The sequence below is a fragment of the Engraulis encrasicolus genome, chromosome 16 (assembly GCF_034702125.1).
Source record: "Engraulis encrasicolus isolate BLACKSEA-1 chromosome 16, IST_EnEncr_1.0, whole genome shotgun sequence".
NCBI lineage: Eukaryota > Metazoa > Chordata > Actinopteri > Clupeiformes > Engraulidae > Engraulis > Engraulis encrasicolus.
The window spans coordinates 54,238,042-54,309,876 of NC_085872.1; the positions used below are offsets into that span (position 1 = coordinate 54,238,042).

At 42.2% G+C, this 71,835-nt stretch overlaps 4 protein-coding genes across 4 annotated transcripts in view; 3 read left to right on the plus strand and 1 right to left on the minus strand.

Moving 5' to 3' along the window:
- Positions 1-2,552: 2,552 nt before the first annotated feature.
- On the plus strand, positions 2,553-16,728 carry LOC134465930 (SH2 domain-containing adapter protein D-like). The gene is made up of 12 exons (XM_063219832.1): positions 2,553-3,062; positions 4,022-4,084; positions 5,953-6,054; positions 6,388-6,540; positions 7,952-8,078; positions 9,245-9,334; positions 11,024-11,294; positions 11,827-11,992; positions 13,157-13,296; positions 14,732-14,978; positions 15,245-15,364; positions 15,538-16,728. The coding sequence occupies exons 3-12, from the start codon at positions 5,957-5,959 to the stop codon at positions 15,731-15,733; spliced, it is 1,608 nt and encodes a 535-aa protein (XP_063075902.1). The 5' UTR covers positions 2,553-3,062; positions 4,022-4,084; positions 5,953-5,956; the 3' UTR covers positions 15,734-16,728.
- A 6,396-nt stretch (positions 16,729-23,124) lies between these two features.
- LOC134466174 (zinc finger protein 425-like) lies at positions 23,125-45,506 on the minus strand. The gene is made up of 17 exons (XM_063220070.1): positions 45,360-45,506; positions 43,298-43,507; positions 41,475-41,708; positions 39,394-39,796; positions 38,841-38,983; positions 37,903-38,036; positions 37,265-37,413; positions 36,534-36,617; positions 31,913-32,081; positions 31,215-31,279; positions 29,306-29,376; positions 28,718-28,861; positions 27,694-27,834; positions 26,952-27,014; positions 26,322-26,444; positions 24,182-24,316; positions 23,125-23,393 (listed from the first exon to the last, which is right to left on the minus strand). The coding sequence occupies exons 1-17, from the start codon at positions 45,504-45,506 to the stop codon at positions 23,244-23,246; spliced, it is 2,565 nt and encodes an 854-aa protein (XP_063076140.1). The 3' UTR covers positions 23,125-23,243.
- Positions 45,507-49,216: 3,710 nt separating this feature from the next.
- Positions 49,217-59,167, plus strand: LOC134466667 (BAG family molecular chaperone regulator 1-like). The gene is made up of 7 exons (XM_063220549.1): positions 49,217-49,328; positions 50,114-50,242; positions 51,599-51,681; positions 53,517-53,630; positions 55,216-55,323; positions 57,919-57,981; positions 59,065-59,167. Exons 1-7 carry the CDS (start codon positions 49,292-49,294, stop codon positions 59,152-59,154), a joined length of 624 nt encoding a protein of 207 aa, XP_063076619.1. The 5' UTR covers positions 49,217-49,291; the 3' UTR covers positions 59,155-59,167.
- Positions 59,168-62,605: 3,438 nt separating this feature from the next.
- Positions 62,606-71,835, plus strand: part of spmap2 (sperm microtubule associated protein 2) — a 14,826-nt gene continuing 5,596 nt past the window's right edge. Inside the window, exons 1-5 of the mRNA XM_063220550.1 lie at positions 62,606-62,708; positions 64,987-65,113; positions 65,600-65,658; positions 66,049-66,115; positions 66,489-66,615. Of these exons, the coding sequence (XP_063076620.1) occupies positions 65,052-65,113; positions 65,600-65,658; positions 66,049-66,115; positions 66,489-66,615 (315 nt within the window). The 5' untranslated portion in view covers positions 62,606-62,708; positions 64,987-65,051. The remainder of the gene's footprint in view (positions 62,709-64,986; positions 65,114-65,599; positions 65,659-66,048; positions 66,116-66,488; positions 66,616-71,835) is intronic.

Below are 71,835 nucleotides of genomic sequence, written 5' to 3' on the forward strand. Positions count from 1 at the left end.
CTGCCTTTACGAACATACTCTAGTCTCCTCAATCGCTTGCTGCTGCACTCTGTCGCTTGAATCGCGTCGCCGCGGGTGTATTTCTGCGGTTAGAATCCAGATCCACATATTCCAGATGACCTGCATTCGCCTGTCCAGTTAGGCCGATCACCTGGTTGAGTTTGGACAGGTGAAAACCATTTAGAAATATGTGGCACTGGATTGTAGTGTCTGAATCAAGGCTGTGTGTGTGTGTGTGTGTGTGTGTGTGTGTGTGTGTGTGCGTGTGTGTGCGTGTGTGTGCGTGTGTGTGCGTGTGTGTGCGTGTGTGTGCGTGTGTGTGCGTGTGTGTGTGTGTGTGTGTGTGTGTTTGTTCCACATATTACAAATTACCTGGTTTTGAATCCAGGTGAAAAGTGATTGGCACTGTGGAATAAACGATATCTGTCATGTTTCTCCCACTACAATGGCCTCTCTGTTTCAATGCCTCAAGATATGTTTGTGATGTATTTTAGTCAATTCGGTTCCTTTTTCTAAAATTACCTTTCAAGACGGCTATTAAGATAATACAGTTACAAAAGAAAGCACACAAAAGATGTTTATAGTGTATTTAAAACTGTTTTTTTTCTTCATTTAACTGAACTGGATTTTTGCACACTGCATTGTGTAAGCTACTTATTCTGGAAGAATAAATTCTATAAACAAACTATAAACAACAAGATTAAATGCTATTTATTTATTTTATGAACGATATTCGGAATTGTAATGTAATGTTGTGAAAGCCCACCAGACTAACTCTCATTGTCATTATGACGCAGCACACAACAATTGTATTTATGCCTCACCTATTTCAAGGAGACTGCTTCAAACGGTGCTCCAAGGGAGCAGTGTGGTGGGACAGTACCATGCTCAGGGTACCTCAGTCATGGAGGAGGATGGTGGAGCACTGGTTAATTACTCCCACTAACCTGGTGGATCGGGAGTCGAACCGGCGACCTTTGAGCTAACAGATCTGACACCCTAACTGCAACACTTTCCCATGACTGAAGTAAACTGTAAAAGCAGTAAACAGAAGTTGTTGCTGTTAAAAATAGCTACGTACATGGCTAAACATAAAATATTCATTAACATAAAACATGAATAGCATAATGTGCTGTAAAATATTGATGTATAGGGAGCAGCGATGTGTATCAGTCAGCAGTCTTGATATGATGCTCACGGTATCATGATTATACATGCATGACTATATCTCTACATGCATGTGGATCAAGAACATGTGAGTAAAGAACACGTGTCTAAGGCAGGGGTTCTAGAATGGAGGTGCGAGATCTGAAGTCTATGGAAATCAGGCTAGGGGTTCTCAACCTTTTATGAACAAACCCCCCCCATGGACCTGGTCATAAGTCTCCCAAAGCCCCCCTCAACCTCACCATAAGGTTGCTCATCACTTCATTAAGAGAAGAAAAAGAATTGCACATCTGTGCTGCTCCGGTGTCTTCTCCCCCACTTATGATTTTTGTTGTTGTTCATTGACATACTGGACCTTGGTTTGTGTGTCTCTCAAGTGGGAGGGAAAGTGGAAAACAGCGATCCTAGCAGTTACGTTCCAAGCACCAGGGCGATCCTATTGAAACTCCCATAGACGGGTTTAAAAAAAAAAAAAAATCCCACAAAGATATGACGAGGAACTTGAACACCAGACACATTTGAGAGGGGGAGGAGGGGATACAGAAGGATATGGTTAGTTAAGAGAGAACATGCTTAGTTGTCATTAGGGGCATTTGTCCATTTTTTTAATTGTAAGGGGGACATTGGCAGATTTAGGATGAGGTGCATGGGATGCTATGTGTCAATCTATTTTTATTTTTTTATTTTTTTTACAAGGCTATGAATTACATTGCCTTTTTTCTCTGATTTCTCTCGCTAATAAATAATAATAGGACCTACAAGTAGCATTTATTGTCATGATAAATCATACAGCGTAAAAAAAAAAGACTTAAAACGTTTAACTTAAAATAGCTCAACATAATAGTATGTGAATGGATAAAAACATTGACCTCTTTTTCCTTTGCTTTCCTGCCATTTCATTTCTGTCGTGTATTGATTAAACATCACAAGCCTTGACATCAGGCATAAAGGGCACATCAGCTAGCCTGGAGGGAGGGGATGCCACTTCTCACGGCAAATGTCATATGCGGCTGTCACTGTGAGCACATTACCCGCCTTGACACCGTGACCTATATAATTCTAAACGCCAGGGAGAGTGTCACGCCCCAATATGTCGCCACCTACCAGATATGACCAGCACATGCGCACTTAATGTGGGCCTGTACTTAAGGAGTAGCCACTCTAGCCAGTCAGATATGAATAATCTCAGCTCTACAATATGTATCAGTTTACGTCTTAAACAAGTTAACAAGAGCACTGCAAGTAGCCACCCGGACAACTGACCAGTCTGTTCTGCACAACAACACATGGTTCTCTGCTACTCTTCACGTTTTAAGTCTCTGGCGCATGCGTGAATCTCAATTCGTAGAGGCACAGATCAGGGTGTCACCACTGATTCCCTAGATAGCAAGCAGCAGCAGGCGAAAAGGATAGCAGCCATCGAACATATGGGATATTTTTACCCATCCCCAACATCACACATGGATAATTAGTACAGGTCTAAATTTGAACGACTCCCAAACGAACAGGCTTGCTAGCTTTCAAATCAGCTGTATTTGAAGGTCGGAACAAGGAGACAGGCAATTTATGTGCGGTTTTTTTTTTGGAGAAAGGAAGACATTGGATTTTTACGCGCTCTGTTAATTCCAGACATGGGTATTTAATCGCATGAATTAGTGGCATTCTGAAAGAGGGAGAGACTGATATTTGGAATTGGTGACCCAACGTTATTGTGGGCTGTGAAAAGAATGATAAAATGTGCCGGTAGTTTCAACACGGCTTGTGGGGGGAAAGATGCTAAACCTGCCTGCTCGACTTCTCACTTGGATTAAACTCGAACTGTGTTGGGATCTATGATGTTGGATTGGGAACCATGAACTGGCTGGACGATTGAAACTTCACAGCCATCACAGGCCGTAAGTTTAACTTTTGGTTGTGTTCAATGAAATACCTGGAATTGCATTCTGTTGTTTAGAGTGCTGACACTGTGGATTGTGGAGGAGTTAGATGTCAGTGTTGGAATGTGTGATCCAGTCCAAACACAGAGCGCTTAGCTAGCAATCTGTTAGCAATATGGTCGTCTGGCTAACATGGTCGTAAATCAAAAGTTTGCACTTATTTCTGAAAAAGGTTGACTCGCTAATGCATCGCGTTTTAAAAGCCGTGAACTGTGTTCATGCACTAAGGTGTCTTTACATGCTGTCCTTCTTGATGAGTTTGATGAAGTGGTTGCAAAAAATTGCAGGCAGCTAGTTTGGCATGAATAACAACACGCGTTTATTTACATTATCGGATGCTTTGGTCCTGAAAGCATGTTAGGGACAGCTTGCATTTAACTTGTGATTTGGATGTTATTAATTGAATAGGTTGTGTTAAAAATTGACTTAAGAAAGTCAAGACCTTCAGCCAGATCCAGCTTGGCTAAGATCAATCATTTAATTGAATTGCATAAAACCATTCAAATTCGTTAGGCTGCTCCAATTAACTGTTCCCTCTCAAGACAACTATTTTAAGGTCCACTAGGACGAGTTTACATGAAATGTAAACAATGTGAGCAAGTGTTTCTGAGTTCTAGCGGTGGTCATCCAAAAAAGACAGTTTCTCTGAGTCCAGCGTTGTAATGGGCCGTGTGTGTGAAATTATACGAGTTCAAGCGTCCAATGTGAAACATTTTCTTTATTTCATGATGTTAACGCGTTGGGTACATAATCTATTTAAGCTTGTGGAAACTTGATTTTTGGGACTTTGGGATTTGTTATGTTTGTTTTGTTATGGAGAGCGAGGGGAGGGGTCGAGGAGGCGTTGGCGTGTCTGGTATTTTTGGGGAAAGGCGACGAGTGAAAGTTTCATTGTTCATGCTCTTCTCTCTTTCTAGGCTTTTCCATGTCCATTGTTCTACGGAAGCCTGCATGCGTCAGTCCCACTAAAAGGAAAAGAGGTACTTTTTATTATTAAAATGCCTTTCTCTTTCCTCGGTGTTTCTGGAGTATTTGTAGTCGAATAAAACTTCAGATTGTCTTCAATCGTGCTTTGGTGCACTGGTGTCTCAGACAGTACACCACAAACTGTGTGAACTGCAGCCATCAGTCTTGTAGCCTAAGATACAGACCCATATGAATCTAGGGATAGTAATTGGGTCATTTCATGTGAAATCAGACTCTTATGGGCCCGACCCACACAGATTTTAATACGATTTGAGTCATTTCAGAGACAATTAGGCGTAAATGCTGAAATGAGTTGTAATAAAGCAGTAATAGAGTTGTGTTGTTGAGAATAGTAGGCCTACCTGACCTGACATGAGTACTACACCTGCCACTCCATCCAAAATGCAAACCCATCACCTCAACGCTCCAGTTAGGCCATGGAAGGCACAGAGAGTAGAGAGGAGAGTGCTTTATTGTCACTATAGATTAGGTATAAATACAGTGAGATTATGTTTGGAAGCAACCCACAGATGCCCACAACACGATTCTGCTGCGCTAAAGCAGTGGTTCTTAACCTGGGTTACGGGCACCCCCTGGGGGTGCGCCAGAGATTCCATGGGGGTGCACAGAATTTTGTTTGTGTACAGGTTGTGACCAAAATTATACTTGCAAACATTATAATTAAGCCAAATTAAGTTCAAATTAAACTAGTTTTAGTTCCCATTTAAAGTCATTCAGGTATTGATTCATGTCTCAATCGAGAATCATTGTAATTAATCACTCATTTATCATTTTTTTAGTGCATATACACGTGTAGAAGTTTGTGTTGGGGGTGCACAGCTTGTCTTCGGCACAGGTAAGGGGGTGCGCTAAGAAAAAAAGGTTAAGAACCACTGCGCTAAAGGACCAGTCCGATAGCTCCTTTCTGCAGATACTGTTCCACACCACATGCTGCTGGTTGGACTCTTTTGCACTGGTAGGCAGGCAGTCAGCACAAGTAGATGATGGACCCTAGCTTGCAGATGCAGATGGGGAACACGAATGCTGCTCTTCTGACTGTCAGTCATCAGTAATAAAGGAATCAGCATTTGCTTTTCATGCCCCAACAACAGGGTCCCTGCCCTGCGGGGAATTAAAAAGCATTAAAAACTGTTGAACATTAAAAATTAAAATTAAATTAATTTAAAAATGTTAGATGTTGCCACTGTGGACATTTTTAAGGCCAGGTTAGCTTATTGTAGTATGTTAATGATTGACTTGTATTGTAGCCTTAATATTGATCAGTTCACTGTTTCATTGTATTGTTTTATTTCCAATCTGAAATTGTATCCATTTTTTTGATGCAACTTTGATATCTTATTTTCTGTTTAAAGTAGTTTGTCACCATTATCTTTGAATGCATTTTTTATTTGTATTTTTAAATATATTTCTCTTTATTTTATTAGGGTAGTCACACGTACTAGAATCATGAATTTGTAAAGTGTTCCGACATCATGCTATGGTGATACCACACTGTAATAAATTGAAATTGATTTGAATTGAAATTGCTTTACCACCATAATTGTGTGTGTGTGTGTGTGTGTGTGCGTGTGTGTGTGCTTGTGTGTCTGTGCGTGCGCTCGCGTGTGAGTGTGTTTGTGTGTGTGTGTGTGGGCAGCCGTGGCCTAACGGTTAGGGAGTTGGTATTTCAATCTGGGGGTTGTAGGTTTGAATCCCACCTGACCTCTCCCTATACCTGCATTCATAGCTGAAGTGCCCTTGAGCAAGGCACCTAACCCCACATTGCTCCAGGGACTGTAACCAATACCCTGAAAAATAGGTAATGTAAGTCGCTCTGAATAAAAGCGTCAGCTAAATGAAATGTAATGTGTGTGTGTTCCAGACCCATGGCCAAGTGGTTGAGGGAGCACCTGAGTCTGGGCAACGTGGGTCGTCGAGCCAGCGGCCCCCTCTCCCCCACCGCCACCCTGTCCACCGCCACCAAGTAGGCCATATTTGTAGTTCAGTGGCCTTGTTTTATTATGGGCTTCAATGGGAGAAAAGACTACATAGTGGGCTATCAGAAGAGGACATGTTTATTGTTCAATAGCCACGTCTTATGATGGGTTTCATTTGGAGAAAAGACTACACACTAGACTACCTAAAGGGGTATTTTTTGTAGCTCAATAGCCACCTCTTATAATTGGTGTCAATGGGAGAAAAGACTACACAATTGGCTACCTGAAGAGACTGGATATAATAATTGTTGTTTAATAATCGTGATTTTGACCCGTCCTCCAATTAATGGTGATGTCTATATTTTGTCCTAATCTTGCAGAGCCACCTTGTCCACGTCCACTTCAACGTCCCCCTCTGCCGGCACGGGTCCCCCCCAGCCCCCCACCCCCGACTACACGGAGAGCGAGATCCTGCGGGCCTACAGGGCACAGAAGGCTCTGGACTTTGAGGACCCCTATCAATGCACTGACAGGTGAGGACCCCTACCAATGTACTGACAGGTGAGTAGTGTAGTGTAGTGTAGTCACCATACCAATGTACTGACAGGTGGGTAGTGTAGTGTAGTCACCATACCAATGTACTGACAGGTGAGGACTGTAGTGTAGTGTAGTCACCATACCAATGTACTGACAGGTGAGTAGAGTAGTGTAGTGTAGTGTAGTGTAGTGTAGTCACCATACCAATGTACTGACAGGTGAGTAGTGTAGTGTAGTGTAGTCACCATACCAATGTACTGACAGGTGAGTAGAGTAGTCACCATACCAATGTACTGACAGGTGAGGAGTGTAGTCACCATACCAATGTACTGACAGGTGAGGTCACCATATCAATGCACTGACAGGTGAGGTCACCATACCAATGTACTGACAGGTGAGGTCACCATACCAATGTACTGACAGGTGAGGTCACCATACCAATGTACTGACAGGTGGGTAGTGTAGTGTAGTCACCATACCAATGTACTGACAGGTGAGGTCACCATACCAATGTACTGACAGGTGAGGTCACCATACCAATGTACTGAGTGCGTTACAATATGCGATCTTGCCTCTTCCACTTGTGCTTGTCTCCTCGTACCAGGAATTAATATGTTATGATGACATCACTGACAACAGCATTATATTTCAATATCTTGCAATTTAGTGCTTCCAGGCGGGTTTTGTGTATTTTTTCGACCGGAAATCATCAGCCTCATCTGGCAACCCTGCTCCCTAGTTGGCTGGTTAACACCTGTCATGAGGGAGAGTCTGGAGGCTGCCTATGCAATTGCTCGTAGGAGATGTGTGGTTTACGACTGCCCATGGTCATTTATTGGGCGTTACAAATGTGTAATTTGGCATATATGTACATTACGTAGCCCATAGCCAATTGCGTCAGTTGTATCTATTCAAAGCAATCGCAGTCATGGCATTTCCACCCATCCCTGCACTCTGATTGGAGTTTCACTGAGGGATAGAATCCATGCTTGTCTTTCAGATCATAGAGTGCATTACAATATGCGACCTTGCCTCCTCCACTTGTGCTTGTTTCCTCGCCCTGCCTCCTGGCCCCGCCTCCTGGCCCCTCCTCCGTGGAGAAAACGATAAAGTTTCCCAGCTGTCAGCCTAGCCACAACAACTTTTGAGGGACTGTTTTTCATTCACCATCCCAATTGCAAATGAGAGAGTTTACAATTGAGCATTTGCAAGATATTGAAATATAATGCTGTTGTCAGTGATGTCATCATGACATATTACTTCCTGGTACGAGGAAGCAAGCACAAGTAGAGGAGGTAAGGCCGCGTATTGTAACGCAGGGTAGACCCCTAGTGTTCATATCTATGGAACCCGATGATGTCACAGTGCTGCTAACGGAATGTTGTTGTTTATGGTTATGGTTGCTAGGCGGGATTCTCCCGGAAGTGACCTCAGCGACGGCGGAGGGTTCGAGTCGTTTGGCGCCACGCTACCCAACGGTCTCCGCGTCAAGGTCGTGTCACCCAAACACAGACTCATCAAGGTCGACTCGCAGGTGACACGCACGCGCACGCGCACGCACGCACGCGCACACACACACACACACACACACACACACACACACACACACACACACACACACACCAGCACCAAACACAGACTCATCAAGGTCGACTCGCAGGTGACACTCACACGCACGCACGCACGCACGCACGCACGCACGCACGCACACACGCACGCACGCACGCACGCACGCACGCACGCACGCACACACACACACACACCAGCACCAAATACAGACTCATCAAGGTCAGCTCGCAGGTGACATACACAAACACACACACACACACTAGAGCAGTGATTCCCAACCTATGGGCCGGAGCCCACTGGTGGGCCCTGAAGGTATTCCAAGTGGACGTTGAAATCATTTTCTAAAAATAATAATCATATTTTGTTGTGTGTTGTTGTTGATTTATTTGGGTTTTATTCTTAATTGGGTCAGAGGTGGGCCCCGAACATTTTTGACAATTTCGAGTGGGCCCCAAGTTGAAAAAGGTTGGGAACCCTTGTACTAGAGGTTTTGTGACTTTTTATATATTTTTTCATAGTTCCTTTCAAAGAACCGTTCAAAAAAAATCTTCAGTGTTAAGCACATGACCTCTGGCTCATTTTTGTCCAAACAGCAGCTGACCCACCTCCTCAATTCTAGCACACACACACACACACACACACACACACACACACACACACACACACACACACACACACACACACACACACACACACACACACACACACACACACACACACACACAGACTCTGCTGCACACAGGCCTCCCATGGACACACTAGCCCAGTTCATACTGCGGACCATTGGCCCAGGAACTTAGGCCCAGCCCCTGCACCAGTTTATACCGCCTGGGCTAGGTCAGAACTGGGCCAAACCAAGAACTGTTCAACTGCGGAGTTAGCCCAGTTAGCCCTGGTGCTTACAGGTCATTTTTGAATGGGTTACCATGGCTACCATTCCATTTAGAATTTTCAGTTGGCCTGCAGTATAAACGCACCAGGAACTCTAGCCATGGTCTTAAGTTCCCAGGCTTCAGTTCCTGGGCCTAAGTTCCTGGGCCAATGGCCCGCAGTATACACGGGGCTACTAAGTCCTGTCCTTGAAGCCTCCCCTAACGTTAAACTAACGACGACTTTTGTACTTTTCGTCAGGAGTTTGGTCGCTGCTGTGCCCCTCCTCCCCTCGTCACCACGACGGACCTCGGCACCATCATCGCCTTCCAGGAGCAGCCATCCTCTCCGGTGAGCAGCCATTTCTGTAGTCCAATAGCCATGTTTTATAATGGATTTCAATCGGATAAAAGACTACAAGCTATGCTATCCGACGAGGCCATTTCTGTAGTTCAGTAGTCGAGTTTTATAATGAGTTTCAATGGGATAAAGGACCACAAGAAATGGCTATGCCACTCCACACTAGCCAGACCCTCGTGTATTTCCACTCACATGAGGGTCTTCAGATTCGCCCTGCTGCAGAACCAAAACGCAGTAGAACCTATGAGGACCACAAGTTTTTCAGAGATGCCACATAGGCAAGGTTTAAATGTAGTGGAGCGGAAGGAAAATAAGGGAAACTTGACAGTTGTTTCAGACAACAATGGCCACTTGCATGGAGTCACGATTCTGTTAGTTCGGTAGGAGTATTACTCGACAAATGGAATCTTACCGTTTGTTTAAATACAACTGACACAATTGGCTATGGGCTACGTATACGGCCAATAAACGGCCGTTGGCAATCGTAAACCTCCCCAACGGTCTCCAGACCATGGGCATTTCTCTAGTGTGCGCACTTCCTACTGTGATTGGATACTCTTCGGTGAACTCTGCGGAATATCCAATCAGTGGGCGTGACTAATTATGCTGATATACTTGGAAGTGTGCGCACTAGAGTTTTGAGAAATGCCCCATATCTCACTCGTGGTTCTCGAATACTCATGAACGGCCATCCGGGTACTTTGCTCGTAAATGTGCGTTATGCCCCTTTATGGGTTGTTTTCCCCCACAAAAGTGCGTAACGCACAAGGAAAACGTCACGCCGTTCATGAGTATGGTATCGTGATGAATCCCAAACACCCTTGCGTGTAGTATGGTGACACGCAGCCAGATGGCGCCAGATGGCAGTGTAGGGATTTTTATTTTAGGTCTTTGTTTCTATGCCCCGGAAGACAAGACAGGCAGTATATGATCTGCATAGGGCAAACAGGCTGTGTGTGTGTGTGTGTGTGTGTGTGTGTGTGTGTGTGTGTGTGTGTGTGTGTGTGTGTGTGTGTGTGTGTGTGTGTGTGTGTGTGTGTTTGTGTATGTGTATGCTTGAGCGCCTTTCTTATTTTGCCTGCTCTGCCGTGCTCAGGCCTCCTGCACGAATGCTCTCTCAGCCTGTTTATGTGTGCGTGTGCGTGTGTGCCTACACTCATGTGCGTGCATGTTTTGAGCAAATGGTGGAAGTTCAAAAAGACACACACGCCATTATCATCCTCCACACACAATCTCTCACGCGCTCTCTATCTTGCTCTCACTTTTTCTCACGCTCTCTCTCTCTCTTTCTTTCTCCCCCCCTCTCTCTCACCATTCAGTGCTGTGTTGCCAAAGCAAGTGGAAATTGTTTTTATTAATTATGCAAAAAAGATTTAATACATCTATTTCAATATCTCTTTTATCTAACCCTCTATCTATCTTTTCATCTCACCCGCCCTCTCTCATTCCCTACGCCCTATCTCTATCTCTCTCTCGCTCTTTCTCTCTCTCTCTCTCGCTATCTCTCTCATTCTCTCCCCTCTCTCTCTCTCCTCTCTCTCTCCTCTCTCTCTCTCTCTCTCTCTCTCTCTCTCTCTCTCCTCTCTCCCTCTCTCCTCTCTCTCTCTCTCTCTCTCTCTCTCTTTGCCCCCCGCCTCTCTCTCTCTCTCTCTCTCTCTCTCTCTCTCTCCCCCCCCCCAGGTGGTTCCGTCTGCTCCCTCGGCGCTAGACGACTCTGAGGATTACTCGGACCCCTTTGACGCCCAGCAGCCCCCGGCCCCCCATCATCATCACCATCATAACCACCTCCCCGCATTCAGCCCAGACGCGGCCCACCCTCACCCCCACCGGCCCGGACCCGGCCAGCACACGGCCCACTTCCGCACCACGGCCTTCAGCCCCCTGCCGGCCGCCGGGGACATACAGAGCGGCAGCTACATGGAGCCCTTCGAGGCCCAGCGCGTCATGAACGGTAAACTGACTAATCTGGCTGGGGACCATTTTTGTAGTTCATTAGCCACGTCTTATAATGGGTTTCAATGGGAGAAAGGACTGCATACTAGGCTAGCCTGGGGTGTGTTTCTAGAAAGCGAAATTGTTAGCAGTTAGCAACTTGGGTACCGGTAGTTGCCAATGGGAAATTGCACTGAAAACAAGAAAGTAGCTAAGGAAGTTAGCAACTATGGTTTAGGGAAATGCGCTCCTGAAGAGGCCATTTTGTGGGCACTGGGCACTGGGCACTGGGCACTGGTTAATTACTACCCCCACCAACTTGGTTATCCTTAAAGTGTTTGTTTCCCTTAGCTTTTAGCGGCATTTCCTTCTCAGTACCAAAATGTCAAAGAAACCATTGGATTTTGTGATTATATTCTGAAAATGTATTGAATAAAAGCACATCGTATCGTCCCCGTCCCCCCCCCCTCTCTGTCTATCTATCTGTCTGTCTGTCTGTCTGTCTGTCCGTCCGTCCGTCCGTCCGTCCGTCCGTCCGTCTGTCTGTCCAGAGCTGCAGCTGGGTCACCTGCTGTACGACAGCCCCTACGACGATGAGGAAGACCACCCCCACCCCCATCTAACAGCCAATCAAATCGCCCAACAGCCACTGCCATCCAATCAAAATGCTTACCACATGCGGGGGCGGAGCCAGCAGCGCAGAGGGGTGGGACCAAGGTATGATTAAAAATACAAGTCGCGTTCAGGCACTCCACTTTTCATTGTTTTTACTTGGTAATTTATAAATCTTTATAAATTATTTTTTTCTAAATAAATAATCATATCAACATTACTGTTGGTTATTGACACGAGCACAAAGGATTATGAAAGACACATTCCATCCTAGTCACTCCATGTTCGAAAGGCTGCCCTCAGGGAAACGACTACGTTCCATAAGATGTAGAACAGAGAGACTGCGTACGAGTTTTTTTCCTCAAGCCATCCGCTTTTTGAATTAAGACAATTTTTAATTATTTTTTATTTTATTTTATTATTTTTATTATTTTTATTTGTCATCATCCAACACAGCACTGAGCAGTTGCAATCCCCATTTCACTGCCAATTGTGCTTGCACAAGGAAGCACGTGACAAATAAAAAAATCTTGAATCTTGAATCTTGAATAATTTGTCATACACGTATAATTTATTGATAACCAGCGTAATACTGGTCTGTCAACATGAGTATAAGTCGATCGATAAGGTCAATCAACTAACAATTAATGAATAACTGGATAATTTGCAGTCCTAATCTACATATGAAGAGCTCTTTTCCAAAATGAGATATCCGTTTCATAGAATGTTGGGAAATTGATATTTTTGTATTGGGCATTCCATTGAAATACATTGTAAAATGCATTTTTATAGAGGTTTTTAAGTATGTTCTGAAAACATTTGAATGACAAGAATTCACACATAGATGAATAGATGATAGGACCTCTTAACAGTCAATTCCAATATTAAAATGCAAAAAGACAAAAATAGTGGATATAGCATTTTGGAAAAGAGCTCTTCATATATTGAGTGTGTTACAATATGCGACCTTGACTCCTCCACTTGTGCTTGTTTCCTCGTACCAGGAAGTAATATGTCATGATGACATCACTGACAACAGCATTGTATTTCAATATCTTGCAAAGGCTCAATTGTAAAGTCTTTTTCTCATTTGCAATTGGGATGGTGAATGAAAAACAGTCCCTCAAAAGTTGTTGTGGCTAGGCTGACAGCTGGGAAACTTTATGGTTTTCTCCACGGAGGAGGGGCCAGGAGGCGGGGCGAGGCCACAAGCACAAGTGGAGGAGGCAAGGTCGCATATTGTAACGCACTCAATACCTTGTTTGTAAGGTATGATCATGAGGAGAGCAACGGAGGGGCGGAGTTTGAGGCAGAGAGGAGCCGCCTCCCACAGGACGACGAGAGGCCAGCGGAGGAGTACGACCAGCCCTGGGAGTGGAAACAGGAGAACATCTCTAAAGCACTAGCAGGTAACCATGGAAACAGGAGAACATCTCTAAAGCACTAGCCGGTAACCATGGAGACAGGAGAACATCTCTAAAGCACTAGCAGGTAACCATAGAAACAGGAGAACATCTCTAAAGCACTAGCAGGTAACCATAGAAACAGGAGAACATCTCTAAAGCACTAGCAGGTAACCATAGAAACAGGAGAACATCTCTAAAGCACCAGCAGGTACTGATGGCAGTCTGGCACAAGCGCGCCGGAACGTGTTTCAAACCATCAACTGCGAAAACCATTAAACCACTGTTCCGAAGTTTGCTTCAGTACGGAAAAACCATGTGATATATTACGTATGAAACAGTAAACTGGTTCAGTTTTCCGAAAGCAGCTGCAGTGTTTCGCGCTGCCACACGAACCAGCAGGCGCGCGCAAATGTGTTTGGCCTGTTGCAGAGCGGTCTGCCAGGTTGCAGTGGAGAGAATAGATATTTTATTGACTCTCATTAGGCCTATAAGTCCCACTTGATAGACAAGTAGACAACATCATCATACGTTACGAACACAACACATTAATGTTCAACAACGCTTTATTCTGATCGCCCAAAAAATAGCCTAGTAATAAATGAATAAATAAATAAATGTGGCATCGTAGCCTGTGTAATGTCGTCTACCTCAACTGCCTCATCAGTAGCCCAAAATGTCAAATGTCTGGAAGTTAGTGTGCTATGAGCTCAGTCCAATATTGGGGGTAATGTCGCAGATGATGAGGGCACAACATCTCATCTTATCGAATTGAGCCCGTTTAATTGCAAGCATGGCTTTTCACCAGGAGAGGGCCCTGTTACTGAAGCTTCAAGTACTAACCCAATTTTTGAAGTAATGTGCCGAAATGGTTCAGAGCTTCAACAAAGCTTCATTTGCCCATATGGTTACCATTATCTTTTAATTCATATTTTATGTACTACTAGTCAGGAATTAGTTAAGTGTTCCTCTGAGACCATGCTATGGTGACACCACACCATAATAAACTGAATTGAATTGAATTGAATTGAAGTGTTCCCCCGCCCCTAGGGATGCAAACGATTAATCGATTAATCGACTTTAATCGATTGATGCGTTAATCGATTTAAAAACATTAATCGCAATTAATCGACAATTCAACTGACAAGAGACCCAGGTGAAATGGGCATTTGAAGAGTGTGTGTGAAGAGGGGTGTGAATAGTGGGAATATTTAAATCACCTTTTGGATTAAAGAATTGAAATAGAATGAATTTAAATGTGGTATTTTATCTCAATTTTTAATTAAAAAAAATTAGATTTAGTAGGTTTTTTTTTTCGAGAAACATTGAGATTTCGGGGGGAAAACGCCGCTTATCAATTAATTATAAGTCGATCGATATGGCCATCAAATAATGATTAATGAATTAATCGATAATTTGCATCCCTCCCCTCCCCCGACAGCTGTCCAGTTTGAAAGCACCGGATGTGGTCCAGGCCCGGCTCTGACCCGGGACGACTCGGCCCACTCCCGCTCCCGATCTGAGAGGCGGGCCCAGCCCCCACGCACCAGCCCCCCCTCCTCCGGTCCCAACACGGCAACGACCAATAGAAGCCAGTCCTCGGGACCGGGAGCCAATCGGACACAAGCGCACTCTCCCCAGCTGCTTGGAGAGCGGGTGGACCCCTTTCTGCCCCTGGAGCAGCAAGTGTGAGTTTTGGCGGCCATTTTTGAAGTCCAATAGCCACGTCTTATAATGGGATTAAATAGGAGAAAAAACTACAAATGGCTACCTGAAGAGGTTGTTGGCAGGCATCTATTTTGGGGCAGTTTTTGTGGTTCAATAGAATGGAATAAAGGACTACACGCTAAGCTACCTGAAGAGGCCATTTTTGTTGTTCGATTGCCATGTTTTTTAATGGTATTCGGCATGATAAAATACTATAAACGTGCTTGTGTTTGTGTGTGTCTTCCAGGTGGTATCACGGCACGCTAACGCGATCGGACGCAGAGTCGTTGCTAACGCTGTGCAAAGAATGCAGCTACCTCGTCAGGAACAGCCAATCCAGTCGCATGGACTACTCCCTCTCTATCAGGTAATGGCCATTTTTGTAGTTCCATAGCTGTATTCAATATTGGGTTTCAATGGGAGAAAAGACTACAATTGCTACTCGAATTCAAACTCCGCCATGTGTAGTTGTTGAAATGTGCTATACAAAGAAAAGTGACTTGATATTCTTACACCCCCCCCCCCCCTCTCCATATCCAGGAGTTGCCATGGTTTCCTGCACATGAAGTTCTCTCGTGAGGGTGGTCGAGACGGCGTGCGCTACGTGCTCGGGGAGAACTCTCCTCCGTTCCCATCTATACCCCAAGTCATTCACTACTACACCACACACAAGTTGCCCATACGGGGCGCCGAGCATCTCAGCCTATTGTTTCCTGTGGTCGTCCAAACATTGTAACGCCATTTTTTTGTAGTTCAATAGTCACAGCTTATGATGGCTTACAATGGGAGGGAAGACTACATTTTTTATAGTCCCAATAGCAGTGTTTTGTAATGGGTTTCAATGGGAGGAAAGGCTACACACTACGCTACCTGAAGAGGCCATTTTTGTAGTTCAATAGTGGTCTTTTATAATGGATTTCAATGGGAGGAAAGACTACAGGCCAGACTACCTGAAGAGGCCATTGCACCATGGACTGTAATCATTGCGTAGACGCTACTATTAAAAGAAAAACCTTCATAAAGAAATTTACTGGTTGGTGCAGGAGAATCCACAAGTCCTACTTTTAGCCATTGTGGCTGCCGAACACTCTTAAAGAAGAGAAATCTGCCCTCAAACTGCGTCTATATTGCCACCATGTCCAAAAGCAAACACGTTTCGGCCAAAATATAAATAAATAATGAGACGCAGTTTGAGTGCGGATTTTTCTTCCTTAAGTTGATGCATTTTATCGCGTACCCAAAGACTTTAGTTTTTTCCAAGAAGTTGAGCGCGTCCTTTGCTAAAACTTGATGCCGAACACTCTTCCCTTCACTACTCTTCCCTTCACTACTCTTCCCTTCACTACTCTTCGCTCTGGTCATTTAAACTTCGTCGCCATTCACCAACTGCCCATTTGAGGCGCCAGACATCGGAGCCTACTGTTTCTCTGTTGTAGTTCAAACATTGTAAGGATTGATGCATACCTTGTTTTGTTTTTTTAAACAAAAGACAATGATGAATTCTCCTGCAGATTGAGCCGTTTCCCACGCCTACTGTTCCCCATTTGTAGTTCAAACATTATAAGGACACTTTCAGTTTGTGGAGTATGGCGTGCTCTTATCCAGATAGTTTGTTGGCTTCTTGGGTTTGGGTGCTCTTTAGTCCAAGGTATAGTACTTCCAGGATCAAAAAATGAGAATAAATTCTCTGACTAAGGCACTCCAAATTAAAATGTCTTTATTGATACGACAGGTCCTACATGGACATATTAAAAACAAGGCCTTGTTTTTAATATGTCCATGTAGGACCTGTCGTATCAATAAAGACATTTTAATTTGGAGTGCCTTAGTCAGAGAATTTATTCTCATTTTTTGATCCATTATAAGGACACTATTACATCATGGACTGTGATCAACACCTAGATCCTACTTTTATTATTAAAAAAAATACTTTTGTAATAGAATTGACTTGTCAGCAGGACCGTGTTGAGCCAATGTGGTGCCCCCTGGCACTATACCTCACTGGTGCCCCCTTTATAAACAATATTTGTTAAGTTTGTGTCTTGTGGTGCTTCCTCACTGGTCAAAAATGGTCCCTGGGCATTGTGGCGCTGGCCTGTATGGATAATCCAGCCCTGTTTGCCAGACAGTCTTATTGCATAAGCTACTGTGTGGCAGGTGGAGGTGGCCATTTTTGTTGTTCAATAGCTGTGTCTTACAATGGGTTTCAATGGGTGAAAATACTACACTTTTTTTGTTTTTTAAATAAAAGACTGAATTTACCGTGGGATAATTTGCCACCTTCAACATGCAAGGCGCCAGACACTTGTCTCTAATGTATATTATTGGTGGTTCAAACATTATAAGGAACAAGAGACACTGGGCTACTTGAGAGCGACTACCCTGTAGCGACTAGACCAAGAGCACTCTAGCATAACTTTTTAGATTTTTATTTTTTTGTTTTGGTGTTCTGCCGTGACTGAAGTCATCGATGTCTCAATGCACCTGTGTATTCCTCAGCAAGTAAGACATCATGGACTACTTTACAAAAAAAATAAATAATTAAAGACTGTCGTGGTGAGTGTTGCCAGATTGGGCGGGTGCCCGCCCAATTGGGCTACTTGGAATGAGCGTCTGCAGGTAAAGACGGGAAAAATTGGCCATTTGGCGTTTTTTCCAGCCGTTTTTGGCCCATAGAAGTCAATGGCAGCCCAATTTCAATGAGCAGCATAGTTGCAGTACCTTTTTTGACCTTTTCCTGCACAGTGCCCCTTTAAAAACAATCAAACAAAAAAAAAAACATGTTGGGGTTTTTTTCCCCCCAACTTTCTTTGACAGGACAATGACGAATAGGAAATGAGCGTGAGAGAGAGGGGAGGACCTTGGGACGGGAATCGAACCCGGGTCCCCGACGTAGCAGCGTCCTACCATTTCACGACCAGTGTTGCCAGATGTGTCGTGTGATCAAATCCCGCCCAAAAGGTTCTCGAAAACCGCCAAAATGCGCTAAATTCTGCCCAAATTCAACAAATTACCCAAATTTGATCTATACATGAAAGTTTACGAAGTAATAAACAAATATTTTCTAGTTTGGTCCAAGTAGAGTCATTTTTGCAGCTAAAAATGGCTATTTTTGGAAATTCTAAATGGCGGACCATGGAGAAGATCCCCCTTTTCATGTATGAAAAATGCACATTTTCCAGTCATAATGAATACTTAGCATTTGATGGTGCTGGTAAGTATTCATGAAAAAGGTAACATTAGTAAATGGGCAGCATGAATTCTGGAAATAAACAACTAAAAATCTCACACAGTGTCCCTTTAAAGAGACACTGGAGGGCCCTTAAGGTATTCCAAGTGGGCCTTGAAATAATTTTCTACAAATTATAATCATATTTTGGTGTGTGTTGCTATTGATTTATTTGAGTTTTATTCTTTATTGAGTCAGAAGTGGGCCCTGAACATTTGTGACAATTTCGAGTGGATCCCACGTTGGAAAAGGTTGGGAACCCCTGACCAAGATACTACTTTTATAAGGACTTTTGTAAAAGGTTTTTTTTTTTTTAAGAGAAGTTTAACACTATTACACGACCGATAAACTACCTATTGGAGAGTGATATGAGGCGCTCTACTTCTATTGGTGCTGCTGTAGCTCAAACATTAGAAGAACAAAGAACTGTTGTTGTAGTTCAATAGCCGTGTCATAGATTGGGTTTCAGTGGCAGAAAAGACTACAAATGCTCAAACATAAGAAGACTCAACAACAACTGTCAACATATACTGTATACACTGTATCTACTTGGAGACAACTGAAATTGTAGAAACGTAGCAGTGTTTGTTTTTTTGGTATGTGTGTGTGTGTGTGTGTTTTTTATGTTTATATATTTCTTTCTTTATTGAGTTCCAAACAGTTAATAAATGTTGAGTTTCCAACAGTAAATAAACGTAAATAAAAAGTACTCGCTTATGTGAAGTTGACACCTTTTGGGGGGGATGTAGCTTCTGATTCTGAAGTAGCTAAGAGATGAGTTGCCTCTGTCTGCTTCTGTTGAGATGAGTTGCCTCTGTCTGCTTCGGGCATGGGTGAGCGGTTAGGGCGTCAGACTTGCATCCCAGAGGTTGCCGGTTCGACTCCCGACCCACCAGGTTGGTGGGGGGAGTAATCAACCAGTGCTCTCCCCCATCCTCCTCCATGACTGAGGTACCCTCCCTGAGCATGGTACCGTCCTGCCGCACTGCTCCCCATGGGGCGCCACTGAGGGCTGCCCCCTTGCACGGGTGAGGCATAAATGCAATTTCGTTGTGTGCAGTGTTCACTTGTGTGCTGAGGAGTGCTGTGTCACAATGACAATGGGAGTTGGAGTTTCCCAATGGGCTTTCACTTTCACTTTCACTTCTATTCACCTTAATCTGGCTGCATTTCATCAAATCCACTTAAGCACACTCCGGTCTCCGTCATTATGGCTCTTCTTCCTCCTGTCGTTCTCAGCTGCGTCGAGTTGAAATGAGCCTCATCTGGCAACCCTGTCTCAGCTGCGCTACAGGTCGAGTTGAAATGAGTGGCTGAAGTGGCACGCCAGTAAACATGAGGTCAGGTTGTCAGTCCAACCACATGCAAGGACTTTTGATGAGGAGCATCATAGGGAAACGTGTCTGTTGTGGGGAATTTCCAGATGGTATCGTGAAGACGAAGGAGAAACATAGAGAACCAGCTGGAGAGACTCAGGTCACCACAAAGTCGCCAGCCTGGGGCAATTCATGCATTCAGTTGTGCTCAGAACAATAGCAGCGCCTTTACAAAAGTGAGATAACGTCAAGAATAGATTCTTCAAATAAATTGAACTTTCATGAGCAAACGTGCTTTGGGGACACTGTGCATTCTATTTCCAAGCAAGAAAATTGGGGGAAGTAATTCAATTTTATATTTCACAGAAAGTCAAGAAATGCATATTCATAAAAAATAGCAATATCTGTCTTTGGAAACTCACAAATTCTTGAAAATTCAACTTTTCTGAGCATCCTGTAATATTTTGTTCCATAACAATGGAGTCTGATAACTGCGTTGCATCTGTGGAGTCGACCAAAACCCGGCACTGGTCAACAGGTATGTGCCATTCAGTTCAGGCTCTTATTTTGGATGGTTTACCTTTAAGTCAGGGATGTCAAACTCAGGCCCGGAGGCCAAATGTGGCCCGTGGAGTAATTTTATTTAGCCAGCAAGATCATTTAAAATGTGCATCATAGTTGGCCCTCATATGCACAGCATAACAAGACTTGAACATGACATTTGGTGTATCACAATATCAGTGGGCCCAGGCCCATAAAACAGCTCACACTCATAATGCAACAGAATATGTGCAGGCGCATAGGCCTATTAACTACCTGCAGTATATGATGGGAAAGTGTGTGTGAAATTTAACTATGAATGTTAAGTGCATGCATGCACAATTTTAGTCAATTTTTTAAACTAAATGTTGAGTTCAGCCCCCAACGCCGTTCCATATTTTGATTTTGTTTTGACCCTCATCAATTTGAGTTTGACACTCCTCTAACTCAAGATTAACTGGAGGTGGAGAAGGTCCCCCTTTTCATGTGTAAAATGTGCAATTTTCCCAGTCGTAATGAATAGCCTACTTAGAATTAAATGGTGGTGGTAAATATTCATGAATTAAAGGTAAAAAAGGTAGCATTTGTGAATGGGCAATCAGCATGAATTCTGGAAATGAACTGCTAAAAATATTACACAGTACACCTTTAAGCTACTGGCCCTTCTTCCATCATATTTGACAATAGCAAAAAAGGTAAAGATTAAAAACAAGTTTTTGAAGGAATGTGGGTTTATGATATATGGTAATAAAATACAGTATTTATGATTCTATGAGCATTTCATATTTTCTTTATTGACGAAAAATTCATTTTTTTCCACCCACAACTTCAACTTGAACTTCCTCCAAACACTGCACATCGTCTTTAAGGCCAAAGAACATCATCATTCTTAGAAAATCAGTACTCATGAAATGGCAAGGGGAAAACTACAGCAGTGGTCCCCAAACACCCCCTCCCCCGGTATAACAATCGTAAATTCAACAACTGGCCAAATAGCAATATTGCTCTTTTAACTCTTAACAACAGAGGCAGTCCTAGAGACTGAAAATTGCCAATTAGCGCTGTTAAGATGTTATTTCTGCTCTATTACTGCAATGTTTCTGAGTTTAAATTTCTGCCTTGGCCAAAACCTTAAACCTAACCAGTCTGTAAGACTAAGGGCTGTAGGATCAATGGGACATTTTCGGAAATATTGACACATCGGACCAATGGTGCGTCGGAAAAACGAGCAGACTCCCAATGTTTTTTTGCTGGGAGCGGGGACTCTGTGGGGTGTCTGGGTCAGTCATTGTAGGATTGCCACTGCTTGACATAATTAGTTCTTTTGTCCAACAACAGCCAAGCCGAGAACAACGGCATTCAGAAAGCAACATCAGTCTGGAAAGCTTTTGTCTGATATTAGAATCAGAAACTGGCCAAAGGGGTGGGGTGGGGAGAGAGACGTCTTTATGTGGTTTATGAAATCACAATCTCAGTCTTTTCTTGACAAAATGCGCTAAATTCCGCCTAAATTCAACAAATTACATTGACTTCTATGGGCCCAAAACAGCTTAAAAAAACGCCAAATGGCTAATTTTTCCCGTTTTTACCTTGCAAACACTCGTCCCAAGTAGACCAATTGGGCGGGCACCCGACCAATCTGGAAACACTGCCGAGCACTGCTGCTGAGCACTGCTCCGCAAAAGTTCGATTCCATTGACGAGTTCTATTTTCTCGGAGCCGCCCATTGACTATCAATGCTATGTTCGTGTGAAATTGAGTTTGGAGGTCGGAATTATGTCGGAAGCGAAAGTGCTCCGCAGTGCTGTCTGAGCCCTCCACACGGCAAGACCAAGTCTTATGCCATGTACAGACCAAGAGCGAACGCAGCGAACGGAAGTCATTATTTCTCTATGGAGCGCATGCGACCTGCGCTACCAGCGCGAATTCGCCAGGAGCAAAGCTTCTTGAGCGACCAGAGCAAATTTTTACGATTAAACTCAATCTAATCGTAGGCGAATTCGCTCTGACGCTGTTCGGCGAAAACCTCCGAATGTCCCAGGCTGTCAAGCCAGAGCCGTTATGTGATTAGCTGAATCAAACATTTCAATGCTGCAAACATTTCTGGAGTGAATACTGCAAATTCAAGGTGAAACTTCTTCTGCTACCCACGCTATCAGGCAGCGTAGTTCGCTCTTGTCTAGACACGGCATTAACAAGGGAGAGAAGAACTGGTCTGATGTTGAGGGGCAATGATACTCATTCCATTGACAGATCGGTTGGTAACACTTAACTTGACGCCAGCGTCATACGCATGACATAATAGTGTCATAACAGTGTCGTAATGCAGTCATGGATGTGCCATAACCATAACATCAGTGTCATTAACATGTTATAACTGTTGCAATTGAAGTGACATGCGGTAATGGTAAAGACAGGCCAAACAATGTCAACTTTCCGTGACAATAAAGCGTTTATGACATTGAAATAATGTTGTTTATGACTCGTCAATGACTGTGTCATGATACTGTTCTGACAATTATGGTGCGTTCCCCAGGGTTGGGAGATGGGATGTTTCTGACCTCCTACTTGCTGAAATGCATTGGAACGCCTGTTGAAGCGGAATGTTCAAGTCGCGAGCTGGGGCAAAAGCGAAGCAAACCGACTTCGTCCCATTGACAATCGTGATGTCATCACAGCAATGTGTGTTTATGTTTATGTTGCACATTACTCAGCAATCACCATTCTACGGACAAATAGAGTTGATTCGGACAGGTTAACAGTTGCAAAACCGCCTGTGAACCTTTCTAAGGTGTAGTTATTGGCATTGCCTCTTTCAAAGATGAAATGCGGCTACATGAAAAAAACGCATGGTGTTGTTTACACCTCATTGTTTACATTGCTGACATCTTAGAGAAGTGGATATGTATTTTTGTCCCTCCATGTTTGTAGTTTAGTTGGCTGGCTGGTTGGAACGCTTTCAAGTGGGAGGTAGCTGCCTCCTGGTTGCATATTGAGAAGCTCCTACCGCTGTTATGTCATGTCATGCGCATGACAAGTAAAGTGTTGGCCATTTGGAGTCTTTTACAGCATTGTCAATTCAATGGGATACAAGGCTTCACACTAGTCTGACTGAGGAGGCCATTTTTTTGTAGTCCAATAGCCATGTTTTATAATGGGTTTCAATGGGAGAAAAGACTACTCCCGGGCCGCCAGACGTCCTCCTCTGTGATGGGTGGGTGTTTCTTCTGCAGGTGGTTCTTCAGGCTGACGTTGTGGTTAAAGGCTTCTCCACACTGCTGACACTGGTACGGTTTTTCCCCTGTGTGCACCTACAAAAAAGAAGACATTTTTGTAGTTCAATAGCCAGGATTTACAATGGGTTTCAATGGGAGAAAAGACTACAAATGTGTGGGCCTACGTCCAAGAACACACATAGAAAAAAGAATAATCGTTAAGGGACAGAGGCCTACACTAAGGAGCTGGTTCAGGAGTAAACCAGGTGAAGTTAAGAGGTAAATCATCTAATAGAAGAGCCAGGAGTCCTCATTTTCTTAAGAAGCATTGATAACCGACAAGTCCGTCAGGCGTACAAAGATGCGTCCACCTATGCACCGCCGCCTTGTGGACACAGGAGGGAATTACAATTGAAAGAAAGCGTTTCAGACGGAGCGACGGACGGACATACCCTCTTATAGAGATGCTAGGACACATCTAAAAATGTGGCTCTCCTTAAGCGGCGTACACACACAAAGCTATCTTTTCGCTTGGTCGCCTACTCGCCACTCGTTCATGGAACGTTCGCTGAAAGTTCCGCGGCTTTAACTGCCAATGAACAGGCGAGAAGTACCGAACTCTGCATTCCAATTGGTTACTCGCTGTTGGTTATTTTCAACTCGGGATCCGCCCACATCGCATCGCTTATGCAGTAACACATCTGGAACACATGCAGTAACACGCTGGAACACATCGACATTCTATTGACTTAATTCGCTGAGCGAGTGACTAATAGCGAGGTGTGTGTACGGCCCTTTATCATGAAAGTTGCCCATCCTAATGTTACCCTTCTCCTAATTGCTCCGGGTGGGATTCGAACCCGCGACCTTCCGTCTTGACGTACCCGTATGTGTGACTTGAGGTGTCCGGCCTGGTTGAAGGTCTTGTCGCAGAAGTCGCACCTGTAGGGCTTGATGCCCGTGTGGACCACCATGTGGCGCTCCAGATTCTTCTGCTGCTTAAAGGTACGATCACACACCTGGAGGAGGAGGAGAGAGGAGAGAGGAGGAGGAGTGGAGAGGAGGAGTAGGAGTGGAGGAGGAGTGGAGAGGAGGAGTAGGAGGAGGAGTAGGAGGAGGAGTGGAGTGGAGTGGAGTGGAGTGGAAGAGAGAGGAGGAGGAGGAGTGGAGAGGAGGAGAGGGGAAATGAGAGGAGAGGTGATGAGAGGATGTTTGGGTTAAGGGGAAGAGGATGGAGGAGGAGAGAGAACAGAGGAGAGGAGAGATGAGGAGGAGAGGAGGAGGAGGAGAGAGGAGTGGAGAGGAGAGGGGAGGAGAGGAGAGGAGGGGGAGAGGAGGAGGAGGAGAGGTGAGGAGGGTAAGAGGAAGAGGATAGAGGAGGAGGGGAGGAGAGGAGAGGAGTGGAGAGGAGAGGAGAGGAGAGGAGTGCAGAGGGGAGGACGAGAGGAGAGGAGAGGTGAGGAGGAGAGGTGAGGAGAGGAGAGATAGAGGAGAGGAGGAGTGGAGAGGAGGAGGAGGAGGAGGAGTGGAGAGGAGTGGAAGAGAGAGGAGTGGAGAGTGAGAGGAGGAGTGGAGAGGAGGAGGAGTGGAGAGGAGGAGGAGTGGAGAGGAGGGGTGAGGAGGGGAAGAGGAAGAGGATAGAGGAAAGGAGGAGGAGTGGAGAAGAGAGGAGGAGAGGCGAGGGGAGAAGAGGAGTGGAGAGGAGAGGAGGAGGAGAGGAGAGGAGGAGGAGAAAGGAGGAGAGGAGAGGAGGGTAAGAGGAAGAGGACAGAGGAAAGGAGAGGAGAGGAGAGGAGGAGGAGAAGTAAGGAAGAGGGGAGGTGAGGAGGAGGAGGAGAAGTGGGAGAGAGGAGAGGAGGAGGAGAGGTGGGAGAGAGGAGAGAACAGAAGAGGATGTGGGTAGGAGAGGAGGAGGAGAGAGGAAAGGAGGTGGAGAAAGGAGAGGAGGAGGAGAGGAGGAAGAGAAGAGAGGGAGAGGAGGAGGTGGGGGAGAGGAGAGGAGGAGGAGAGGTGGGAAAGAGAGGAGGAGAGGAGGGAGGAGAGGAGGGGGAGAGGAGGAGGAGGGGGAGAGGAGAGGAGAGAGGAGAGGAGGTGGAGAGAGAGGGAGAGGAGGTGGAGAAAGAGGAGAAGAGGAGAGGAGAGGAGGTGGAGATGGGAGAAGAGAGGAAAAGATGAGAAGACAGGATAGAGAACGTTAAGAGAAGGAAAAGAGGAGTGAAATATCAGTAAAGCCATCAATATATATTTCAACATCATCACTCAATACCTGTCCATGTTCTTCTCTTCTCTTTCATGTGCACGTGCATGTACATCTAGAAGGAGTGTAGTCTTTTCTCCCATTGAAACCCATTATAAGACGTGGCTACTGAACTACGATTATGGCCTCTTCAGGTAGTCTAGCGTGTAGTCTTTTCTCCCATTGACACCCATTATAAGACAAGGCTACTGAACTACAAATATGGCCTCTACATGTAGCCTAGTGCCTCCTGAGCAAAGAAACTCAACACCGAAGAACAATCTCTCTGGGGGAAATGCATTGGCCACGGTGTAGTACTGGTGCGTTGCCTGAGGACACGAGTGGATGGAAAATTAACTCCCTTGCGCATGGTCATTGGTCAGTGTTGATGGATACAATTTCCGTACTCCCTTGCGCATGGTCAGTGGGAGCGACACCATGATGGATAATTTGTGGCCAAATTAACTGCAGCTGTTGGTCAGCAGTAATTGCTGGGGGTAATTAAGGACAGCTGACAAACATTCACGCTGTCCTATGACCTGTTCCACACTCCGACCCTCGCGGAAGTGGCATTGCACTTTACCATGCTTCCAATACTGACCGTAGAAGAAGAATCCAATTTCTGTACTCCACTGGTCATCATTTCATACTACGCTGTTATGACGTCAGTAAGCCCTCCTGTCTCTACTCTCCTTGCTCCTGAGTTACCTTGCAGGTGAATATGGAGTACTACGCTGTTATGACGTCAGTAAGCCCTCCTGTCTCTACTCTCCTTGCTCCTGAGTTACCTTGCAGGTGAATACGGAGTAGATGCGGCCGTGGGACTTGAGGTGGGCGCTGCGGCTCGTCAGGTCGGAGAATCTCATTGGACAATGGCGACAGTAGAACTTCATCTCCTCGTTAATGTGGACCTAATACAATAGAACAGAGTAGAGTTAAATAGATATTATAGAATAGAGCTGAATAGAATTAAATAGAAGTAGAATTTAATCTCTATATTAATGTGGACATAATAGAATAGAAGAGAGTAGAGTTAAATAGATATCATAGAATAGAGTTGAATTTAATCTCTATATTAATGTGGACATAATAGAATAAAACAGTGCAGAGTTAAATAGATATAAGATAATATAATACAGTTGAATAGAATAAAATAGAGGTAGAATTTAATCTCTTTGTTAATGTGGACATACCGGTACTAGAATAGAACAGTGTAGTGCAGAGTCAAAAAGACATTACATTACTATATTATATCATACAGCAATACAACAGCGAGAATTATGAGAAGAGAACTAAATATGAGAAGAGAATTATGAGAATTAAGCTCCATATGGCTGGCCTGCTGGTAGATGGAGTTTTTATGTCCACTGAAACAGTGTTAAGAGATGAGTAACGAACTACAAAAATGGCGTTTTTACCTTCTCATGTTCGATCTTCTGCCGCCGGTAGGCGAAGCGCTTCAGGCAGAACATGCAGCGTATCTGTGGACGATTCAGAAGAAAGACAGAATGAAGTCCAGCTGGAGTGCTTCTTGGAACTGACTGTTTTTTTTTTTAAGATGGCAAAAATAGCCAATTATTCACATGTTATTTCCATGTCATTAACACACTCCTGCAACAATAACCATTAGCAGTAACATGGAATTAAACTGAATTTATAAGCATTTTTTTTGTGCTAATTGGCCAAATAGCCGATTCGTCGACTAGCCAATGGCTATTGACCAACTAATATGGTCTCTTCAGTTAGCCTACTGTAGTCTTTTATCCCATTGAAACCCATTATACTGTGTGGCTATTGAACTACAAAAATTGCCTCTGCAGGTAGCCTAATGTAGTCTTTCATACCATTGAAAGCCATTATAACGGCCCATTCCGGACACAATCCAAACTAGTAGGAGATAGCACTTCTCCTACCTGAATATTTCAGCTCTCGTTCCTGACAGTTGAAGTGGAAGTTCTAGTTCTACCACCATGGCAACCGCCGCGGTTTAACTGACTTTAGGCAGTGTGTCTGGAATGGGCCATAAGACGTGGAAATTGAACTAAAATGTCAGAAAAAATGGCCACCTTCCAACGACCTCCTCAGTTAGCCTAGTGTTTAGTCTTTTCTCCCACTGAAACCCATCATAAAGCACAGCTACTGGACTACAAAAATGGCTACCGTGTAGGGGACTCTCTTGTCGGAGTGGACGCGGCCCATGTGACTCAGGAGTCCCTTCTCGCTGGCGAAGCCCTTGTTGCACTCGGAGCAGGTGTTGGGGCGGGACTTATGCTCACAGACATGGGGAGGACCCCCGCTCACCTGGAGACGAGAGGGAGAGAGAGAGAGAGAGAGAGAGAGAGAGAGAGAGAGAAAGAGAAAGTGACCATACAGCAGTGCATTAAAAAGTAAAAAGTCTATTGTACAGTCCACACACACACACACACACACACACACACACACACACACACACACACACACACACACACACACACACACACACACACACACACACACACACACATACACGCCCCAGCGTCTCCCAGGCATTATGTAATGTAATGCAGTGTCAAGTTGTAATTAGTACCACATCACTAGTTTGCTCCTCACCATGTTTTCAGAGGGTGATGACTTTGCCACATAGCTCCCTAAAGTCCTCGACCACTCAGTGAGTTACATATTGTTTAGTTAGGTGGTTAGGTAGACGTTGCTTCAATGTTAGTAATACATTATAAATGTGTTACTCATCATGTTGCGGATGTGACGGAGGTCATCTTGCACCTGTTCACCCCCCTCGGGGATCGAACGTGCGACCTCGTCGACTACAACGGTTCAGCAATGGGAGACAGTACGATACCGCTGGGACAAGAGACTAGTCTCCTGGCCCAACGGCATCGACACTGTATGAGGCTATCGGAGGGAGGTTTAGCAACGTTCCACGCCAACTCTGTGCTAGTTAGCCTCCGTTACACGGAGCGTGATGAATTTGCCACAGTCGACTCGGGGCAAAGCTCCCGGAAGTCTTTTCTCCCATTGAAACCCATAATAAAAGAAACACGTCTATTGAACTACAATTATGTCCTCCTCAGGTAGCCTTAAGTTGTTTACGCCATTTTTGTAGTTCAATAGCTGAGCTTTATCATGGGTTTCAATGGCATGAAAGACTACATAATTATGTTATTTATGTCACTAATATGTTACTCACCAGGTTTCGGAGCGTGATGAATTTGCCGCAGTCGGGGCACAGCTCCCGGAAGTCTCGCACCCCGTGCTCCAATTTGGCGTGCTTCTGGAAACCATGGAGATAGTCAAAGCTCTCCTTCAGGTCATGGAAACACACCTCAGGGTCCTAGAGAAAACAAGAATATATATAAAATAAACAACAACAGTGATTTAAGCTTATTTTTGGTGTCGTAAACTAGACCAGCGGTTTTCAAAGTAGGGACGGGAGACCGGGGTGGATGGAAACACTAGACTTAGGACCATATACCTATAGGGTCCTAGAAAAAGCAATATAATCCGTTTTAATATGCTGCAGTTTGGCGTCTTTTTTAAGCAGAGGAGATACACTCAACCAAGTCATGGAAACAAATAACCACATATAATAGGGTCCTAGAGAAAATAAAGAAGGCACCAAACTTCAGACCAGGGGTGTCAAACATAGTGTATATATTATAATGGGTTTCAATGGGAGAAAAGACTACACTCCAGGCTACCTGAAGAGGCCATTTTTGTAGTTCAACAGCCCCGTCTTATAATGGGTTTCACTGTGAGAAAAGACTACACACTGCACCTGGTTGTCCGTACGTGTGTCCCTCGATGACTCCTGCTCAGCGCTGCTATTGTTGTTCCCCTCTCCAGTTCCTAGCCAAGTTAGAATGACAATAACCATAGCAACTGTTAAAGATGCCACATTACACATTGACAGTCAGGGCTGGAATGGTCGCTGGCATAGCGGGCATTTCCCGGTGGGCCCTGCACCCTTGTGGGCCCCTATTGTCAGAAATGTTAAAAAATAATAATATTTATTTTTCTACATATCTGAAAATAGGGGCCCACAAGGGAGCGGGACCAAACGGGTGAGTCAGTTCTGCACTGCTAATTATGAGGGGGCCTTTACGCCAAAAGTGCCCGGGCCCTATTTCTCCCCCATGAGGGGTCCCTTTAAGTCAAAAGTGCCCGGGCCCTTTTTCTCCCCCATGAGGGGCCCCTTTAAGTCAAAAGTGCCCGGGCCCTTTTTCTCCCCCATGAGGGGTCCCTTTAAGTCAAAAGTGCCCGGGCCCTATTTCTCCCCCATGAGGGGGCCCTTTAAGTCAAAAGTGCCCGGGCCCTTTTTCTCCCCCATGAGGGGCCCCTTTAAGTCAAAAGTGCCCGGGCCCTTTTTCTCCCCCATGAGGGGTCCCTTTAAGTCAAAAGTGCCCGGGCCCTATTTCTCCCCCATGAGGGGTCCCTTTAAGTCAAAAGTGCCCGGGCCCTATTTCTCCCCCATGAGGGGCCCCTTTAAGTCAAAAGTGCCCGGGCCCTATTTCTCCCCCATGAGGGGGCCCCTTGAAGTCAAAAGTGCCCGGGCCCTATTTCTCCCCCATGAGGGGTCCCTTTAAGTCAAAAGTGCCCGGGCCCTATTTCTCCCCCATGAGGGGTCCCTTTAAGTCAAAAGTGCCCGGGCCCTATTTCTCCCCCATGAGGGGCCCCTTTAAGTCAAAAGTGCCCGGGCCCTATTTCTCCCCCCAGTCCAGCCCTGGTCACAGTAGGAACAGCTTCTTCCCCAAAGCAGTCACAATACTGAACGCACACTTGCAGGGCTGTGTTAATCTATGAAGGACAATGTAAGCCTCGTAGGGAAGCTCAAAAATCATTATACTTTCCTTAATAACAATAAAATGTATCTTGTATCTTTGAATCAGTCATGCAGTCATGGGTAAGCAATTAGGACGTCAGACTTGTAGCCCAAAGGTTGCCGGATTGATTCCTGATGCACCAGGTTGGTGGGGGGAGTAATTAACCCGTGCTCTCCCCCAGGGGCGCTGCCAGAAATGTTGGGCCCCATGAAAGATTCGAATTTTGGGCCCCCTTAAGGGCCCCTCTCAGTGCTTGGGTCCCCTTAAGGGCCCCTATCAGTGCTTGGGCCCTTAGAATCTGTACCACTTTTCCCCCCCTAGCGGCCCCCATGCTCTGCCCCATCCTCCCCCATGACTGAGGTACAGTGAGCATGGTACCGTATGACGTCATCCATCCCAGTGAGCAGTGTGCTGTGAAGAGCCTACTACACTACTTTTTTTTATCTCACTTTTTCACACTTAACATTATACTTCGTTGACACTTTTATCCGAAGTGACCTTCAGTTGCTGAAGTACAGGGTATCCAGGTTACAGTCCCTAGATTAAGGTGGGGTAAGGTGCCTTGCTCAAGGGGCACTTCAGCCAACGATGGAGGTGTTTGGCTAGGGAGATGGTTTTGGAATCGGAAGGTTGCAGGTTTGCCCCAAACTCCTCCACACATGGCTGAAGTGCCAAGTCAGTACCTGAGTCGTGACTGAGGATGGGGTAGAGCACAGGTTAGAGTGACAATAAAGACTACAAATGGCTACCCGAAGAGGCCATGTTTGTAAAAGACTACACACTAGTCCAATAGCCACGTCTAACCATGAGTTTCAATGGGACAGAAGACTACATATGGCTACAAATGATAACAAGATCAAGTACCGTTGTTGGGCTGGCTGGTGTCCCCCAAGGCAGGGTGTTTGGTCCCACATCGAATACAGCCATACCTATATAGACAGACAGACAGACAGACAGACAGACAGACAGACAGACAGACAGACAGATAGATAGATAGATAGATAGATAGATAGATAGATAGATTTATATTGCTTTGCTGCTGTTCTGTGTACTGTGCCTTTTAACATCGATTACTAAATTAACTTTTATTTCCTGCTATACTATTTTTTAACATGTATTGTTGACCTTTGTTTTATTTTGATTACGGTCTTACTACTTACCTAACTAGAGTTTTTACACACAACGCTACCATTCAGCCCTGTAAAGTATCCTTGGGGATCTGGAGAGGTGCTTCAAATGAAATTTCTTGTTACTATATGATTATTATAAATTCAATAAATTTGATAAATTGACAGATGGACAGTCAGATATGAATAATTCAATAACAGAAGAGAAGTCGGCAAGCCTGAATAACACAAAAAAACACTATCCAATGCAAACAATCAGAAAATATTGGACAACTTGTCATTTTTTATAGTTCAATATCCACGTCTTAGAATGGGCTTCAATGGGCGAAAAGACTAGACACTAAGCCACCTGAGGAGGCCATTTTTGTATTTCAATAGCCACATCTTATTATGGGTTCCAATAGGGGAAAAGACTACAAAAGATGTGAAAGGTACCTCCTCTTGTGCCGCATCTTGAAGCAGTTCCTGGTGAACTCCCGGTCGCATTTGCTACACCAGACCATCGGGGGCTCCATGGAGGGCCCTTTCGGCTTCCGCCGCCTCCTTCTCCGACGGCCCTTCTCCTGTCCCTCGAGCTCTGCGACGTCCTCGCGCCACATTTGATCTGAAACGATTATAGGCTCACGATTCCTTAAATTACATTACATTACACGATTGCAGTTAGCTGACGCTTTCATCCAAATCAACTTACAGTTCACATTTTTCCAGGAATTGGTGACAGCCTCTGGAGCAATGTGGGGTTAGGTGCCGTGAAATGCTCTCTTATGTGTTGCAATAATAGATGAAGGACATAAAATAAAGATAAAATCATAGCAGTAATGAAATGAAATAATAATAATGTCTGAAGTACAAAACGGATTATAAACTGTACTTTGTTACTCCACTGAAAGCAAGTCTATGGCAATTGAGAAGGACATTTAAAAATGGACTCCTTTTGAAACTCGGTATGAACACCAACCTCCACCTCAGGAAAGCGCAATAGAACAGGTAGGCTACTCAGATCGGGGTTCCGAAACACAAATTCAGTTCAGTGTACTCAGAGTTTGTTAAACATTAGTGCTTTCAGACATTTCTGGGTCATTTCACGTGAAATCAGACACTTTGGGACCTGACCGACACAGATTTCGATCATACTTGCCGGTGTGCCTGTTAAGTTGCATGGCATTTGTGTGAATCTGACACCAATATTAAGGGAGAAACAGATTAGCAAAGGTTTACATATGAGGGTAGGACACTATGCATTCAGCATTTATTATATCAGTCAGTGTAAGTCACAGAAAGATGTCTGTGGTGTTATTTGAAAGCTCTTTTCTGGCTCTACAAATTACACAAACAGCATGGAATACAACAACCCTCAGAATATGAATTATGATAAATTGAAAAAATAAAAATTGAATATCGAAAAAACGTATATGATGCAGTTCTGGGGTGCTACCTTGCTACTAAACTGCTACAGTAGAAGACATTTACAATACACTGTAAAAGATTGTCGTGATTTCACATTAGAATTCTACATCAAGAAGATGTATATACCAGTTTACTATTCACTGCTGTAATGTGCAATGCATTGTGGGATATCATATAGAGTACAATTTACAATTGTAAATGTACAGCAGCACATAGTACTTTTTACAACATACTGTTGTAAAGATCTGTTTTGTCAGGGCTGCTGTCCTAATGCAAATGTATGCAAAGCCACATGCAGAAATTATGGAGCTCAGGTCACATTCTGATTGGATGCTTTTAAAACATGCATACAGGCCTGATAGAGGTGGAGAGGATTTGAACTGATTTGAACTCTTCAATCGCACACACCTGGTCATGAGCAAGGAGGTAGAGATAGGAGGGTTTACAGACAACATCGGAGCGTAGTACGGAATGATAGCAAGGGGAGTCCAATTTTCTTCTTCCATGGTCAAATTGGAAAGTGTGGAACAGGTCATAGGATACAATAGTGAATGTTTGTCACCTGTCCATAATTATCCCCCGCAATTAATGCTGACCGACAGCTGCAGTAAATTTGGCCACAAACTGAGCACTGACAACCGGATATCCTCTTTCGACCAAATTTGTGGAGTACAAATTTTGTCTATCATGGCATCGCACACACTAACCATGTGCACCATGTCATTAAGCATAAATGTATTAGTTCTACGGCATTAAAGCAACACCCTCATACTACGAAGCCAATTGGAGCCAATTTGGATTGGAGCCAATTTTGGTCCCCTAGGGGAAATTCTTTCTCTGCATTTATCCCATTTGGGCTAGTGAATCACATTGAAGTACACACACTAGTCCGTAGCAGTGGGCTGCCTGCTGAGTGGCGCCTGGGGAGCTGTGTGGGGGTTAGGTGCCTTGCTCAAGGGCACTTCAGCTGCGGTCCGGTCGGGCATTGAACCGGGAACCCTTGGGTTGCCAACCCAGTGCTCTAACCACTGAGCCACGACTTCCCCCAACTACTATACTGGGGCCAATGCATTTTCCATTGAGTGATACTGCTTATCCAATCTACCTTCTTTGGTCATGAGCCAGCTGATTGTAAATGACGTCCAGGTGCGCTAATTTCAGCTCAGTGCAATTCAAAACGGGCTTCTCTCTGCTAAAAGGACATGGGAGAGGCCAATGATGGTTTGTCCATTTATAAAGACGATGGGCAGGTCACAGAGCATAAACGATGCTCAGGTGTGGCAGCCCCCCTGTGGTTCAATTTGGCTTTTTGATGGCTTCGGCAACATAATATATCTCAAAATCCCATGAGAAGGAATGGAAGCAGAGGCCCAGGACCATTATTTTCAAAGGCTGTATGTTGTGAAGTTTCCAGTGTTTGCGTTGGAAGAACGCAACAATTAGCTGGCAACTTGTTGCTAGCAATTTGTTGTAATTTTACAACAATTAGCTGGCAACTTTTTATTGCCAGCAATTTGCTTTAATTTTACTTCAATTAGATGGCAACTTTTCACCAGCAATTAGCTTTAATTTCACAACAATGAGCTGGCAACTTTTTTGCCAGCAAATTTGTTGTAATTTTTCAACAATTAGCTGGCAACTTTTTATTGCCAGCAATTTGCTTTAATTTTACTTCAATTAGCTGGCAACTTTTCACCAGCAATTTGCTTTAATTTCACAACAATGAGCTGGCAACTTTTTGCCAGCAAATTTGTTGTAATTTTACAACAATTAGCTGGCAACTTTTTATTGCCAGCAATTTGCTTTAATTTTACTTCAAGTAGCTGGCAACTTTTCACCAGCAATTTGCTTTAATTTCACAACAATGAGCTGGCAACTTTTTTGCCAGCAAATTTGTTGTAATTTTACAACAGTTAGCTGGTAACTTTTCACCAGCAATTCAACTCAACTTCACCTTACTGGTGCAATGTGCAATTAATGAAGATTGGCCAACAGGCTGACCCACTTGAGCCATGAAACTTCCCACACATTAAAAGGACAGGTGTTTCAGTTATTTTGTCCAACCACTGTGTAGACAATTCCACATATATATATGGAATGTTTACTTATAAACATGGATCAGAATGAAAACTTTTTGGAACTGAAGTTTTGATATGCGCATTAAACAAGGGCCAAAACCAATCCATTTAAGAATATCCTTATACTTTTTTAAACACTATCTTAGAAGGAGCCCAGTCTGTTTTTAAACTGTAGTTCTAGAGCAGGAGCATCAATGATTGGAACATTCTAGGAACTTGTTAGCTTTTTGATACAGATCTCTCTTGTTGCTCTGTTGTCACACTCTATGCCTAACCAATCTGTCAATTAGTGCCTTGCCTCACTTTATTACTAATCACTTTCATGCCGTGATTCAATGATTGCCAGCACCTGCCCAATGCCTGATTACTCTGGTCACATGGTTCACTTGCCCCACTATATAAACCTGGACTGTCACACTGCTTTGGTTGCTTGTCTGAATGGCACAGCATAGCGCCTGACTCACTGGCGCTCACTGGTACTGGCAATCAATTGATTAGCTGACTAGATGAGTGGTTGGTTTGTTGACAAGGTGGTTGACAGCATAGTGCCAGTTGACCAGCTAGCTGCCTGGCAGGTTGACTGACAGCCTGTCCGCCTGGTCAGTTGACTGGCTTGCTGCCTTGCTTGTTGACTGGCTGGTTGACTGGCCGGCTGCCTGTCCGGTTGACTGGCTGCCTGGCTGGTTTAGCCAGGCAGCCAGTCAACCAGCCAGTGAATCGGACAGGCAGCTGGCCAGTCAACCAGCCAGTCTGTCAAGGCCAGTTGGCTACCTGGCCGGTTAACTGGTTGGGTTGTTTCATCTTTTGAGAGCCATCTTGTAGCATAGCATGCTTTATGGTGTTTTTTGCATAATATTACATTTAGACCACTTGATTGGTGACAAATGCATTTCCATACAGTCCTTATTGTGACTGTTTTTGAATTCCCCTTTGAGATGATTTGATAAATGAAAGTCCTCTTGAGGAAACTATCACTGTCACTGTGACAACACTATGCTGAGTGATTTATTATTTGTGCCTCACCCATGCAAGGCTGAACTTGTAGAAGTATATGCTTAGAGCAGAGTGGCATTATGGTACCATGCTATCTCAGTCATGGTGGAGGATGGGGACGATACCATGTTGAAGGCATCTTAGACATGGAGGCGGGCTGCGACATGGAGGCGGGAGGAGGCGGGCGGATGAGGGGGCAGGACATGTGCCATGGTCAGAGTAGTTTTGAAAACGGAACAGTGTTGTAATTTTAAACGACTAGCTGGCAACTGTTTTTTCTGCAATTTGTTGTAAATTTAAAACAATTTGCTGGCAATTATTCCCCATCAATTAGCTGTAAATTTCAGTTTGAAATCTTTTACAGTGTAGATATGAATGGAGAACAAACTCTATCATCAACCGAGTTTCAAAAGAGCCATTTGTTCTGTAGTTCAATAGCCATGTCTTATCATGTGTTTAAATGGCGGAAAAGACAACAAATGGCTAACTGAAGAAAAGGACATATTTGTAGTTCCATAGCCACATCTTAAAATGGGTTTCAGTGGAGAAAAAGACTACAACATTTAGCCAGTACTCACGGCGGTGGAAGATGGTGATGTGGCGCTCCATGCTCTTCCGGTACACAAATTTCCGGCCACATTCCGGACACTCGGGCGTGTCTCCTGCAGCAGCACAAAAATGATAAATCACAAATTATACGGCCACAGAAATTTCATTTAATATGATTTTACTATGGATAGGTATGTGTTTGGGTGAAATGTGTCATTCTATAAACTACTGACAACATTTCATCCGAAGTTCAAATAAAAACAATGTTGTCACTTAGGGCATTTATTTTAAATCATTTTTTTGCAGTGGTCTATTCATTTTTTCCATGGCTGTATATGCACAGTATTTCTTGCAGGCAGCAAGATTTTCACTCTAAGACCTACTGTATAATTCCATGACTTTAAATTGTTAGTAAGTGTATGATGAATCTGAATCTGTATATAATGTTGCTGAACGTGTTCGTCCAGGTTTATTAGAATAATGATATGATGATATATGATGAATGATTTTTTCTTTTATTAACATGCCTTATGTTGGTGTCATTCCTTTTGTTACTAACAGTTTTTATGGATAAATTGTGATTTTAATTTCTTTCCTGCTTGAAAACATCTAGCCTGCCTATTTTTGGACACCAGATGGAAATTAGCATTTGTGCTATAATCTGGCGCATTTACATATACAGTATGTTTTGTATGTATATGTTCATTAATGTGCAATGTCCAGAAAAATAAATAAAGTAAAGTAAAATAATAATAGTTACCGCGGTGATGTTGCTGAATGTGCTCGTCCAGTCTAGCCTGCATAGGGAACTGGGCTCCACAGCGTTGACACTCGTTCGTCTTCTTGGCTTTGGGCTTCTCACACAAGTGGCGCCAGTCTCCTCTCAGGTTCTCCACCAGGGTCACGAACCTGCCACAGCGGAGAGCAGAGACAACGGCATTATTACTAGGGAAGCCATCTTTGTAGTCTGACAAGGGTTATGAACCTGCCACAGTGTAGAACAGAGACACAAAAAATGGGAGAAAAGACTACACACTTGGTTACATGATGAGGCCATTTTTGTAGTCCAATAGCCATGTATTATAACGAGTTTCAATGGGATAAAAAACTACACACTAGGCTACCTGATGAGGCCATTTTTAAAAAAAAGTTCTATGGCCATGTTTTATAATGGGTTTCAATGGGATAAAAGACTACACACTAGGCTACCTGAAGAGGTCATTTTTGTAGTCGAATAGCCATGTTTTATAATGGGTTTCAATGGGAGAAAAGACTACACACACTAGGCTACCTGAAAAGGCCATTTTGTGTAGTCCAATAATAGTGTCTGATAATGGGTTTGAATGGGGTAAAAGACTACAAACTAAGCTACCTGAAGAGGCCATTTCTTTTACATACTTTCCACATTTGGGGCAGGCTTGGCGGAAGTTGAAGATGCCGTGTCTTCGTATGGCGTGCATTTTGAAGTCCGTCATTGACTTATACAGTGTCTTGGCCTCTTCAGAATCAAAGTCATCGTCATCATCATCGTCCTGTTCCATAACAGAGACACGAAATCATGAAATGAAAAAATCACAATAATTTTAAAAGGCTAGCCTGGTTATACCATCATCATCATCGTCGTCATCAACCTGCTGCATTATGTAAACAAAAACATCATTTAATTAGATTTCAATTATTACTTAAAGCAAGTCATCATCATCAAACTCTTTTCATGATTATTTACTTAATATCAAACTAATATTTACTAGTATGACCAAAGTGCAAAAAGTTTTGCAGCTAAAAACGTCAATTTCTCTATGTCTATTTCAAAATGGCGGACATGGAGAAGATCCACCCTTTCATGTATGAAAAGTGCAATTTCCTCAGTCATAATGAATAATTTGAATTTGACCGTGGTGGTAAGTATTCATGACAAATGTAACATTTGTGAATGGGCAGCATGAATTCAAAAGATAAAATTTGGCAACAGGCAGAACCGATTCAATGAGCAGCATAGTTGCAATACCTACAGTGACCACCATCTAACACAGGTTTGAATCATTTAAATTTAAAAAATGATATTTAATATTTTTTGTTAACCAGGTCAAATAAGTACCAGACCAGGTTCTCCACCATTTCCAACTTGGGGCCCACTCAAAATGTTCAAAAATGCCACTGGCCAAATAAACAGCACAACTGAAATAAATAGTTAACAGCAACACACACGAATATCTTCTTGAAAAAAAAAAAATGATTCCAAGGACCACTTGGAATACCTTCACAGCCCACAATTTGAGAAGCATTGTGCTAGACAAGAAGAGGCAACAGGTATAGAGCACTTTGGGTAAACGTACGTCTTCAGAGTCGTCCTTGGCGTCTTGACTGTCCTCGTCCTCGTCCTCGTCTCTGGAGACGTCTGCAGGGTCGTCCTCTTCCAGGCTGTCTCTCCGCCGGTGCCTGGCCGACGTGTGACCCTGGCTGTCAATGTACAGGGTGCCTGCAGGCAGACATTTTTGTAGTTCAAAAGCCACGTGCTATAATGGGTTTCAATGGGAGAAAAGACTACACACCAGGCTACCTGAAGAGGTCATATTGTAGTTCAATTACCGTGTTTTAAGATGGGTTTAAATAGGTCAAAAGACAGTTGTAATGTAATTGAAAAGCTTTTGTGAGTATACTGTACTCTGTCATCTTTAAGTAATGTTTAATATTAGTACTAGTATTGTGACTAGTATTAAGCTTAGAGGCTCTATCAAATCATGTCAAGTGGTTGTTTTTCTAGACCTAAGGGTAAGAAAACTTTGAAAAGGTACTGCCTCCCTGCATCACAATACCGTATCATGACTCTGCGTATCACGATTTCTCGGTTCGATTCAATATCGTTACATCCCTTTATAGCAGACCTACCTCCACATTCCTCTTCCTCCTGTGTCGAGTGATCTTCTTCTTCCTCTCTCTGCTCCGAGCTCGCCTCCTTTCCCCGATCTGTTGGCGACGCCTCAGTTTGTCCACCATTTTTAAGGCTCCCACTGTCTTCCACTGAGGTGTCAACTTGTCCACCATCTTGACATGTTCGTTTGTCTTGCGACACAGTAGCTTCAACACCATCTTCAGCACCACCACCACCACCACCACCACATTTGTCGTGCGGCGCCTCAGTTTGTCGGCCATCTTGCAAAGGTCCCTTCCCATTGTCCTCCACTGACGTGCCAAGTTGTCGGCCATCTTGAATATCTTCCCCTGATGCATCAAGTTTGCGACCGCTGCCACCTAGACTGATGCTGCCTTTCCCTTCACGGTCCCCGAAGTCCTGGAAAAGTCATGGGTTGGAGATTGAATATGTAAAAAAAAAAATTCGGCCCAGAAAAAGGAACGCACCATCCTGCATCTTCACCTGGGATGTGCACAGTCTTCTGTCCCCCACCAATGACACAGACATCAGGTAATTAATGTACACTGAAAGAGGAAAAAAGGTTGCACCATGCATAGGTTTCTTAATTACACAGACGCGTTTCGTACTCTGCCTTCCTCAGCGTGCACTTCCTCAGTCTGCACACTGAGGAAGGCAGAACGCAGAAACGTGTCTGTGTAATAAAGAAACCTATGCATGGTGCGACCTTTCCTCATCTTTCAGTGTTACAATATTTTGGTCAGCACTCTTAAAAGAAGAGAAAAACTTGGTAATTAATGTACACACAATGCCTCTTAGGTAATACACACACACACACACACACACACACACACACACACACACACACACACACACACACACACACACACACACACACACACACACACACACACATCATTTAATCCATACAATAGTTGCACCACATTCACGTCTGCTACTACAAAAACCATGTACCAATTTACAGATGTACCAGAGTTGTATAAAGTACAAAAAAGCAAAAGGAAAAGCAAAAGGAAAAGCAAAAAAAAACAAAACAATTACCTCTTAATGTATGTTCCCTACAAGTCTTCTGTTGTCCAGTCTTGCACTTTAAATGTCTGTATGAGCACTGTCTATGTCCATACTGTCTTAAGTCCATGTATAAGTACTGTCTATGTCTATACAGTCTATGTCCTTACCTAGATTAGTCTATGTCTGTATGGGAAAGCAAGAAATGTAATTTCAAATTCTTTGTATGACCAGTGCATGTAAAGAAATTGACAATAAAGCCTACTTGACTTGAAGTAGAAAGTAGAAGTAGACTTTTCTTCTTCTTCTTTCCTCCCATTCATCTCTCCTCCTCCTTCTCCTCTCATCTCATCTCCCCTCCTCTCCTTCTCTCCTCCTCTCCTCTCCTCTCCCCTCCTCTCCTCTCCTCTCCTCTCCTCTCCTCCTCTCCTCTCCTCCTCCTCCTCCTCCTCCTCTCATCTCCCCTCCTCCCCTCCTCTCCTCTCCTCTTCCCATTCATCTCTCCTCCTCCTCCTCCTCTCATCTCCCCTCCTCCCCTCCTCTCCTTCTCTCCTCCTCCTCAAATTTCCTCCACTCAATCCACCCATTTCATCTCTCTTCTAATGCTTTGTCCTCTTCAGACTCCTCACTCTAAAACCTAACAGTTGAAATTAAACAAGGAGCACATGTCATGTGGTACCATCAACGACCATCATCATGGTGTTGTACCCATGGAGGTAGTATAAGAACTGGAGAGAGTGAATAAGTCCCGCCCACAGTCATTTCAATGGGAAATGCTAGGCTAGTGAATTCAGCCAAAATGTAACGTTTTTACAGCTTCCAAAATGGAGTTATTTTCGCTGACAGTTTACTCAGCCAATTACGTGCCACGTTACGGACTGACTTACGGTCAACCAGAAAGCTATATGGAAGACGGGCATTGGATGCATGTAAAGGTCTGTGCGCCCAACACTAAACTCGCGTACCCACCAATCATCATTGAGCGAAGTGGATGTCGGAAATGCGAAAATGGCGAATTGCTAATCGGCGAAGCTAACCAGCCAAATCCTGCCCCCCTGGTTGTACCTACCTTAGCTTCTCCGCCATCTTGACTACCTCCCCTCCTCGTCGTCGTCGTCCTCCTCCTCCTCTTCCTCATGGTCCTCTTCCTCCGTATGCACCTGAGGCAGCGGTAAGCCTTCTGGTGGTACATGGTGTCGCATGACGTGCTGAACTCTCCTCTACACTCCCAACACCAGAGCAGCGGCAGCAGGACGTCCGTCAAATCAAACTTGGTCGTGGCCGAGCTCTGTGGCAATAGTGTCTGCAAAAGAACAATGGTAAACAAAGGCCATTTTTTGTAGTTCAATACCCATGATTTATAATGGCTTTCAATGGGAGGAATGACTACACTTGGTTCCACACTCTCAACGACAGAGCAGCGGCAGCAGGACGTCTGTCAAATCAAACTTGGTCGTTGCGGCGCTTTGTGGTAATAGCAAAGAGGTTGGAATTTTAATCAAGAGGAATCAAAACACGCCCACTCAAAAGGGGGCGTTGTCCCCTCCTTCTTCTTCTCTTTTTGAGGTGTTTGCACAAGGACTCCGAAGTTCTTCTAACCGAAGGTCTCCTAAAGGGCTGTTAACCCGACATAAAGTGGATAGCGGAAAAGAACCAAAATAACGTATCTCTGTCAAGAATATCTCTAGTAATAGTGTCTGCAAAGAACAAGGGTAAAGGCCATTTTTGTAGTTCAATACCCATGATTTATGATGGCTTTCAATAGGAGGAAAGACTACACTTGGTTCTAAACTCCCCCAGCAACAGAGGAGCGTCAGGAGGACGTTGGTGTATCAAACCGTGGGTCAAAAATCATGACACGAACCGAATCGTGAGTTGAGTGAGTGTATCGTTAATGCCCAACTGGCCACATGGTTTTATGATAGCAAACCCAGAGCCATACAGAGGGAGAGTTGCGCGAATGGAGGACCAGGACATTTTTGCAGCCCCGCCTTTCAACGAGATTGAGGTCGTGCCTAAAGCGGCTGTCTTTCCCATAGACTTAACATAGAACCACCACATAAAAAACCAAAAAATAAGGACTAACGAACTATACTGCGGGGTAATCACCACAAATATGTAAACTATCAACTATCTCCGTAATGATAATCACAACAGGTTTACCATCTGTGATGTTTATATGAAGTTATTACTACGAACAGCAAGTCTTGTCATATTCCATGCATTGCATTACATTGCATTTGCTGTGTGCTACGCCCACTTCTAGGAACTAACATTCGCAACGCTGAGCAGTTCTGAGACGCCAAACAGCTACCGGTAATCTTGCTCATGCGGAAGTCGGCCCTAGGACACAATGGAGATTGCCCGACTCTCTGTATGTCTCCGGGTAAACCCATCTCTGCCATACGCTTGTGTTAGCATGGCTATATTACGTGCACTAATTCTACAAAGATGGCTGTTCGTCTATTGTCCTGAAACAAGTTTCTATAGGTTAACTAATTACACAGTCTAAACATTTTCAAAAACATTTTTTTTCTTTAATCAGGCAGGGGTAGTAGGACTTCTGTCATCCGCAACTTGGCGTGTGGCTAGGGGAGACATGGGAGTCATGTTGGAACTTCAAGGTAGTGTCTTCGGAGAACATTGGTACCACATTGGTAACATCTTAGCACCACGACACATGTTTAAGTTGTAGTGTCTTTGCACCAATTGCAGCCATTGACACGAAGGCAGAGGCATCATTAGTGCACTACAAATATGGTGTCATTGCTAACCACTTAGCACCACAGCATGTGTTTGAGTTGTAGTTTCTTGGGATCAAAGCAGTTATAGAAACCAATGCTGAGGAATCATTAGAAAGACTACAACTATGGTATCTAGAATATACTGTACCTCAGGAGCTGCCGAGGGCCCAGACCGCAGCACCCGGTCGTTATTTTGTAGCCATTTGGAGGACAGGTCGATAGCCGTTGGGGGACCGTAATCCGTGTCGGACATGGAGGCTTGGTCCACTTCCTCCTCCTCCCCATCGCTAGAAAACGCTTCCTCTTCATCCTCGTCTTCCTCTTCTTCGACCTCTGATGCGAGTTCGTCATCGTAGGCCTGTTAATGCAAAATATACAACCTGTTAAGATGCCATGTTATAAATTTTCTGTTACCAGAATGGAAATGACCAAGTTGTAGTGCATTGCTGAAGGCCCTGTGTTATGTCATAGCAGTGTAGTACTATGGTAGTTAACTTGTCAATGGCTATCACAGACAGTGTTGCCAGATTGGGCTGTTTCCCACCCGACTGGGCTACTTAGGATGGTCGTCTGTGGGTAAAAATGGGTTAAAAGGGGCATTTGTTTTTTTTCTGCAAAGTTATGGCCATAGAAATTAATACAATGTGGTTCAAATTGGGTGGGATTTAGTGTTTCCAGGTGGGTTTTCAGCATGTTTTGGGCTGGAAATCATCAGTGTCATCTGGCAACCCTGATTACAGAGTGCCACTGGAGGTATGGTGTGCATCAAGGGGCTACAACTCTATTGCAGTTTTAAAGTTTAGTTTAGTTTATTTAGTTCAGTTCAACAGGGACCATGCACAATACACATTGATTACGGAAGTAAAAAGATGGCTTGTGCCAGATTATAGCTATATAGCTAATTTCCATCTGCAGAGATAGTAACTGTGCCATTTCTGGAAATAAGCACATTTTACACCTCCCCTTGTATCCTTGTATGTACATGATTGAGTTTTACTTTAATTCTGTTCTTTCAGCTGTTTTCATAGTCTGGTGATGTTACTTCTAGTTCCAAGCTAACAATTATCATTGAGTCTTATGAGACCAGCTAGCTGCTAACAATTACCATTGAGTCTTATGGGACCAGCTAGCTGCTAACAATTGCCATTGAGTCTTATGAGACCAGCTAGCTGCTAACAATTACCATTGAGTCTTATGGGACCAGCTAGCTGCTAAAAATTACCATTGAGTCTTATGGGACCAGCTAGCTGCTAACAATTACCATTGAGTCTTATGGGACCAGCTAGCTGCTAACAATTACCATTGAGTCTTATGAGACCAGCTAGCTGCTAACAATTACCATTGAGTCTTATGGGACCAGCTAGCTGCTAAAAATTACCATTGAGTCTTATGGGACCAGCTAGCTGCTAACAATTACCATTGAGTCTTATGGGACCAGCCAGCTGCTAACAATTACCAATGAGTCTTATGGGACCAGCTAGCCACTAAAAACCAGATGGACTAGCTGCTAGCTGGACTCATAGGATTCTATGATAACTGCTAGCTTGGAGCTAGAATTTGCAAGGCCAGACTCTGAGAATGACTGGAAGTACAGGAGAAAGGTACAATTCAATCATTGTGTATTTGCATTCCCTAACAACGTTGAAAGTGAAATATGGCTTCTGACATTTTCTAACTACAAGTGCAACTGACTTGATTTTCTAACTACAATTACCTCATCCTCGTCCTCCATCTCGGTTTCTACCACATAGGTCTCCTTCGAGTTAGTTGTAGTTTTAAAGGGACACTGTGCAGGAAATGGTCAAAGGTATTGCAACTATGCTGCTCATTGAAATTGGGCTGCCTATTGCCAAATTTGATCTTTACATGAAAGTTTGCTAAGTATTAAACAAACATTTTCTAGTATGGTCCAAGTACAGTAATTTTTGCAGCTAAAAATGGCTATTTTTGGAAATTCAAAATTGCGGGCCATGGAGAAGATCCCCCTTTTTATGTATGAAAAGTGCAAGTTTTCCAGTCATAATGAATACTTAGAATTTGATGCTGGTGGTAAGTATTCATGAAAAAGGTAACATTAGTGAATGGGCAGCATGAATTCTAGAAATAAACAAGTAAAAATCCCACGCAGTGTCCCTTCAAGTTAGTTGTAGTTTTAAAGTCTACTCAAACAGTGTTTAGAAACTTCCTATTGGACTACACTACACATGTACCTCATCCTCGTCCTCCATTTTGATTTTCACCACGTATGTCTCCTCATCCTCCTCGTCAACACCCTCTTCCTCTTCCTCTTCCTCTTCCTCTTCCTCTTCCTCATCCGACGGTTCCTCCTGTTTGATTGACAGCTTCAGTTCGGCCATTTCTTGTCTGGGGGGGAGAGAGAGAGAGAGAGAGAGAGAGAGAGAGAGAGAGAGAGAGAGAGAGAGAGAGAGGTACGGAGAGAGAGAGGGAGAGAGAGAGAGGTAGAGAGAGAGGTAGAGAGAGAGGTAGAGAGAGAGGGAGAGATAGAGGGAGAGATAGAGGGAGAGATAGACAGAGAGAGAGAGAGAGAGAGACAGAGAGAGAGAGACAGAGAGAGAGAGAGAGAGAGAGATAGAGGGAGAGAGAGAGAGAATAGAGAGAGGGAGAGAGAGAGAGAGAGAGATAGAGAGAGAGAGATAGAGAGAGAGATAGATAGAAATAGAGTGGAGAGGGTAGAGTTACTTTCATTCATCCAGAAGGAAATTAAGGGGCATATAAATACAATGCATTCCACATTATTACGCAAATGACATTTTTGGCCGTTTTCCCAAAATAATCAATAGAAATGACAGTCGTCATCATTTTCAAGTCATCAGCCATTAGAGTACAATCAAAACGTTTTTGAATTAACAACATTCAAGAGACACAGCACACTGCTTACTTTTCTTTACTTTATTTCTCGGAGCGAACAACGCGTTTCGCCCAATGCGTCATCAGGTTCGCTCTATCATAGAGCGAACCTGATGACGCATTGGGCGAAACGCGTTGTTCGCTCCGAGAAATAAAGTAAAGAAAAGTAAGCAGTGTGCGGTGTCTCTTGAATTTTGTTCATTGATTCACCTTCTCCTGCCTCACACCTGCACCTGCATTGCTGAGGGCTTGTGCACAAGGACTCTCTTGTTTTTGAATTAACCTTCCAATGATAACAGTATTTTTTAAAAATATTAAAAAACTTAAAATGCCCAAAATGCTCTGTTCCAAATTATTACGCAAAACAGTTTTGTAGTGTTGTAATCCAAATGTCTTTCTTTTTTCCCATTTACGTCAAAACAGTTGGCATTTGGTACCTTCTAAAGTACATTTCAATGTTCAAAACTTGGTTATAGGCTGTAACTGGAATGCTGCATTTAACATTGAAGTCAATGGCAGGGCATTGCATTGGGAAATATGGAAGCCCAGATATCCTTGATGCTTTGCTCTCAGCTGTTTTTGTTTGTTTGGTCTGGTGACCCACACTTCACTCTTCAATGTACCTGTAGATTTCCATGCCACATTTAGGTGCTTTAGAGGTGATGACATTCTAACTCACCAGACATAACATTGCATTCATTTTCAATGGGGTTTTATGTCTGGTGAGTTAGAATGTCGGAGTGTTGAGGTTCAGAATAAATCAGAGTCCCCTTAGTGCTGTAGATGGCGGTAGCGCTCTTCTTGTGCAAACACCACAAAAAGAAAAGAAGAAGGAGGGGACAACGCCGCCTTAGGAGACCCAATTTGAGCATACACTTTTGCATTGGGTGGGTGGGGTTTTAATCCTCTTTCTTTAATACACCCTCTTTGGTCAGGGCGTAGTGTAGTGTTTCTCACTTCACACCTAGGGGGACGTTGGGAAGCCCTATCGGGGCGTTGAGAAGGATACAGCTGAGAAGGGGTGGTTGGAGCTTAGTTGTCTTGGGTTATATTAGTCTATTTTACTTTATAATACTAAAGGGGGGCGTTGGCAGGCTTATGGTCAGGTCAAGGGGGAGTTGGGATGGCTTGTGATGAGGAGAAGGGGGCGTTAATTCAAAAGGTTGAGAACCACTGGCCAAGTGGTTAGGCAGTTGGTCTTTCGATCTGGGGGTTATAGATTCCAAAACCTGATTCTTACTCCTGCACCTCCATCCGTGGCTGAAGTGCCCTTAAAGGACCAGTTCAGTGAATTTCAACATGCAGTTGTAATGCTCAAACTACCCTGGACTTGTCAGTACCTGACGTTTTTTCCCCTTCTTCAGCCTTTTCCGAGGTCTTGCTCATTGTAATGGGGGCAGCGCTTTGTTTACATTTAAAGAAAACAGTTTTATTTATTCCCAAAAACATCCGAAAGGTTATACAACTTCAGCAGACAACTAACAAACAGCAGTACCTTTTGGGAAAATATTTGGAGTAGGCCTATGTTATTTTTTTTTAAAAAAATGTAAACAAGCGCTGCCCCCATTAGAATAGCTCATATCTCGGAAAGGGCTTAGCCGAAAAATGTGGCATCACCGGGTACTGACAAGTCAAAGGTAGCGTGAGCAATACAGCATATTGAAATTGACTGAACTGGTCCTTTAAACAAGGCACTTAATTGATCCAGGGACTGTAACCACTACCCTGAAAAATAGCAACTGTAGGTCACTTTGGATAAAAGCGTCACCTAAGTTTAATGTAATGTAACATAAAGTAATACAAAAGGCCAGTGCTCTCCCCATCCTTCTCCATGACTGAGATACCCTGAGCATGGTATTGTCCTGCCACGCTGCTCCCTTGGGGTGCTGTTAGGAATGAAGTCTTAATTAAGAGGGTAAGACATATCTAGACATTCATCCTGGATTTGGTCAGTCGTTTTAAATAGCAAAAAATACAAAAGTCTATTTCTGGATATTGAAAATTACGGACAATGGAGGAGATCCACCTTTGCATGTATGAAAAAGTGTAATTTTCCCTGTCATAATATACTTAGGGGTTGATGATGGTGGGTATTCCTGAAAAAGGGAACAACATTTGTGAATGGACAACATGACTTCTGGAAATAAACTACAGGATGCGCAGTGCACATTTACACAGTGCACCTTTGATACACTACAGTGTTGTTACAAGGTTACAAGACAGCTCACTAAAAATACACAAACCATGAAGGTTGCAAAAGAAGTCGGCGAGCTTGTTAAACATTAATTTCCACAGACCAACATGCATGCACGGTGTCAGTGCACTAGTGCAATGCTTTTTCTGCATGGATCGCAGGTTTTTGCATGCATCACCTTTTGATTTCATGCATCTTGCAAAATGTTCAACAGCAAAGAAAACAAACAAACAATCAAACAAACAAAAGCACCTAATCTGCTATAGCTAAGTTGAATGCATTATTTCCATCATTAGATAGATAGATAGATAGATAGATAGATAGATAGATAGATAGATAGATAGATAGATAGATAGATAGATAGATAGATAGATAGAGAGAGAGATAGATAGATAGATAGATGTTTACGTCCTGAAAATGCATGCAGGCCTACACAACACATCTGAATTTGGAATAGGTGCAAAGATTCTACCTGCACGCCAAGAAGAGAAGACGTCAACACTTTTTCTACGGCCCCTTCCTTTTCTCGCGTTTGTCCCTTGATACCCAGTGAACGATGTACATACGCCCCTCTATGTATTCGAAAATAGCTGACAGTGTTTTTATAAGATCGAATTTACCTGCCGCTGTGTCAATAACACCAACAACTGGCTGTAGAGCTGGAGAGAAATTTGGCTGTGTAGTTCCGCGTGAGCCACGACACGATATGACTATGCTTCCTATTTTCCGCTTTTGGAAATATACCACCAAAGTTTTCCATTGCCTATGGGTTTTACACATTAGCTATTTTATTTGAAATATTTGATCAATTACGCTTAGTTGTAGATCTATTATGAATGTTTTGTTCAAACAGGGGCATTTTACATTTTAATAATCACCAAATGAACACATTGCAACTTTTAGTTTGATACCAAAAAACATCTGGATGTGTTTACTTCCTAGAGCGTGACGTATCTGAGTTCGCTACTTCCCTTGCCACCAGGAAAACACCGCTAAACACACACACACTCGCGCTGAAATATTACTCTTAAATGTTGGAGTACAACGTTAGAAGCGGGGTTTAGTTTCAAAACACAAGCAATGGCAACCGACGCTTTGACAGTCACAGTTGCTTATGGTGCGTGACGTTTCTTATTTGTGGCTTTTGTTGTCATTTTAAATTGGTTACATGAGGTTGTTGACTTGGCGCTTGCTGTGAACCAGTGAAAGCATGGGCATGGACGCTGTCATTCACAAAGTGTGTGCGATGTGTATTAGAACTAGTGTTTCCCCAATGGTGTACGTATTTCTTTCAGCTTCTTCATCTCTCGTAATGTTTGTCATTGTTAAGGAGTTTTGCATAAGCCTATTGTGAGGCAAGCTATTCTCCCGTCATTCAATGTCGATGTGTTCACAGAGTAGGCCTAGAAAGAGTAGAGTTGAGTAGAGTGCTGCCACAGTGTAGCCAAAGTACATTTAATGCACTGCTGCACACTACAATTACATGACCTATTAGGTGAACTTTGCCATTCATCCGGATGATTTTACTCCGGTTTGAAGAAGTTCAGTTCTGCAGAAGAGTCTAAACATCCTCAATCTACAAAAGTCGTCATATCTGAGTGTTGTATGCTATCTATCTATCTATCTATCTATCTATCTATCTATCTATCTATCTATCTATCTATCTATCTATCTATCTATCTATCTATCTATCATCTACATCTTATCGGATCTATCTATCTATAATCTAGATCTTATCTATCTATCTATCTATCTATCTATCTATCTATCTATCTATCTATAATCTAGATCTTATCTGATCTATCTATCCCCACACCGGTGGTCCTTGAGGGTAGTCCACGTGTGCCATGAAATCATTTTGTAAAAAAATCACCTAATGGTCTAAATCTATGTTTCTTGCAGGTACAGCGAAGCACAGCATTACGGTGCGGACGCCGGAGGGAGGGGAGGAGCCATGTCTGAAAGACCTGTGTGACGCGCTGACAGAAGCCACCGGCGTCCCGGCGCCCTCCCAGAAGCTCATCTTTAAAGGTATGCATGCAGTAGCCTGGACATTTGGGTCGAAGACGTGCAAAATGAAATTGTCATTCAGTGTAACGGATACCTTCTGCTGACTGTAACGGTAAAAAAAACATGATTTTAAAATTGTTTCAAGTGAATGGATGACAGCCGAGGCTTTCATGAATTCACTGGAAAAATATATAATAAATAAAACGAGTCGTGTTTTTTTACAGTTACAGTCAGCAAAAGGTATCCGTTACACTGAAGGACAATTTCATTTTGGACGTCTTTGACCCAGTAGCCTGAAGAGGACATTTGTAGTCCCATAGCCACGACATGTGTCTTATAATGGGTTTCAATTGGAAAACACGACACCAAAGAAAGTGGATCTAAGAAGAACCGTCATTTTGTTTCTTTTCCGGTATCCACTTTATGCCGGGTGAACGCCCCTTTAGGAGACCTTCGGTTAGGAGACCTTCGGAGTCCTGAGGTTGAGAATCAATGAAGTCTCCTTAGCGCTGTAGATGGCGGTAGCGCACCTCAAAAAGAGAAGAAGAAGTAGTAGGGACAACGCCCCCTTAGGAAACCCAACTTGAGCACACGGTTTTGCATTGAGTGGCCGTGTTTTGCGATGTCTTTGTTTGATTCAGTATTTTTGGGTATGCACTATGCAGTAGACTAAAGAGGACATTTGTAGTCCCATAGCCATGAGTCTGGGCAACATGGGTCGTCGAGCCAGCGGCCCCCTCTCCCCCACCGCCACCCTGTCCACCGCCACCAAGTAGGCCATATTTGTAGTTCAGTAGCCACGTCTTATAATGGGTTTCAATAGGAAAACACGACACGCTCGGCTGCCTGAAGAGGTCATTTTTGTAGTTCAATAGCCACATCTTATAATGGGCTTCAATGGGAGAAAAGACTACAAAACTGGCTAATTGAAAGGCATGTGTGACGCGTTAACAGAGGCCTCCGGTGCCCCTGCCCCATTTCCAAAAGCTTCAAAGGTATTCAACAGCTAGAAACTCCTGTATGACTTACTAACAGAAGCCACCGGCATCCCTGCACCTTCCCAAAGGTTTATCAAGAGTGTGTGTGTGCGTGCGTGCGTGCGTGTGTGTGTGTGTGTGCGCGTATTTGTGTTTATGAGCGCATGTGTATCAGAGGAAGAAAGAGTACTAGCACATACTGTAATTCTATATGAACACTTTTGATGAAACTTTTCTGTCAGAATCTACAATGTACTGTAAAAAGCCACGGAAATAAAGAGAAGGCACTGAATGAAAAAAGTGTCTACACTTTTGGCTTATCTAAATAACACTAATCTCTCTCTCTCTCTCTCTCTCTCTCTCTCTCTCTCTCTCTCTCTCTCTCTCTCTCTCTCTCCAGGGAAGTCTTTAAAGGAAATGGAGGATACGCTATCCAGCTATGGCATCAAGCAGTCCTGCAAGATCATGCTCATTAGGAAAGGGGTAATGATGAGAATTAGAATAATACCAAAATACGTCTTTCCAGGGTACTCAAAGACTCCTTACAATATATTTACTAGAGATGTATAGGATCCAAGATCCGGTTCCGGATCCAGCAGGATAATAGGTTTGTCAGACTATCCAAATCCGGCAGGATCTTAAGCAGTGGATCCGGTATCCAGCAGTTACCTAAAAATCAGGATCTGGGGCATCTCTACTTTTTACGTAGCCTAGGCTTTTCAGTCAGTCTTTCACAACCCCAATCGCTGCATGGAGTGAAAGCCCTTTGGAAGCGGCCGTTGAAGGCAGTGTGGCAGTAAGCCAATGAGTCTTAAAAAATAGTTTGCGCCAACGTAATAAAAAGGGCCCATGTGTGCGAGTTGGCTATGTGTTTCAACCCTTTCGTAGGATCCGGTATCCGGTTCCGGATCCGGCAGGATCTTAAGCAGTGGATCCGGTATCCGGCAGGATCCTAAAAATCAGGATCCGGTACATCTCTAATATTTACATCATTACATTACATTATACTAAGCTGGCACTTTTTATCCAAAGTGACTTACAGTTATTATTTTTCAGGGTATTGGTTACAGCCCCTGGAGCAATGTGGGGTTAGGTGCCTTGCTCAAGGGCACTTCAGCCATGGATGGAGATGTAGGGAGAGGTCAGGGGGGATTCGAACCTGCAACCCCTAGATTGAAAGACCAACTCTCTAACCGTTAGTCCACGGATGCCCCACTATATTATTATCATGTATTACTGTAACTGCACCAATGTTGACACTGTGAGCATTGAGAAATCAGGCTGTCATCATGCTGTAGCATATGTATCGCACGCATTCATCGTGTTGGTGGGACACCTTTTGAAGTTAAAGCGTGCTCCTCAACGCAACGGTAAAGCGCTTTCATGCACTTTTGACACGTGACGAGGTTTGCACAGTTTTCCTGCCGTGTCTGCGATTGTCACAGCGCATTTCTGTTTGCTAAACGCAAATATGATTTGCTGTGCCCTAACCAAAACCATCCCTAAACCTAACCTGTCAGTAAAGCAATGTTTTTGCTACTTTACTTTGCCAAGAACAGCAACATTAGGCGAATTTCTAGCTAAATTGTGCCTAAACCAAAACCATCCCTAAACCTAACCTGTCACAGGGCGTTGTTGAGCACGCCTTAACTTGAAAAGGCGTATTGGACACACGCGATAGTGGGTTCAAATCAGCGTGTCATCTATACGCAATGCATGATGACATGTTGGGAAAATGCATTCAAAGCCTTATTGGTATTAGACTCGAAATTGTAGTTACTCCAAATGTAACAACAATATCTCTAAAGCGGGACGGATTTGGACCATGAGGCTAATCAAGTTCAAGTTCAAGTTTATTATTATTATTATTATAGCCAAATCAAGCTCAAGCTCAAGTTCAAGTTTATTATAGCCAAATCAACAGTATAACATACAGTTGCTAGGAATGTCTTTGGTTTGCTCGTACATTTAACAACACAGCTAAGACAAAGACAAGAAAACAAGAGGGGCCATAAATAAACAGGGAATTACGCATACAAAAAACATTGGTAATACATAGTGCGATGTCAACAGTTTAAGAGTAATGAAGACCATTTTGGTCTTAACTCAATTTGGACTAAACATGTAACTACTGCACTTTACTTTTGTAGTGCAGAATAGGCTCAGACACACACACACACACGTGTATGCACATATATATAGTATTGTTAAGTAGTCAGACACCTAGCGCATTATGTGTGCATTAACGTGTTAGTAAGAATTAGTAAATGTGCGAACTAATGTTTGGATGGAAATGTGTGTGTGTGTGTTCTCCACAGAACAGTCCGGAAGAGGAGGCGGAGCTTCGTAAGCTGAAGGACATCGAGAAGACGGTGGAGCAGGCGGCTAAGAAGCTGGAGAAGGTGGACGGGGAGCTGGCCGGACTCAGGAACGTGAGTTTGTAGTCCAATAGACCTGTTTTAGAATGGGTTTCAATGGGAGAGAAGACTACACACTAGGCTACCTGAAGAGGCCATTTATATAGTTCAATGGCAGCATCTTATCATGAGTTTTAATGGGAGAAATGACTACACACTACTAGGCTACCTGAAGAGGCCATTTTTAGATGCGTCCCAGCATCTCTATAAGAGGGTCTGTCTGTCCGTCCGTCCGTCCGTCCGTCCGTCTGAAACGCATTCCTTCAATTGTGTCTGAAACGCATTCTTTCAATTGTTCAGTGGCCACAAGGCGGCAGACTTGCCATTTTGGACCGGAGCGAATGCGTGCAAGCATAGCCTTTCTAACCGGATGCTAACGTTGGCGAAAAGTAGCCTAGCCACAGGCTAACTGACAAACGTGAGGCCAACAACTCAGCCGATCGTGATGTACGCCACAAATAGACCAATCGACCTCATATTTAGACACTACAATGTTGATTTCTGCCTTCGATTTTCATCAGTTAAGAAATCTAGCGTCGGATTAACACATTATTAAGGTAGTAAAGCGAGTTGCCGCCATGTTTGTTTTCCAGAATCACCACCCGGGTAGAGAGCTCACGTGCAGCATTCTGGGTAATTGAGTTTCACTGCTTTGTGCCTTGACGGTGAAGCTGGTATTGAAAAAAAAGTCCATAAGCGCATGATTCACCCAAACGGTTTTATTTATTTATTATTTGTCGATGTTTAGATTCTTTCCCACATGCACATACTGCTGAAATGGCGTGATACTAAAGGTTGTTAGGCCTAATAAATGTCTGGTAATTTGTAATGTTCACTTCATCTAGGCTATGTGAAATTTCAAATCATAGCCTATGGTTCTTTTCCAAATCCAATAATGATGATAAGCTTATTATACCCTAAACTGCAAAAAATAAAGCCATGTCTCGCCATTTTGCTGCCTTGCTGCCTGCCACAATATTTGGAGTGTCCATGATGACCAATAAACAAAAAGTACATCCTCGGGGGGCGTTGACAGGCTTGGAGGAGGCCAGGGGGGGGCGTTTGGGGGGGGGGGGGGGGGGGGGGGGATGGCATAGTTGGAACTGGCATAGAGGGACGCATCTGTTGTCCGCCTGTCTGCCTTGTTTATAGTTCAATTGCTGTGTTTTTTAATGGGTTTCAATGGGAAGAAATACTACACACTAGGCTACCTGAAGAGGCCATTTTTGTAGTTCCGTAGCCCAGTCTTACAGTGGGCTTCAAATTAGGGAAGACTACACAATAGGCTACCTGAAGAAGCCATTTGTGTTGTCCAACAGCCGTGTCTTACAATAGGCTTCAATGGGATAGAAGACTACAGCCTAAAGCTGGGCTTACACTCATCTCCACCTCAGGTGCGCAAGTTCCCTCCTCTGCAGCGTGTCACCCATTCTGCTCGCATCCGACGTCGGCTCGTATAGTGTGAGGACATGAGTCGTGAGATATGAACTTTTCAATCACAAAATTTCCTCGTGCAGTGTGAGCAGGAGCTTAATACCCACGACTGAAAATATCGCACAGTGTATGCCCGGCTTAAGTGTTGTGCTTGTATTGTCTGTAGGGTTTCCTGGCCAAAGACCTCCAAGCGGAAGCCCTCAGCAAGCTGGATCATCGGGTCAAAGTCGCCTCGGAGCAGTTCATGAAGATCTTGGAACAAATCGACTCCATGGTAGGTACCACTACCATCAAGACAAACTGGGCAACTTCACAGTGACTAGACCAGTGATTCTCAAAGTTTTTCAGACCGAGGACCACTTTGTTCCCCCAAAAATGTTCAGGGACCATGTGACAACTGAATTGACAGTTGACCACTGCTATTTTGACACTAATTTTGATGCAGATCACTTACTTTTTATTCATATTTACAAGCTTATTATGGTGAAAATATGACTTCAGACATGTTTGGCTTTGTAATAATGTTACATATATAGTCTTCTGCTAGCTTGTCTTGGAAAAGTAGAAATCCCTTTGTGGACCACCTGAGCTCTGTCGCGGACCACTAGTGGTCCCCGGACCACACTTTGACAATCACTGGACTAGACCCAGGGATGACTGGAGCACTCAGCAACTTTTTTGAGTTTTTTTTTATTTTGGTTCACAAATTGCGCATTCAGGGCGACTGAGAACTGCGCCGGTGCTCGTTCCGTTCCCGTTCCCGCACCTAATCGCGAACCGGCCGTCGTGTTCACGCCACAGATTTTAGCGTTCGCAAACCGAAAAGTTGGTTTGCAATGCGAACCGGTACAAAAAGACTAGGTTTTTCTCCGCGAACCGTAACCGTCAGCAGGTTCATCTGGGTATCACAGTCACGTGCGGAAAATGTTCAGAGCTCGGTATGAGCACGGGCGGTTCGCAGATAAGCACTTTAGTGCCAAATGTCACTGTTGCGGGCACCGATACCGACTGCGTTCTGGTTGGCCTGAAAGCCCTGAAAAGTGACTGATGTTTCGGCAACTTCCTAGTGAAGTAGCCCTGTTATGATACAAGGCTGAAGAGCAGACATCCCCTCTTCTAGCTGGTGTGAAGGAGGTCATCTTGCACCGGTTCACCCCCCTCGGGGATCGAACGTGCGATCTCGTGAACTACAACGGTCCGGCAATGGGAGACACAGTACGATACCGCTGGGCCAAGAGACTAGTCTCTCGGCCCAACGGCACGAGACTGTATGAGGCTATCGGAGGGATGTTTACCAAAGTTCCACGCCAACTCTGCTAGTTAGCCTCCGTTACACTGGCATTACCATATTACTATTTACTGTCTGATGAACAAACTATGAACTAGTGCATTCTGTGTGTGCGAACGAACCACATACGCCTTCTTTTAGTAGGGTGCCACGTTTCCTTAGTTTTCAGTTGAAAAAGATTCCTTATCCCTCTACTGCATGAATTATTATATTTACAATGTAAAAAATGTTTCAGTGCTTTTTTAGTGTTAAAATGAGTTAAATAATAGATTTCCAAAAAAAAAATTAAAAATATATTTTTAATTAAGATTTTAGCTTATGGTTGCCATATGGCAACTTCATGCAGTCGTGGAATCTTGTGTAAAATCAGGTTTTTCCTCAAAAAGAGAATTTTTCCTTGATAAAACTCCAATATATTACTTTCCAAATGTTAAAACTCATTAAATTACATAAATTAAAATATATATTTTTAGTATTTAGTGAAATTATTTTTGGTAAGATAGCAAAATATGGTCAACAATTCGGCCCATAGACATGTACACACATTTACAAAAAAGCTTCCGAAAAGGTTGTTTACACCTATTTGCAAACATATACAATGCATTTTTACATTAAACATGTCTAAAATTACAAATATAATTATAAATAAATATAAATATAATTATTCATTTGGCACAATAATTATAAGAAATATCTGTAAAAAATAGCCTCATACTACTCTAATTCTAAGTCATTCCAATGGGGTTGATTGGGGTGAATGGCCAAAATGTTGTTCCATAACTGCATGAAGTTGCCATATGGCAACCATAACATTTTACCATTTTACAAAAAAACCTTTGCATCTACAGTTGTTTTAATGATGAAAAATAACAGTTTACATATTACAGATAGTGTTTTTATTTTTTTTATAACAATATTTTGGGCTGAAATGTTGGTAATACCTTGATTTATGGAGGCCTTGAGCGATGACCTCCACACACCAAAGTAGGTGATGAAAAAGGGCTTCCTGTGTTTATTTCTTAATCATGTGACTTGAAAAGTTTTTTTGGTTTCAAAGTAAAAGGCTGTCTTATCACAAATAAGTCTAAATAAATTGGTTATAGTGTACCATCTACTAGAAAAACTGGAAAAAGTTAACGGTTGCCATATGGCAACCCTATGCAGTAGAGGGTTAAAATATAAAATGACATCTAACACATCTAACACATACATTCTCACTGTTCTGATAAAACAAAATGCTTTATGTGGTGTTATATAGACTCTGCCAATGATATTGAACAATATGCACCTAGCTCGTATTAAGCTCTAGAAAAAAAAGAACTATGAACTACCGGTAGTTCATTTTTGGAACCATGAACAATATATTAACTATAAACACTATTAAACTATGAACGAGCTACTTTATTGAAATGTGTGAACCGACCCTGACTGAACTACTGTCTGTTGAAGATGAAGTTTCCCATCACTGCTTGCGGCCTCCCAGGGGGGGTCCACGGCCCCTACTTTGAGAACGCTACTTGCTACTCTGCTGTCTCACGCTCTCCCCCCTCTTTGTGTGTGTGTGTGTGTGTGTGTCGTCAGAGTTTGCCGGAGAACTTCAGCGACTGTCGCAGCAAGAAGAAGGGTCTGGTCAAATCCGTTCAGGTGAGAAAAGACATCACTAATCTCATTTCCATTCAAATCTATTGGTTAACCCAGCGGTTCTCAAACTTTTTGTGTGAGGCATCACCTGAGAAAATATTGAGCCCTCCGAGTACCACCTACTCAATACAGGAGAGGTTCATAACGGCATCAACAGCTACGGTCACATTCAGTGCAAGTTGTTTTTAAATGTCTTGCTTGCCTAGTATTATTCTGCATTATGTTTTCAGATTCATACAGTTCAATATTACACAATGTGAGACCAAAGAGACAATTTCGACTGCAACAACTTGATCAGCCTTCAAATCAATGCACAAAAAATGTCTTCTTCCAAGTACCACCAGAGGTGTCTCAAGTGCCACCAGTGGTACGCGTACCACAGTTTGAGAACCACTGGGTTAACCCATTTTGTCCTGTGCCCTTTTAGGAAAAGGATGCCCTCTGCCTATTAAATCCTTAATATCTCAGCCTCGGAAGCACATACAACCATGAAATGAGTTGCATTTAAAAGCTAGTACCCTCGTTTGACCTTAGAATGTGTTCATTCAGCTCTAGCACACATTAATAAAACAGCTAAAACCTCAAGAACCTGAATGCAGAGTATTTGTGTTTCCAGGACACAATGGGTTAAAGGAGCACTCCTGCCAATTTTAATATGCTGTTGTATTGTTCACACTACCCTTGACTTGTCAGTACCCGGTGACGATGCAGTTTTTGGCTCAGCCCTTTCTGAGATATGAGCTATTCTAACGGGGGCAACTTTTGTTTACATTTTTACTCCTAGCGTTGCTCCTTCAAAATAGAACTCGAGTCTATTTTCCTACGCAGACGTCTGCGTTCAATGAGGGGCTCCCATTGAAAATGAATGGCTGCTGGCCTCGAATAGAATGTGGACGTTGACTGTGCAGTGTGAAACAATGGACTCGCACTGCTCCTGGAGACGTTAAGTGAACGCGAATATCTTGGTGTGCATGTACCGTTATCCTGCTGACAGACAAACAGTCAGACAGACAAACAAACAGAAAACACAACCTCCTTGGCGGGAGTAAAACTCCTTTTCCTCTACTCTGCTCTCTCTCTAAACAGGGCTTCCTGGCTCAATGTGACCGGATCGAGGCGGGCATATCAGACCACCTGGCCAAAATACAGTCCAAAAACCTGGCCCTCGCTGAGTAGGAGGAAGAGAGGAGAGAAGTGGAGAGAAGAGAAGAGAGGAGAGGAGAGAAGAGGAGGAAGAGAGGAGAGGAGAGAAGAGAAGAGAGGAGAGAAGAGAAGAGGAGAGAGAAGAGGATGGAAGAGAAGAGAAGAAAAGAGAAGAGAAAAGAAGATTGCAGAGGAGAGGATATGAGGAGAAGAGAAGGAGATAGGAGAGGAGAGGATATGAGGAGTGGAGAAGATAAAAGAAGAGATGAGGAGAGAAGAAGGGAAGAGGAGATGAGAAGAAAGGAGAGGAGAGGATATGAGGAGTGGAGAGGGGAGGAGATAGGAGAGGAGAAGAGAAGACAGAAGAGAAGATGAGAGGAGTGAAGACTAGAGGAGAGTAGAGGAGAGAAGAGTATTGAAGACAAAAGAAGATGTGACGAGAGACGAGAAGATAAGATACGGGTGTATGAGGAGAGGAGAGAAGAGGGTGTGTGTGTGTCTGTGTGTGTCTGTGTGTGTGTGTGTGTGTGTGTGTGTGTGTGTGTGTGTGTGTGTGTGTGTGTGTGTGTGTGTGTGTGTGTGTGTGTGTGTGTGTGTGTGTGTGTGTGTGTGTGGAGGGGTTAAATGTGTTAATTGAATGGGTGCTAATACGATATTAAGTATGTAAAGTGAATTCCCTCTCCCCTCTCTGGACTTCTCTTCTCATTTTACCCCAAGAAGAACATATCTTTATGTGCGTTTGCGTGTGTGTTTGTGTGTGTGTTTATTTGTGTTTGTGTTTGCATTTGTTTTCGTTCAACCCATCGAAGTGTGTGTGTGTGTGTGTGTGTGTGTGTGTGTGTGTGTGTGTGTGTGTGTGTGTGTGTGTGTGTGTGTGTGTGTGTGTGTGTGTGTGTGTGTGTGTGTGTGTGTGTGTGTGTGTGTGTATATGCATGTGCAAGTGTGAGTATGAGTTTTTATTTGTGTGCGTTCAACCCATCGATGTGTGTGTGTGTGTGTGTGTGTGTGTGTGTGTGTGTGTGTGTGTGTGTGTGTGTGTGTGTGCACGTGCAAGTGTGAGTATGAGTTTTTGTTTGTGTGTGTGTTTGTGTTGGCTGAAGCCTAAAGAGTCCCCTGCCCGGTTCACCGTTGTGTGAAGTCATTTTCAGTAGCGCTTACTTGACGCCGGCGTCATACAGATGACATAAGTGTCAAAACCGTGTCGTCGTGTCATAAAAAATGTTCAGTTGCCATTAAGTGACATTCGGTTATGGGTAAAGACGGCCCACACAAAGTCAACTTGTCATGCCAATTGAATGTTTATGACGTGGACATCATATTTATGAGTCATCTGTGACTATCTGTTATGACACGGTTATGACACTGTTATGTCGTACTTATAACACAGGCGTCAAGGGTAGTGTTATCTTATCCCCTCTCCACAATGTTTCAAAATTGTTCCATTCAACCAACAGTAAAATAGAAAAGAATTTCAGGCTGTGTGTCTTTTTCCTGATTATCAGATGAGAATTCCAAACAAAGATGTCTCTTACTTACTGTATCATTGATTCCAAATGATGAAAACACTCCTAGACTCCTAACCTCCTCAAGATGACATACAGTGCCGCCAGTTAGTATTGGCACCCTTTAATTTTATTTTCAAAGTGTGCAATATATCCAGAAATAAATGGAAATATACACAACTTTTACCATCAGGATCTTTTAACTGAACATTATAAGATATTTAGAATTGCCAAGTATTTATTTCCAAATGCATTTTGTAATTTCAAGCAAAAACACGAAAAAGGGCATGTCCAGGAATATTGGCACCCCTCCTTCAAGGGTTATTAGACTGCAATGGCAGCCTCCGAAGGTTTTGGTTTTCATCAATGACTGTGTTCTTTCATTTTACAACCAATCCACTGTGCATTTGGATGTGTTCTTTGGGTTTTTGTCTTGCTGGAGTGCACATGATGTTCAACTCAAACCAAGTGTTCTTGCCATGGTTACCAATTTTCCTGTAAATGATGATACCTGTCATGTCATGATGCTTGTCATGATACCTGTGATACGGTCAAAGTCTCCAATACCTGATGCAACAATGGGGTGACATAATATTATGGATCGGACACCATGCTTGATTTTTGGTAAGGTGTCCTTTTCCTTAAAGACTTTTCTTGCAGAGTATGCAAACATGTTGTTTGTGTAAGTCACTTAAAAACTGTGCTATTGCTTCATCTGACCTTAAAACATTCTTGAAAGGGCTGTGCTATGCCTGTATTTTCTCATACAGCCGTGAGGTGTTCCCTGTTTTGACTTTTATTAAGCAATGTTGTCTGCCTTGGTCTCCATCCAAAAGGCACTACTTTGTGTAGTGTTTAACACAGGGTGCTTATTCAAAAAAACTACCCAAAACAGTTCAAAGTTGACAGTCAGATCTGTAGATGTTAGCCCCTGTGTTTTTCATTATTTGCACCGACTTCCAAATACTTTTATCATGTCTTCCCCTACCCCCCACATCCAAGGATGTTCTTTACAGCTCCATGTTTGGCAGATTTCTGAATAACACAACAGTGTTGAAAATGTTATACCAAGGTCTTTTGAGATGACCTTTTATTATTTGGAGGTCTTGTTTTTGCAAATAATAGTATTTGTGGTGTCCTCAGGCAGCTCCTCTGTCTTCACATTGGTGAAAGACACGCAAGCTGTAACAGGTGGTTATTTAAACACAAATATCATAATTCCTTGCCTAATTCATGCTATATGGGTAAAAGCAAGTAGTCAAAGGTGATTCCCATTTGCGATTTACCATAATTGAGTCAAATTAGGTGCCAATACCAGTGATCCAGGGAGCTTTACTGTCTTCAATTTTTTTCCCTCTCATAGTTTAGTATTTAATGCTGTTTATTATTTTTATATTAGTATCAACCACAAACTATCTATAGAAAAATCATGGTTGACATTATTTGTTGTCTGGAGATATACATAAACTTCAATGGTGCCAATAGTAATGGCGGCACTGTACATTGTGAATAGAGAAACCAAGAGGAAAAGTGTGTTGTCGTTTTGTTTTTGTTTGTTTGTTTGTTTGTTTTACATTATTTTCACTATCCCTGTCAAGTTGCTGCTTTGTTTGCAGTAATGTGATGGGTGTGTCAACAATTGGTACTCAATATATCAGCAACTCAATATATCTGTATAAAAAGAAAAGCCTGTTTCCCTTAATTTAGTAGTAGGCCTAGACCTACGAGGAGACGTACAAGACTGTACCAACTGTAGTTAGGCAAACCGTGTGTAAGGTTTAGCAAAGAAGCCATACACTGGTGCCAACTTATGTGGGTTTGTGTCACTGACTTCTATACTATAACATATAGAAGTCAGTGGTTTGTGTTGAGGCATAACAATAAAGAATAGAATGTTCAATAGAAATTCCAATTGTTGACACGTCACAATACAACAACGTTCTATTGACAATGAGCCAGACAGACGCAGCAGGTAAACTTGATACTTGTACACATTATATTGTTGCTTTGGCAACGTTGTTGGATTGTTTACGTCGAACGACTAGACAGCGAGCACAAAGCGGCACCCAGGAGCTCTGTTCGAAGGTAGGTGAAATACACAAATGACAATGGTTGTTGTTTTGTCTGGATTAGATATGTTAAGTAACCCTAGACTGCGTGGAAATATGAAACCCTGCGGAATAGAAAGAAATAGATACCAACAGCTCCTAAGGTGAAATGTGTTTGTATTACTTGTCTGCATTACTTATGTCTGGCGGTGGGAAGGTGTTGGCTATATGAAACGCTGCGGAATTGCTCTATGAATATTAACATGATGTCTGAGGGTTTTTTTAGGCTGTAGGAATATTTCACCATATAGGCATTCTACTATATACAAAATATACGCTTAGTAATTATTGGAGTTGTTGCTGGCCGAAAAGTCTAGTCTCTGTCAATCTTCAAAAATGATCAGATATTCAAAAATCAATTCATGCTGTGCTCGTATCGCGTCCCCTCAGGTAGATCTGCTGGTTTTTGATAAAGGTGTGATGGCCATCTGCTGGTCACAATTGGTATTGCTGTAAATGATTATACTATTAGATAGATAGATAGACAGACAGACAGATGTCAAGTCAAGTCAAGTCAAGTAGGTTTTATTGTCAATTTCTTTACATGCACTGGTCATACAAAGAATTTGAAATTACATTTCTTGCTTTCCCATACAGACATAGACTAATCTAGGTAAGGACATAGACAGTATAGACATAGACAGTACTTATACATAGACTTAAGACAGTATGGACATAGACAGTGCTCATACAGACATTTAAAGTGCAAGACTGGACAACAGAAGACTTGTAGAGGACATACATTAAGAGGTATTTGTTGTGCTTTTGTGCTTTTCCTAAAAAAAAAGTCCTTTATAGCGTTCTGACATGGTAATAGTAGCATTTTGAAGAAAATAAATATTAAAAAAGGTCTGTCAAGTACACCAGCAGCAGTGTGTGTGTGTGTGTGTGTGTGTGTGTGTGTGTGTGTGTGTGTGTGTGTGTGTGATGTGTGTGTGTGTGTGTGTATGTGTGTGTATGTGTTTAGTGCAGGTAGAAGGTGCGGTGTGCGTCTTGTGTGTGTGTTCGTGTGTCTGTGTGTGTGTGTGTGTGTGTGTGTGTGTGTGTGTGTGTGTGTGTGTGTGTGTGTGTGTGTGTCAGTGTGTGTATGTTTGGGTTTAGTGCAGAAAGTGCAGTGTGCTTGTGTGTGTGTGTGTGTGTGTGTGTGCATGTTTTGAGTTAGTGCAGGTTGAAAGTTCAGTCACAAGTATAGTAGTGCAGGTGGAATGTTCAGTCGCAGATATGGTGGTGGGGGATGGGGGGGGGGTTGTCAGTGGCCTTGCTGGCTAGAGGCTGACAGTCGAGGGAGAGTGGGTTGAGTGTTCAGCATCTTGATCGCTTGGTGCATTGTGCAGCTCTGACAGATGTCCATACTATATATATACATTGATTAATTGATGGGATTCTTTATTGATTGATTCAGTCATTGACTGACTGGATGCAACGGTCTGTACAGTTTATGTCTCTGTGTTTTTATTCAGTGAGACCAAAGGTCATTTTCTTGCTGGCATGACAATACAGTTACACTCTACTCTACTGTATTGTATTGTATTGTATTGTATTGTATTGTATTGTATTGCATTATTCTATTCTATTCTATTCTGTTCTGTTCTGTTCTATTATATTATTCTACTTTATTCTATTCTATTCTATTCTATTGTTTGACTGATGGATAGATTGATAGTTTGATTGACTGTTTGATTCAGGGGGTCAGGATTTGGCTGATTAGCTTCGCCGATTAGCAAGGCACTTCCTCGTTGCAATTCCGCCACCACTTCGCTCAAAGAGGGAGAACGCGATTGGTGGGTGCGCGAGTTTAGTGTTTGGCACACATACCTATACAGGTGTGTGGTTGGGCACCTCCATGCATCCAATGCCCGTCTTCCATATATCTTTCTGGTCAATCGTATATATCGTAACGTGGCACGTAATTGGCTGAGTAAACTGGTGGCGGAAACGACTCCATCTTTGAAGCTGAAAAATTCGTTCAATTTTGGCTGAATTCACTAGCCTAGAATTTCCCATTGAAATGACTGGAGGCGGGACTTATTCACTCTCTCCAGTTCTTATACTACCTCCATGGTTTGATTGGTTGATGTGTTCAGGTTGGCCCCAGCTGACCGTGTGTTTGATTGGTTGATGTGTTCAGGGTGGTGTGTTTGATTGGTTGATGTGTTCAGGGTGGCCTCAGCTGATTGGTTGATGTGTTCATGGTGACCTCAGCTGATTGGTTGATGTGTTCAGAGTGGCCTCAGCTGATTGGTTGATGTGTTCAGGGTGGCCTCAGGTGACGGTGTGCTGCCTGTCTCCATCCGTGTCTGCTGTTGTCATCTTCATCACCATGGCAACGCGGATTGAGCAGCTGGCCAGACCCAAGCCCAACCGCCTCCGCTTCCCGGACAGGTACACACACACACACACACACACACTCAAGCGCACACATACACACACACGCACTACCACAACCGCCCCCGCTTCCCCGACAGGTATGCACGCACAGTCGCACACACACACACACACACACACACACACACACACACACACACACACACACACACACACATGGATGCACCTGCACACACATGCACGCACACGCCGCACACACACACATGCACGCACACACGCACGCATGCACGCACACTGTGTGACTAAATCAAACTTTTTTCTCTTTACATAATTTATTTTCCTCATCTACTATGTATCCTGATATTATTTTATATTCATGCATGTCATATATACACACTCACACTCACCACCACCACCATACATTATATATTATATACATACTCAAACTTTCTCTTTCTCCCTGTGTCCCTCTCTCTCTCGTAATAAAACTTTGTTGTGCCCTGTTGTTGTTGTTGTTGTTGTTGTCGTTGTTGTTGTCGTCAGGCGGTCGGTGTACTGGGTGGACCACTTCCCTCCGGAGAGGAGCCACACCACCAGCTTTGGTAATGATAATAATAATAATAATAATAATGATAATAATGATAATAATGATAATAATAATAATAATAATACTTCCATGGTACCCTGAGCATGGTACCATCCATTGAGGCAATTTTGTTGTATTTCTTTGGCCTGTTTCTTTTGTCTATCCAACCATCCATCTATCTATCTATCTATCTATCTATCTATCTATCTATCTATCTATCTATCTATCTATCTATCTATCTATCTATCTATCTATCTATCTATCTATCTATCTATCTATCTATCTATCTATCTATCTATCTATCTGTCTGTCTGTCTGTCTGTCTGTCTGTCTGTCTGTCTGTCTGTCTGTCTGTCTGTCTGTCTATCTGTCTGCCTGCCTGCCTGCCTGCCTATCTGTCTGTCAGATCTGTCCCCGAGGTGGAGTAAATTGGCGGAGTCCAAACCAAGTCATCTGGGGTTCGAGCATAGCAGGTATGTTTACACACACACACACACACACACACACACACACACACACACACACACACACACACACACACACACACACACACACACACACACACACACACACACACCTACCTTTCTATTCTCTGACTCTCTCTCTCTATTTATCCATCAAGTTGAACTCATTGTACATATCTACTGAGTTGCTGAATCTCTCTCTCTCTCTCTCTCTCTCTCTCTCTCTCTCTCTCGCTCGCTCGCTTTCTGTATTGGCTTTCCGTCTCTTTCAAACTTTTGCTCGCTCTATCTCTTTTTCTCTCACCTGTGCCCCCCCTCTCTCTCTACCTATCTCTCTATCTCGCTCTATATCTCTCTCTCTCCTCTCTCCTCCCTCTATCAGTCGTTCTCCGGAGTGGCCCGTGAGCGTAGCGGCGACGAGAGCTCGGGCCTCAAGGAGGGTGTGCAGCCTGGCGTTGCCACGACAACCGGTGGAGGGGTGGCAGCCCGATCGGCCCATCATGTACAGCGTGAGTAACGACGACAAGGGAAGAGTAGAATAGAGAGTATACAGTAGAGCAGTGATTCTCAAAGTGTGGTCCAGGGACCACTGGTGGTCTGCGACAGAACTCAGGTGGTCCGCGAGGGGAATTCTACCAGAGAGAGTAGAGAGAGAGAGGTTCCATTGGGCCATTGTTTCCGGGTTCTATTATTGCAAGGGGGGGGTGGGGAGAAATCCCCCTTTAGGCAGACCTAGGCAGACCTAAGGACTGTTCTATTCAATGCTAAGAGTATTATGACACGCCCCTTTAGGCAGACCGGAACCTGGTCATGTTAGGTGCCCATAGCAACCTATTACATTGGCATATCTCTATATACTTAAAGAATCTCTGATTCTACTTTTCACAGATGAGCTAGCTGGAGGCTATAGTTGTAACATAATTACAAAGCTAACCCAGGTCAAAAAAATGTGTACTTAAGTGTACTTTAAATATATTTAATTTTCAGAAAGTATATTTTAAGTACACTCTATTTATCAAGTACAGTACTTAAGTATGGTATTTAAAAATATACTTATAGTTTAGTGTATTTTAAATATATTTTAAAATCATTTGTATTATTAAAGTTATGTACTTAAATATAGTTTTATAAAATATACTGTTAGTGTATTGTATTTTAAATGTATTTTAAGTATATTTGTATTTTAAAAGTAATGTGCTAAGTGTAGTATTGTAAAATATACTATTAGTGTATTATATTTTAAGTGTATTTCAAGTATATTTGTATTTTAAAAGTAATGTGCTAAAGTGTAGCATTATAAAGTATACTATTAGTGTATTGTACTATAAGTGTATTTTAAGTATCTTTGTATTTTAAAAGTTATATACTTCAGTGTAGTATTATAAAATACACTATTAGTGTATTGTATTTAAATGTATTGTAAGTACATTTGTATTTTAAAAGTAATGTGCTAAAGTGTAGTATTGTCAAATATACTATTAGTATATTGTATTTTAAGTCTATTTTAAGTACATTTGTATTTTAAAAGTAATGTGCTAAAGTGTAGCATTATACAGTGTACTATTAGTGTATTATATTTTAAGTGTATTTTAAGTATCTTTGTATTTTAAAAGTTATGTACTTAAGTGTAGTATTATAAAGTACACTATTAGTGTATTGTATTTAAATGTATTGTAAGTACATTTGTATTTTAAAAGTAATGTGCTAAAGTGTAGTATTGTCAAATATACTATTAGTATATTGTATTTTAAGTCTATTTTAAGTACATTTGTATTTTAAAAGTAATGTGCTAAAGTGTAGCATTATACAGTATACTGTTAGTGTATTATATTTTAAGTGTATTTTAAGTATCTTTGTATTTTAAAAGTCATGTACTTAAGTGTAGTATTATGAAATACACTATTAGTGTATTGTATTTAAATGTATTTTAAGTACATTTGTATTTTAAAAGTAATGGGCTAAAGTGTAGCATTATAAAGTATACTATTAGTGTATTATATTTTAAGTGTATTTTCAGTATCTTTGTATTTTAAAAGTTATGTACTTAAGTGTAGTATTATAAAATACACTATTAGTGTATTGTATTTAAATGTATTGTAAGTACATTTGTATTTTTAAAGTAATGTGCTTAAGTGTGGTATTGTTAATTATACTAGTAGTATATTCAATTTGAAGTCTATTTTAAGTACATTTGTATTTTAAAAGTAATGTGTTAACGTGTAGTATTATAAAATACACTATTAGTGTATTGTATTTAAATGAATTGTAAATACATTTGTATTTTTAAAGTAATGTGCTAAAGTGTGGTATTGTTAAATACACTATTAGTATATTCTATTTCAATGTATTTTAAGTACATTTGTATTTTAAAAGTAATGGGCTAAAGTGTAGCATTATAAAGTATACTATTAGTGTATTATATTTTAAGTGTATTTTAAGTATCTTTGTATTTTAAAAGTTATATACTTAAGTGTAATATTTTAAAATACACTATTAGTGTATTGCATTTAAATGTATTGTAAGTACATTTGTATTTTTAAAGTAATGTGCTTAAGTGTGGTACTGTTAAATATACTATTAGTATATTCAATTTTAAGTCTATTTTTAAGTACATTTGTATTTTAAAAGTAATGTGTGTTAAAGTGTAGTATTATAAAATGCACTATTAGTGTATTGTATTTAAATGTATTGTATTTGAAGACATACTATTGGTGTAGTATATTTTAAGTGTATTTTAAGTGTATTTGTATTTTAAAAGTAATGTGCTAAAGTTTGGTATTAGAAAGAATATTTGAAACGTACTTAAAGTTAAGTATGGTTTTAGTATTAAGTACACTTGTACAAAGTTTGATTTTAGCACCAAAAAGTAAACTTAAAATGTGTTAAAGCTCTACTTAATTATATTTCCAGTGTATTTAAGTATACTATAAGTTGTCCCAAAATAACACAACTTCAGTATGTACTTCTGCAGCATGCTATAAAGTGCTTTCTCATGACCTTGAAATAGATTTGTAGCATACTTCAAATAGTTACACTTAACCAAATGTTAAAGTACACATTAAACATCTTTTAAAGTGAATTAGTAAGTATATTTATATATAGTAAGTATATATATATATATATATATATATATATATATATATATATATATATATATATATATATATATATATATAAAAAATATATATATATATATATATATATATATATATATATATATATATATATATATATATAAAAAATACTAACCCCTCTGCAACTGCACTTATTGTTCTGTATATCTCCTGTGCACATTGTATTTGCTTGTGATGTTGGCTTGAATATGTCCTCTTTTGAAAGTCGCTTTGGTTATAAAGCGTCTGCCAAATGCAATATAATGTAATGTAATGTAATATATTTAAAATGTACTTACATTTAAGTATGATTTTAGTATATTAAGTACACTTCTGCAAAGATTGATTTTAGTACCAAAAAGTCAGCTTAAAATGTGTTAAAGCTCTACTTAATCATACTTCAAGTGTATTTAAGTATACTATAAGTTGTCCCAAAATAACGTTCTTTAAATACACACTTTTGAAGTATATTTTAAATACAAAAATACATACTTATTAAGTATATTAAGTACACTTTTTTCACCTGGGTACTTTTTTTAAACCATCATTTTAGTGTATTTTAACCTAGGCTTATTTATTCATTATGCTTTGTAACATTAAATAACCTTCCACCTTCCATTTTGTTAATGTATTTTCATGGTAAAAACACCATATTGAAGAGCACAAACAGATCTTAAAAAGGCATATAAGGCCTTACCTTTTAAGCACAATACTGAAGTCTGTACTTAAGTTGTGTTATTAGTGTATTAAGTGCACTTTAAGTGTACTTTTTGGCGCACAAATTAAACATGTAAAAGTGTCTTTAATTCGATAAAAGCATACCACCACCAATGATTTCTAAGTATTATTATTAAGTATATAAAAGTATACTTAAAGTGTACTACTCAAGACTATTACTTCAAGAACGTAATTGTGCCTGTTGTATAACAGGTAGTTGTGGTCTAGTGGTTAGAGTGCAGGTCTGTGGTTCAGTGAATTGTGGGTTCAAATCCTGGTTGAGGCAGTGGTTGTTGTCTGAAGTGAAGGTGAAAGGAAGGTTCATGTAAATGGCTGATGACTGTGAACAAGTCAGTGTACAATGGTAATGAGTAATTAGAGATTACATTGATGATTTTTTCATATACTTTTGAAATATATTTAAAGTGTACTTAAAATAAATATATTTGAAATGTGCTTAAAGTAAAATCTACTTGTAGTATACTTAAAATACATTTAGAGTCAATACACTTAAAATATACTTAAAGCGATTTTTGTGAATATATTTGAAATGTACTTAAAGTAAAGTATGCTTTAGTATATTAAGTACACTTGTACAAAGTTTGATTTTAGTACAAAAAAGTCAACTTAAAATGTGATTAAGCTCTACTTAATTATATTTCAAGTGTATTTAAGTATACTATAAGTTGTCCCAAAATAACACAACTTAAGTATGTACTTCTGCAGTATACTATAAATTACTTTCTCATGACATTGAAATAGATTTCTAATGTACTTAAAATGCACTTATCCGCATGCTAAAGTTCACATTAAACACATTTTAAAGTGACTTGGTTAGTATACTTATAATGTACTTAAAGTCAAATATATTTTTAGCATATTAAGTACACTTGTACAAAGTTTCATTTTAGTACAAAAAAGTCAACTTAAAATGTGATTAAGCTGTACTTAATTATATTTCAAGACTATTTAAGTATACTATAAGTTGTCCCAAAATAACACAACTTAAGTATGTACTTCTGCAGTATACTATAAAGTACTTTCTCATGACGTTAAAATAGATTTCTAATGTACTTAAAATGCACTTATCCGCATGCTAAAGTACACATTAAATACATTTTAAAGTGACTTGGTTAGTATACTTATAATGTACTTAAAGTTAAATATATTTTTAGTATATTAAGTACACTTATACAAAGTTTAATTTTAGTACAAAAAAGTCAACTTAAAATGTGTTTAAGCTCTACTTAATTATATTTCAAGTACATTTAAGTATACTATAAGTTGTCCCAAAATAACATTCTTTAAATACACACTTTTGAAGTACACTTTAAATACAATAAAACATACTTATTAAGTATATATTAAGTACACTTTTTTTTACTTGGGAAACATAGCTGAAGTCTTATTTTCACCACAATAAGACAGGCTTGTAATGTGAATAAAAAGTGAGTGATTTAGCAGTGTCAAATTTGCACCCCTCAACTGTCAATTCACTTGAAAGGTGGTCCTTGAAAAAAATGTTTGGGGGAGAAAGTGATGCTCGGTCTGAAAAAGTTTGAGAAACACACTGGTATATAGAGGAATATCTTTTACGTATTAGCAGCAAGACTGTAGTCTCTTTTTTGCTACATAAATGCTCATCAACATTATCTTTGAGCATGGGAAATTTGAAATGATCACAGACAGCAGATCTAAAGTTATCAGAAAAAATTGATTTTTTTTTTGCAGGTCAGATTTTGTTGTATGGCTGCAAAATGTTGGCCTGTGCTCTAAACATCAGATGCATTTCATGACACCATGACATTTAAGACATTTAAACACCATGACATTTAAGACATTTAAACACCATGACATTTAAGACTATTTAAACACCATGACATTTAAGACATTTAAACA

Coding starts and splice junctions, on each gene's coding strand:
- LOC134466667 (XM_063220549.1), top strand. CDS start 49,292: ATGGCAACCGACGCTTTGACAGTCACAGTTGCTTATG. Junction 51,682..53,516: donor TCATGCTCATTAGGAAAGGG/GTAATGATGAGA, acceptor TGTTCTCCACAG/AACAGTCCGGAAGAGGAGGC. Junction 53,631..55,215: donor AGCTGGCCGGACTCAGGAAC/GTGAGTTTGTAG, acceptor TATTGTCTGTAG/GGTTTCCTGGCCAAAGACCT.
- LOC134466174 (XM_063220070.1), bottom strand. CDS start 45,506: ATGGCCGAACTGAAGCTGTCAATCAAACAGGAGGAACCGTCGGATGAG. Junction 27,835..28,717: donor TCATCACGCTCCGAAACCTG/GTGAGTAACATA, acceptor TCTCGTCTCCAG/GTGAGCGGGGGTCCTCCCCA. Junction 27,015..27,693: donor ACAAGAGAGTCCCCTACACG/GTAGCCATTTTT, acceptor AATCGTCCACAG/ATACGCTGCATGTTCTGCCT.
- LOC134465930 (XM_063219832.1), top strand. CDS start 5,957: ATGGCCAAGTGGTTGAGGGAGCACCTGAGTCTGGGCAACGTGGGTCGT. Junction 6,541..7,951: donor CCCTATCAATGCACTGACAG/GTGAGGACCCCT, acceptor TATGGTTGCTAG/GCGGGATTCTCCCGGAAGTG. Junction 11,295..11,826: donor GGCCCAGCGCGTCATGAACG/GTAAACTGACTA, acceptor CTGTCTGTCCAG/AGCTGCAGCTGGGTCACCTG.